We start from the raw sequence: 60,948 nt of genomic DNA, 5'->3' as shown, positions 1-60,948 counted from the left end.
CAAAAATTACACTAAGGCCCGCTCCCGACCACTTCGGCTTCGGCAGTGTCGGGAGCGGCGGGCTCAGCAGTCGGGACCTCCTCGGCCTCGACAGCAATGGGAGTAGCCTCGGGGGCGGCTTCGGTCGCCTCGGCCTCCGGAGTCTCTGCCTCTGCATCCGGCCTTTCGACCCCTGCTCCCGGTTGGAGCAGGTTCACATCAAAATCCGGGAGAAGCCGCCGCAACTGGTTACGGAAGTCCCGGAAGCCTTGGATTAGCCCGTTCACGCCCTCCTCTTCTAGGAGGTCGCGGAACTCCGCCGATTCGCGAAAGAGCGCCACCGCGCTCTGAGCTTGCTCCCGAGCCTCGAGCTCCCGAGCCTCGTGGTAGGCGGCCTTCTTCTCGAGGGTTTTTATTTCCCGCTCAAGCTCCGAATGTCGGAGGCGGGCATTCTCCACCTCCTGCTCGCGAGAGGCCAGCGCTTGCTCGACTTCGGCCAATCGAGCCTCAGCGGCGCGCAGCTCGGACCTCGCCAACGCATGCGCGCCCTTTTCCTCATCGAGCTCGGCGGTAAGAGCTCGAATCCTTCCCTCAGATGCTCTGACCTTTTCTTGGAGCACCTGTCGTTCGGCCTCAGAGGCCTGGTACTTCGCTTCGGAGGCCTGGTACTTCGCCTCGGCGGCCGTGTACCTCGTCTGGGCCTCGTCGTACCCGCGCTGGCACCTCCGGGCCTTCTCCCGGTATTCTTGAACAAGGTGCATCAGCATCTCCGTCTCGTGCAAATGCTGTAAAAGAGACGAAAAGGAAAACATAAGACGCCACAAATAAAAAATCTATACAGATTACACAGGTGGGAAATTTTACTTATCCGGACGGCGTTGCAGCGGGTATAGTCCATGAAAGCATTATAGCTCATGGACCGTATCATTGCCCGGTCGGCTGGGAGCAGCGCGACCCGGGATATCTCCAGCGCTACTCGAGGGTTCTCGAGGGCTGAATCACCCTCGAACACCGACCAGGTGGGTGCAAGGGGCACCCGTCCTTCCGAGCCCGATGGGCCCGGAAGGCCAGCATCGGCTGGCCTAGGTAGAGCCGACCCCGAGGCTCCCTGACTGCTCCCCGGTTCGGAGCTAGGGGGCTGGGGTCGGACGAGCGGCCGGTCTGACCGCCGCACAACTATAGCGGGGCGTGCAAGCACGGGACCCGCTGAACTCCTCCCCTGGTCGGCAACTGGAGCGTCCTGCCGACCAGGAATCTGCGCCAAGGGCGCCGGACATAGGGGCGCCATCGAGGCTCCTCTGGAGCCCGAGCCCCCGGAATCCACGCCCTCCCTCCGACCAGCTTCGGGGCGCGCGGGCTGAGAAGGACCCGCCTCGGAGCGAGCGGGGCGCGAAGGACCCGCCTCGGAGTGAGCGGGCCGGGAAGGACCCTCCTCGGTCACTGCTGTCGCTGGGGCCTTGGAGGTCGCCGAGACCTTTTGCTTTTTTCTCGGCTCGGTCGGCTCGCCCGAGAGCTCGGCTGCCCTCTTTTGGAAGCGGGCATAGAGGACTTCACTTTTCGTCACCATCTTTGCGATATCTGCAAAGGCAAAAAGGATTAGAACATTAGAACAGTAAGGAAATAAATACACCTTGAAATTACCCTTACCATGGGGACGCGCCGAGCTCAAGCCCACGTTTACCAAAGCGTCCTCACATATGAGGCCGTTCAGCAAGATGCCGTTCCTGAGGCTGTGGATGGCGTCGAAGATCTCCTGCTCACGCTGAGAAAGTCTGGGGGGTTTGTTGATGGCCTTGAGCTGAGCCGGTCCCCACCTGGGGTCAAACCCCCAGGACTGTGCAGAACCAAGGAAGAAGAATTTCTCCTTCCAGCCATGAATGGATGAGGGGGCGCCATGAAAAAGTGGCCGACCCACCCGAAGGGCGATGTACAGCCACTCTCCGTCTTCCGGATTCGACTTAAAGATAAAAAGTCGCCGGAAGACGCTGACAGAGGTCGGAATCCCCTGCAGTAAACACAGGGACAGAAAACCGACCACCGTCCTCCAGGCGTTCGGAGTAAGCTGCGCCGGGACCAACTGGCACGTCGTTAGCAGCTCATTCACAAAGCCGTGAAGAGGAAATCGGAGGCCGGCCCAGAGCGACTCCAGATGCACTCCGATCCGGCCTACCGGAGGATCGGTTATCCGATCCCTCCGCCTGGCGGGCTCCAAACGGAACCCGTGAAGAGGGAAGAACCACTCTTCGGTCATCTCGACCTCCAGGACACTCATGGTGGACTCAACTTCGCTAGGGACAGAACCCATTGCAAGAGAAAAAGAAATCAAAAGAGGAGGGGAACCTGGGGAAGACGCCGGAGAAAAGGGACTTCGGTCTGAGGAAGACTGGAAGAATAAAAAGCTGGAAGCAGAAGGCAATAGAAAGAGGATAGAGGGCCAGGGGAGAGTTTAAATAGACCTCCCCAACGGCCCGAATCAGCGAGAAAAATGCTGCATCCGGTTTAGATGGCAACGCGTGTCGGTCCAAAAGACAAAGCGACGCATCTAATTAGGGCTAGCACTTCGGACGCCGAAACGCCCCATCGGATCGTGCGGCCCCATCATGAGCCCACGACGCGAGGACGCTTCGCAAGAAGTGTCCCAATAATGAGACTCCTCGGGTAAGGAGAGACGCCGCCTATTAAAGGCATCTCGAAGCGCTCGATAATTCAAAACGCGCAACAAATTAAAATTTTCGGAATCCGTAATGCCCCAACTAAAGCTACTTCCCGCGCTCCAGCTGGTAGCCAACTGAAACTCGGAAGTCGGGGGGTAGTGTTGGGGGAAAAACCCCAAGTCATCGCCATGGAGGCGCTCGGCTAGGAAGCGCCGACCGGAAAGGCGCTCGGTCAAAGAGCGCCGACCAGAGAAAGCGCCAAGAGGCGCCCAACCGAAATAACCAAGTAGGGATGCTCGGCTAGAAAGAGCCGACCAGCGGGCGCCGACCAAAGAAGCGCTCAAGTAGAAAGCGCTGACCAGAGACAGCGCCAAGTAGAGGCGCTCGGCTAGGAGGTGCTCGCCCAGAAGGCGCCGACCAGGAGTACTCAAAAGCAACCCCGCCACAGGGTGCCCCATTGGGCGACCAGCTCGGCTCGGCACCCTTGCCGAGCCGATGCCTTTACCAAATAATTCAACTCTCGCTTGACCCTCTAAGGGACCTGACAACTCCACTATAACCTGCCGCTATCTTCAAGCCATCAAGGCATAAGATCTCCGTAGGTATTCAGCACGACCTGCCATTAATGCACGAGGCTCCCTCAAGTCTCCGATGCACTCAGTCATTTAATGAACATGGCCCAAGACGATCTCCGGATCACTGAATCATCAGAGCGTATGGCTCTCCCTGACCGCCGGTTCATTCGGTAATAAATGCATTTACCATCCACGGACCCCAGGCCCACCACGGCCGGCGGTTCAACCACTTCAACAGGTCCGATCGACCGTCACAACTCCCTGATTCCGGTCTGATCCGGTCCCGTTCTCCATCACGCCATTAATGGGCCAAATCGTGCCCAATTATTACAGAACGGGACAAACCTACTGTTACCTCCCAGGTAACCGAATCCTCCTATAAAAGGGAACCTGGGGGGAAGAGGAAAGGGGACTGGACTCGGACTGGACTCTGGGGTCTGGACTCTGAGGACTCTCAGGACCCTTGGGACTGAACCCTCTTGGACAGCACAGATACAATGGATGACATCATCTTCTTCATCTTCTTGATCTAATCTAAATATTCTTGCTGTCTTCTCCACATATTTTCTTCCCTGCTCTCTCCACATATTCGCCCCCTCTGACTTAGGCATCGGAGGGCCGGCGCCGGGGAGCCCGGCCACCGGTTCTTCCTGCAGGACTCGCACCCCACAGTGGAGGACGCCACCAGTCGGCGCACCGTCGACCACCCTTCCAGCGGCGGAGCTCTGCCCCCCCAGGAGGACGCCACCAGCCGGCGCACCGTTGACCACCCTTCCAGCGCCGTCGATCGCCGCCCCTGCGGCGGAAGCCCCTCCTTCCCCGGCTTCGCGGCGGCCCCCGGGTCCAATTTCCAGCAACAGTTTCTATTATTTCAGCAGAATAAAGGGTGATTTATGATTATGATAAAATCTAAATCATTGTGAAAACCGGTTAACTATAGGTATAAATCAGTTGACCTTTTATATAATTATCAAGCAATGTCCTAAATGCTATTTTCCAGAGAACAATTTTTTGGGCTTATTTTGGACATTGGATAAAATCTTCCACTGGCCTTCTCATCCGAAAGTACGTTGGAATGGTGGACTGGTTGAAGAGGTTGACAGAGATTGGGGTAATCAGCTTGTTGTGTACCATAGACGAGGTAAGTGATTTGTGAGAGCTTTAATACCATTTAATTGCAGTAATCCAGCAAAAACCCGGGATCGGTACGTGCTGGAGTGCACAATTTTTATTTATTAATTATGATCTCTCAGTCCAAAATTCCAATGGAGTCAATTCCGCAAGATATGAATCCCAACTCATCAAATCTCTACCCTGATCTCGCTGCACGTCAAAGCTCCAGAAACCGACATTAATTCATACCGTGTCTTCAAGCCCCACATCATGAACATTGGTGAGGCAAGTAAAATTTTATTGATGGGGAATAAAGAACAGTATTTATTGAATAATATTTTCTTCTTCTTTCTTGAGAGAAGAAGCAGAGAAACAAGAAGACTCTATTACTTAAACTTCTCCACTTAATAACCATCTCTAGCATGTCATAGTTCCTAGGAGTGAGAAAGGATTACCAACCCTCCCTTACAATTTTGGGCAATGAATTCCATCACCCATGAAAGGCATCCAACTCTCTGATGAACTATTCTGGCAATAAATTTTGCACTTGCAGCACTTGGGCAGTTTAAACTCTTAAAAGAATATGCTAAGCTCACTTTAAGACACATCAAATAGCTCACCATCTACAGGATTGAATTATATAATGTTCTCGATCCTTTGTCACCAGTTCTTGCTTGCTATCTTATACAACAAAATCCCATGAACGAAATCACACCAGTTCTTGGCTTAATCTATACGCTAGAATCATATCTTTTTTGCACCATGATGAACCCTTTGGGTTCCATGTTAAGAACCTCAACATGCTACTTATGTACAAGAAACACACTTGACCTATATGAAATCTTCCTCATCACTAACTGGGCAGACAAACCAAAGTTGCTTCCAACATAAAATGCCAAAGCTTCTGTGATCAGGATTTGCCATCCCAACATTTTGATTTGCGATTTGGTACTGTACAGACTCATTCCAATGAGATGGTCGCGATCCTTTCCCGATCTGCCGTTCCTCTTTATGGTCATAACAGTTACCTTGGTCCAGATAGCTCCATTGCTTGAGCCAGTAGCGACGAGTCATCAGTTAAGTCAGAGAAGCAGCGCTCCGAGGAGAACTCCGGCAGCTTGAACATGTGGGCGTCGACTCTCTGCGAGGCTTCCCATCTCTCTGCAAGTCCATCACCTTCGAGCATTCGAACCACCTCGGACATTTTGGGCCTGTGGCCAGGGAGGTACTGGGTGCACAGTAGTGCCACTTGGATCATCTCTTCAAGCTCAATCCTATCATAGTTGTCCCTTAGGTCCTTGTCCACGAGGGTATCAAGCTTCTTTTCTTGATGGATCTTTTTCACCTGAATGGAGAAAACAAGTAGTGAACATGTGTTTTGGGAAAAGTAACATGAAACTCAAAATTATGGGTATATTCAATACTTCCAAATGAAAGGAAAATTGATCCATGGTCGATTCTATAACAGATAAATAGGAATTGCTAGTTATACCTCGTGAAAAAAGACTTTTTAGTGGAATTAGCCATTCCAATTCTTTTAGAGAGAGATTCTCTTTGAGCAAGCAAATATATATAACATGGTTACTGGAGTCTATTTATCGCATATATACTTCAAAGGACATCATGGCATAACCATCGGGGATTCATAGTAAAATAAAAAAATGGGGGTTATCGATAGATATAGAAATAACTTCTATTCTCTATTTTATATTTATTTCTTTTTATTTTGATTTCGATATTTTTTTTTTATTGTCTATATTAATACGTAAGAAGGCCAGAGTTTTTTTTTTTATTTTCCCTAATTCTAATTCTTCGGATAAAGTACAATGGAGAATGTGAGTTCATTCTGGATTCAGATGTCTTTTCTGAGTGTAGTATGAGGCTTTACCCAATCAAGCATGGCTCCTTTCTGGTTTGCTGCCTTGCCAAATTCGAGAGCAGTCTGACCAGTTATCAGCTCAAGAAGGAGGATTCCAAAGCCAAAGACATCAGTTTTCTCGGAGGACTGGCCTGTGGAGAGATACTCTGGAGCTATATGCCCCACAGTCCCCCGAACTGCTGTAGTCACATGTGAGTCCCTGTGATCCAAAAGCTTTGCAAGCCCAAAATCGCCTACTATGGCTTCACAACAGTCATCGAGCAAAATATTAGCAGCTTTAACATCTCTGTGAATTATCTTAGGATCACACTGCTCATGAAGATACAGTAGACCTCTTGCAGCTCCCAGCGCTATCCTCTTTCTAGTAGTCCAAGCCAAAGGTGGTTTTCCTGCAAAGGCAGAAGTTGCACAGATAAATGGTCTTTTGCATCCATGTGAAAAATCTTAACTGCATTTAAAAAAAAGGTGATCATGATTTAATCTCATTGTTGATTAAAGCCCTTCCTTATTTCTAAAATCAGGAGAGCTTTTCACTATCTATGATGCTATGACGCTAATTCTGCAGTTACCAACTCAGGATGTCATGGTTCTTATAATGACATTAAAATTGTTTTTCAATGATTAAAATCTTGATCTTGAATTATGCCTAAATTGTAGTCAGTCTATGATACCTAGGTTTTTGATGACTACTAAATCATTGGTTAAGTAATACCAAACGTTATCATTCAGTAGTGCAGACTTAAACTCCAGAAGCATTTCAGTAATTACAATAACTACTGTAAATACTATAATCTACATAAGCTTACTTCTGAGTCGGGAAGCAACACTTCCATTGGACATGTAAGGATACACTAGAAGCCTTTCAGTAGCAGTCATGCAGAATCCATATAATCTGAGTAGGTTTCTGTGCACTGCTAAGCTTATCATCTCCACTTCAGTCTGAAACTGGAGCTCTCCACCTGCAGCATTTCCATCCTTGAGCCTTTTTACTGCTACTAAAGTTCCATCAGGAAGATGACCTCTGTAGACATTTCCAAAGCCACCTTTTCCTAGAATGTTCTTGCTACTGAAGTTATTTGTGGAAACCTGGAGCTCCCTGAACTGAAACCTCTTCAGGTTTCCAAAACAAACTTTCTCATTATGTTGATCTGAAGAAACAAAAAAGATGGAGAATTTTAGCCAAGAATGACAAACAATGTTAGAGTTCAAAGTCATTTGTATTTGGTGCTGTGCTTGGTAATCTTAAGAAAGAAGTCATAGAAAGATTCACTGGTTTTCGACCTATCTTCTATCACTTACTAACCATCAACATCAAAAAGGATCTCTCGATTATGTTTTTGCCTCCACCAGAAAAATAGCCCAATACTGAGAAATAGTAAACTGATGCCTCCAATGCTGCACCCAAATGCAACAGCGACTTTGTGACTTCTGGATCTTCCTGGGGTTGGAGTACCTTAATAGATTATCGATGATAGAAGCAAGAAATAATAAGATCAGTCAATACACAGTTAGAAGAAATACCCTATATCCTACACATTCAAGAGTTCAAGCAAATCAAATGATAAGTGTAAACATAGAAAACAGGGATCAACTAACTGTAGTACTTTAAATCTGGAAATTTCTTCTAAGAAGATAAGTCTAGAATAATTTCTAAAAAAATTCCAGGCAGAAAAATTGATGGCTACAGTCCAGGAAAATTTGCTAGACTAAAATTATAGAAGCAAAACAAATGTTTATCAGACACTTGAGAATAAAATGTGCAAAATGTAGACAGCATCAAGATAGAGGAAAAAAAAGGATATCCAGACGGAGGATTTTGTCCATGCTAAAATCGTTGTGCTGTGAATTTAGAAAAGTCTTTCAGTGAAGAAGAGAGAAGTGCAATAAGAAGTCTTCAGAGCTAAGTGATTACTCTGTGAATTGTTCAAGTTATAGGACAATGGCATGGGCACCGTCCCAAAGCATTCTTGCTCTGAACCAGTAGCACAAATCAGAGGATTTCCAACAATGCTGCAGAAAATTTTACAATAGAATAAGTTCAGAATTCCATTTTCCTATATATGTAGTAAGAAGGAGATAAAAATTGTCGATGCAAAAAACAACCATAATATTTACTTCCACATGCTATATCATAAATATCATTGCCACCCCTGATACAAGAGAGGGCCACTTTATACGGTTTGCAGATATATTGATGTATACAAATTAGATTGTCATTTAGTAATAATGTTTTGAATTCAACCCAGAAAAAAGTAACCATCTCAATTTAATGACCTAATTAGTTAATGATGCATTGGCTACCAGTACTAACACAGTTTCTTAGTCAAACCACAATGAAGTGGTACACATGAAGAGAAAACAGAAAGGTAAAGACCAACAGCCTTACTTGAATGCCCTTGCTGGAAATCTAGGGACAGGACCACTCAGATTATTATAAGATAAGTCCCTGAAGCATAAAATTCAAAAGAAATCTCTTCTCCAGTTATATACTTTCTTCAAAGACAAAATTAAATTCTTAAGCAACAAGGAAAACCACTGGACTTACAGAAAAGCTAGCTCTGTGAGGTTACCCAAAGATAGAGGGACTGCTCCAGAAAGACTGTTATTGTTAAGTCTCCTGATTTCAATTAAAATGATTCAACAAACCACATATAAAAAAACCTTGGTATGATTTAAAGTTAGAGTAATTAGCACTTTTTGTGGCACTGTCTGCTTACAGGTACTGAAGGCTTTCCAGTTGGCCTATGGAGGTGGGAATTTCACCAGTGAAGTAGTTGTTGGAGAGATCAAGTGTTTTAAGCTTTGATAGCTTTCCAATCTCTGCCGGAAGTGATCCTAAGATGTTGTTGTTCTGCAAGAGCCTGGAAAAAGAAGAAAAAAAAAAAGGGGGAAACCACCCACCAGAGAGAGACAAACTATAACAATAAGAAGGGAGGGAAGAAAAGCAATAGAGAGAAGAAGAGGCAATCATCTATCAGAGATGAGAATTTACACAGTTTCAAGGTTTGTCAGGTTCCCTATACTTGGAGAGAGTGTACCGGATAAGCTTTGGCTGGGACTTCCTCTGCAAAAGAATGACCTCAAAACAAGTTCATATCACTCTCTAACCTCTTATCCTTCAGAAGTTGTACACCCAAGTACAAAACTTTTATCCATAAGGATCTTACTGAAAGCAATAAGGGTTTTGGAGTAGAACTTACAGGCTTATGACTAGATTATCTGGTGAGCATGTAACCATGGTCCAGCTGCATGGATCCACAGAGTCCTGATCCCAGTTCTCAAGAACACTATGAGGATCCTTCAGAGAGGCTTTGATACCCATCAAAGCTTGCACTGAAACAACAAGAGCCACCTTAAAAACAGCCCATCTTCGTGGAAAAAGATTTGGAAAGAACGGAAAAAAACCATGAAATATGTCAAAAATACCTTCAAAATTAACACCTTTAGGGGAGAGAAGACCAGCTGCAGAAGCCCAGGTCCAGAAGAACACCATGAGAAAGAGTCCATTTTCCCAGTTCTTTGCTCCCATCGAACCAATAAGCTCCCAAAAGTAGGCACCCTTATGGGAGGCACAAGATCCAGGTGGTTTTGGCCCTGGGGACTTCACAGATATGGTCTATGGAGTCACGAATCAGATCATTAATGAGTTGGCTGTTTCATCTTCACCTCTGGCTCCTAGTTTGGCCGTTTTGTTCAGAAGAAGCTTGCACTCTTGCTTTCTCATTCCCCTCTGGATGTCAATAACCATGACAAAGCCCAGCACCGTGGCAAGCAAAGGAGAAAGGGAAGGGAGGGAACAAACATGCCTGCCACCTGATATGCTTGAATTGGGAAACGGGTACTAAAAAAATCCAAAAAATCTAAAGCTTTTTAGGAGGGAATAGATGCTAGCCTGGATAATTATGGACAGATTTCCATGGTCAGGCAGTTGAGACACTTGGCCGGGTAAGTATGAGGGGAGAAAGATATGGAAGATTAAAGAATCTTCAATAGATGAAGGTGTTTGTAGGGGTGAAGAGAAAAATGGTCCCCACACTGGGAGAATAGGTTATTTTTAAAAATAAAAAGTAAGAGAGAGAAAATCTTTGGCATCATGGAAGACAAGAAAAGGACATATCATGTAAGCAACTATTTTTTTTTATAAAAAAAGCAACCATATATAAAATTAAAAAGCAGCTTGTGATGCTGGGCAAGAGGACATTTTGCTCATGGACCTTGGAGGGACCATGTTGTAGGGGACCCTACATGATTTCCTTAAGGACCATCACTATCTTTCACCTAGGTTCAATAGGCCTTGGCATAAAAATTTGTAGTTGGTATTCTTGGTATTCGATCACGACAATGTGATATTTACCTTCATTTGAGCTGTCATATTTTTAAAGACAAATACAAGCCCTGTGTGGTGTCAGTTTGATGAATATTTCTCAAACAATGACAATGGGTGAATTAGCGTGAAGGTCTAGTCCAAACCCGAGGCACTTGATCCCGGAAGGAGTATTCTTCCTCTTCAGCAACTCCGCCTAGAAATTGGAAATCTAGGGCTATCAGAGCCCTTGGTCTCCTCTATATAAACACCTTTCCATCTCTATGATTCTCCACCAACGATCTTCCTTCTTCCTCTTTTTTTCGTTGAGCTTGTAGTTGTCTGTCACTATGTTCGCCAGAAATCGAGACCACTAAACGCCGCTAAGGCCGAGATACTACCCACTAGTGTCCTGGAACCCACTGATGTTGAGCTCTATCAAATGACTTTGGCCTTGGTCAAGTTCATACCCTAATTTATTGACCAAGTTGCTTAAACCTGGCTCATCCGAAGTCGTCATACTCTGTCACCCGACTAACTGTATCCTTTCCTTATTATTTTAATTCGATTAAAATCATTGAATAGAAATTAATCTCACTTTTATTATTTTTAAATAGGTTTAGCAAATTTATCTAGTAAAATTCGACAATTTAAGGCGAAAGGAGGAATTACATCTTACACTTCTTATTATCTTACAAATTATCATATTTTTTCTATATAAGATTTTTTGTGAAAATATCATATTTTTCTTAAAATTATGAATTAGCATATGTGTTATAAAAATCATGCTTTACTATGAAAAATAGTTCTATAAATATTTTAATAAAAAGAGTTTTGTTATAAAAAATGAATCTGATCACGCCATTTAATATTTTTTATATATTTATGTGTATGTTTTAAGAAAAAAATATAAGTTTTCTAAAAGCTCTCTGATAGCTATGTATGATATCTAGAATTAAAAATATCGACATCCGGAGCTAGCATGCATACAAACACAAGCCCTACGAGTGGGTCTAAAGTCGTCATATGAAACAAAAATCTATGTCGATTACGAATACAAGCCCTCTCATGGGTGTAAAGTGACCATAACATAAATATCTGTGAACAATATTTTGAACTATGATATGGCTAAGTGGTAGAAGAATGATTTATGGATTTATTTGCAAAATGAACTTGGAACCATGTTAATGATTTATGATTAATTTATGCATACATGATTGGCTTTATGACTTGTTTTAATACACTGTACTATGAAATGCTTTATTTTCTAATATATGTTATTTTCTTAAATGATTTATTGATATGAAAAAATTTATGCTTGATCAGTAAGGTAGAGTATGATTTATTTATTGAGCGGTGTCACTTATATATCTCTATTTTTATTTTTCTTTCTCTAGACGAATAGGGTCAATAGAAAAAAGGAATGGTCTAGACTTGGAGTTCGCACTAGCAAGCTTCATAATTTTATAGAAGAATTTTAGTATTTTAAATTTACTTTGAATTTGTAGTTAATGATTTTCTGAATATTAAGAATTATGGGTTTGATATTTATATTTGGATTTAGACGCTCTGAATCAGTGTTAGTTGCATTTAATGGATAATAAAATTAAATTTTTTATTTATTATATTTTGTTTGAGATGAATTTGAAAGTTAAATGAAATGTTTGGCTTTATGTTATCGTCTGTTGTACCCCTCGGTAGTATGACCATGTTATGTTCCGAATTTGAGGCGTGACAATTCGAACAAGGATGATTGTCTAAAGCTCTTCGGCCCATGATGCTTGATGCAACCCCAGAGGAAGCATTGTATCATAACTCAGTTTTAATAAAATGCACAATCATCAACATCATAACTATCTCAGCAATAGTTATTCTTTCAAATTTATCTAGAGCCAAATTATTTGAGATTAAAAAAATGCACATAATGTTATTATTTACAGTTATAATAGAAAATAAGTTGATTAATGAAAAATAACATAATTATTTTGCAAACACTGTTAATTAAACAAAAATAATTTTCAACTATTAAGTAAATAGAGAATATCTAGTGTTATAAAGATTCATACTTGCAAAATATTATTTTATATGGTGAACGATGGAAAGATGGACCATGGTTAATATATCATCATAGCTTGATGAGAAATCTCATGAAAGGTGTTTGTTTAAGCAAGCTGAATAGGGCATGAGATGTGTTGACAAAATCAATTAAAAGAAAACAGAAAATAAGAGGAGGCATGAGTGATAGAAGCAACGAGAGGAGGAATAGGGAACCGTGGTTGCGTTGTTACATCTTACATGGTGAGGCTTGGCCATCACAACGAGAATCCAACATTCCCTAAAGTCTTGACCACTCATTGGAATTCCAAATGCCATCTTTTGTTTCGCGAGCGGAGGAGTGGTTGGAAACTCGAGATCTATGCGTGCATATCTTCGTTGGGCTGTCCTTTATCGTTCTTACTTTATTATATTAAAATATTTATGCGGTAGGATAAAATAATAACACGTCCACATGCGTTGCGTTACGTGGGGTCATGGCGGCTTTTTCATTTTCCAAAGTAAGGACTCATCTCTCAGCTCTCGCTCTCTCTCATCTCGTCACCCACACTCGCACGCTCTGCCCAACGGCAGAACTCAGCAGGCTGTCAATCACTGTAAAACAAATCACGCACAAAAGCAAAAGCAAGCTTTCTAAAAGCAAAAGTTGTCATCACTTCTTACGTCCCCCCCTCTCTCTCACGCTCAAAGGCCTTCTCTCTCTGAAAAACGGACGTTGGACCTCAACTTTAGATACCATTTAAAAAAATTCTGCTAAGATTTTCTTTTCTCTTCCTATAAAATTGAGATCAGCTTGGTTCAAAACTATTTCTAAATAATTTATGGATACAGACCAAATCCTGCATGTAGCCTATAATTTTGTTGGTTATGCTGATCTAATTCATGTATCCTGCAGGATTTCAATCTAGTCCGATAGAAAGATCTAAATGGATACCTAAAGTTGTAATTTGGCTTAGGTTCATGTAACAATCCAGAACCTCATCTAAAATGGCTAGTCGAAAAGTATTATTTGGTTTTTTTGATTCTGCATACGTACTTAAAATCTATTCAGTGAATAACCGTATGGGACTAAGTACACGCCTGTACAGGTCCTCACATATTTCTTCTGTTTAAACCTTGACATCCTTGTCAAGCTAAGGGTTCAAATTCATTCAAATTTAATCACAAGCACTATGATCCATCTGTGATTAGTCCTAATAGATCTGTGCTGCAGTACTCCCTAGTCCACATAGGTAATGGGCCAGGTCTGCTCTGATACTATTTGTAACAACCTAGAATCTCACCCAAAATGATTAGTTGAAAAGTATTATTTGGGTTGCTTGATCTTGTATAAGTATCCAAGATTTACCTAATGAATAACCGATGTGGAACTAAACACATGCCCATATGAGTCCTTACAGTTAACCTAATCCTCGCCAACCTCACCCAAAGCTCGAGTTAGGTTTGGCCATATGTAAACTAACTTGTGTTGGCTGAGCTGGAAAATATCAAATGGGAGTTTGATTTGGTTGTACATATTTGAGCTGAGGTGCTTGTGGATTTGGCCAAACCAAACCCTATCCGAGTACATGATCTAAATCCAGCATAAGTTGCATTTGTTTCGCAATCTCTAGACCCACCCTAATTTGGACTCAACATAAATAGCGATGGAAACTTATGATCGAAGTTAATGACATATAGCTTTACTTGACATGACCAAACATATTTATATATTTTTGGATAGAAAATTTGTATTTAGCCATTCAGGTTCCACTTATTCAAATTAGGCTTGGCTTTACATTTAAACCGGTCCATATTAAAGAAGTTGATATCTTCTCCCCACTGCATAAATTACATGATATGAATAGCAGAGCTTGAAGTTCTGCCTTTTTTGAAGCAAGGACCATTTTCTTAGTCCTTTAGAACCAGCTAGTAGGGCATCTTTATGTCATTAGAATAGCTAGGTACCGACATCCAGCAGTAAGTCAGTTTGCGGCACAAGCTAGGTTTTACCGACAACATACTAGCTATTCATGATATAAGCATTTCTATATGAAAATGTATATTTATTTGTATGGGTATCAACTGAAAAGCATCAGACTATATCATAGGAATACCAAAGATTAAATTTTTTTTTATAAATTATTATTATTTGCTAATGTATAATGAGAAAATTTGTAAGAATAGCTTAAAAACAGCTTATCCCAGGATGAGAAGTCACAAAATTTTTGAGTTCCAATGATAATAAATTTGACCTATTCCTTTTCCACCATATCTTGCATGGTCTTCTTGCTTATAAAAAATTTCGTGTAAGCCCCAACCCTACCGCTGCAAAAGAAAGAAGGAAACAACCAAAGAAAGAAAGAGATCCACGACTCTATCACTTTAAAAATAACAAAAAATATCACTACACCACACAGTAGAACTAGTTATTATGATAGCTAATAATAGTTACTATATAACTAATATATTACATTATTTTCATTTTCAACTAACCATTGTTAACCATTTTAGGGCGAGACCATTGCATAACTACTGCCAACATTAGGACCATAATTCATATATGGCCTACTCTTGAACACTATTATTAGTAGATGGCAGTCTCAAAATTGTTCACATAGGTAACAAATTTGACATGTCACTTTATTCCGAAAGTACGAGTTCAGAGATAGGATCTAAACTACTGTTGAATGGCAAACAAGTTCGTTTTCTTAGTTGCCAATGCAATGAACAAAGCTTATTGCAAGAACAGTGACAATGTAATGCAAAGTTAAGCTTAGGCGATCACTACTTACATTTATATCTAATGAGGTCGAGGGAGATCGGCCTCCGGCCCGTGCGTCCAGCACTACGGACGGATCTGATACCCTCCGACCTCGTCCACACCGGTCTCAGACAGCGAAGGCGACTGCTTCTCCTCAGAGGTATTGTCTGCTTTGAAAGAAATTTCATAGTCTCTTCCTAATGCACGGTTTTGCCTCGCAAAAGGCACCTCTGAAGAGACAGAGGTTGCCCCCCTCCATTTAAGAAACGGATCTTTTCGGTATCTAGTTGATGTGGGATTAAGTTCAGACCCTTTATTTCCACAACATAGCCCCCCCAATAGAGGGGTCTGTGCCAGGGTCAAGGGCTCTCAACGAAAACACCATTAATGAGGTCAAGGGAGATCGACCTCCGGCCCGCGCGTCCAGCGCTATGGGGGGATCTGCCACCCTCTGACCTCGTCCCCACCAGTCTTAGATAGCGGAGGCGACTGCTTCTCCTCAGAGGTATTGTTCGCTTTGAAGGAGGTTTTATAGTCTCTTCCCAACACACGACTTTGCCCCGCAAAAGGCGCCTCTAAAGAGAAAGGGGTTGCTCGCCTCCATTTAAGGAACAGACATCTTCGCTATCTAGTCGATATTGGACTAAATTCAGACCATTTATTCCCACAGCAATAGTAATGTTTTCTTATAATTGAAAGAAGGAGAGTTTCAATCATAGCTCCCAAGTTCCACTCTGCAGAAATTGATCATATTTGCATATGATTTAATTATTTCTATTTGGATGGTGCTATTCTACTAAAAAATGAGTCAGGAGAAAAGAAGAATAAGCACCAAACTTAACAAAATGAGTTACGTGTCAGCAGAGAATTCACCATGGCAGAATGGCTGCAACAGGAGTTAAAAAGACAACAGGTGATGGTCATCTTCTTTACTTCATAAAATTCACAAAAGTAAAGCTCTGAAATAGTTCTACTAGTGGCTCTCCTGGAACATATTGTAGTGCAGTGGCTCGAGTTTGTGACTGATTGGTGACTTGCACATTCCTCGTAGGTTTGAGCCCAAAGTTATTACACAATCCAACTTAACGGAAGTCTAATAAATCATGGAAAATCTCATTATCAATCAGCTCAATATGTATATTTGAATAATGACATCATTCACAAATTATTTGCTGGACCCAGTAGTACCTCTAAATGATGACTTCTCAGATCATGGCGAGTTGGCGAGTTGGCGAGTTGGCGTTATTTGTTATCAGTGCCTGCACTAATGCATAGATGAATCAGATACCAAGCCTGGCCTTTTGGCCTAATTCACTGAGTACATCAGCATGGAATTCGATAGAGAAAAGTTTTCCACGTAGTAGATGCTAGAGGACCACTTTTTTTATGCAGGCATAGATATTTTTAGGATAATTATGGGAGTATCTAGAGGTAATCCAAGGTATAAACACACGGCCAAAGGTCAGAGCAAACTCAGAAAGCATGCTTCAAACATATTTCTTATGTTGAATTAAATCAAATATTTTAAAATTTTGAAAACCAAATTGGTCAATGGCCAAGTGGCAAGCATCCGCGTACAAGCAATGGAGCAAACATGGAAAAATTTCCAAAGGAAGTAGGCCATGACAAGTGTCATGCATCCAGCGCAAGAGCAAGCATGGAAAGACCCTTCGAAGAAGAAAGGAAACATGGACGACCAAGATGCAATAAGCCGAAGGATCAAAAGAGCACAAGAAGACACGTAATCAATCCACGGAAAGGGAATCTACTTCTTTTGACGTGCATAAGCCTATACAAAGGGCTCTAGGGATCATTTCAAACGATAATCAAAATTTTCTCTTCTTCCTATTCCAAGAGTCTAGATAAAAAGGGCTCTAGGAATCATTGGGAAGAAAAGAAATTAAAAAAAATTTTCTTCTCCTTATAATTTTTCTAAGTTTTTTTTTGAGCTATCTGCAAACGTGAACGTGCTCTTCTTTCTTCCCTGGAGGCGCACTGACGGGGAAGACATGGTTATGTATTAGGTCATCGTATCTCTAGAAGATCTGTGCCAGCAGACCCGTGCGTGGGGGGCATAAACTTTTCTGCGACAACGCATCAGCATGCTTCGATCCACAAGCCATCTTCTCTCTCTTTCTTCATTTTATTATTATATCGCCAAGTTAATTATTTATTAGTTTATTCTTCTTATTTAATGTTTTTGAATATTAGAAATTTAATTTATCAATTATATTTGTGCATCTAAGCTAACAATCCAGGAAAGTTTATGTACTGTTAGCACTAGATTTTAAATTGCAACATTTATTATATATTTTGCTGCATAATTATAAATTATTATATTTTAGTTGTTACACATTTATGCTAGCTTTACTTTAGTACTTAATTTTCAAAGCAAAATATTAGTTTGCTTAACCTCCAAGACGTTTATTAATACCTCCATTTGGACTTCTCATGAAGTAATTTCCAGATTCCATTCAAACGGAAATTCAGAAATTGGTTAATTCATAGGTGCTAGCTTAATATTGCACTTAGGATGAAATTGAAAAATATCTAGTGAAATTATTTATTGAATAACGATGTCTAAGAAAAACTTGTCAAAAAGGCATACGTGCCTAAGAAAGGCTGGTACTTAAGTGAGCCAAGTGCTCTTCCACCGATCTGAAGCTGATCTGGCTGTTATTCTTTGGATTTTTCAACTAGACATCTAAAGTTTAAATTAGATATTAATGCAATAATTTGACATAAACATTTTCATTTTCATATGTGTAAAAACTGTGTTAAGCTACAAATCAATCTCTTTCTTCTTTCTTAATCAATGGCCTTCCACACATCTGAGAACTTTAGTACTAAACTGGAGAAGTTTGAATTTGATTTTGAATTTTACCCCATGCGGCTGATTAGGACGTAGTTTCAATTATCCCGCCAACAAGCCATGTATGGCACATGAGTCTTAGGTTTATATAAGAGAGTAATAGACCTTTTGTAAGAAAATATCTTTGATCATTGTATTTGCTTTTAATGCACTTGAACTTAATCCCAAAAACATAACTTAAGAATAATGACAAATGTGAGATGTGTGAAGATGCCAAATTACCTAAAAGACCCTTTTATTCTATAAGTAGAGATTCTGATCTCCTTGAACTCATACATAGTGACGTATGTGACTTAGGAAGAACCTCAAGGGATGGAAACAAATATTTTGTAATTTTCATAGATGACCTTCTAGATACTGTCACCTCTATCTTATCAAAACTAAAAAATGAGGTCATAAATAAATTCAAAGTCTATAAAGCAGAGGCTGAAAACCAACTAGATAAAAAGATTAAAATCTTAAGGTCTAATAGAGGAGGTGAATATACCTTATTTGAGCTGATCCAGTTCTATAAAGAACATGAGATAATTCATGAAGTGACAGCTCCTTATTCACCCCAATCTAATGGAGTAGCTGAGAGAAAGAATAGAACCTTAATGGATATGGTTAACTCTATGTTAATTAGTTCAGGTGCACTAGAAAATCTTTCGAGGGAAGCACTAGTAATTGCATCTTATATCTTGAATAGAATTCCATTCAAACATAATGATAAAACTCCATATGAAATCTGAAAACATAGAAAACCTAACTTAAAATACTTAAAAGTGTAGGGGTGCTTAGCTAAAGTAAAAAATTTCAAAAAATAAAAGAAAAAAATTAGACCCAAAACAGTAGATGCAATATTTATAGGATATATAATTGAGAGTAATGCTAATAGATTTTTAGTATTTAACTTTCAAATAAATGAAATTAATAACAACACCATAATGGAAGCAAGAGATGCAATCTACTTTGAAAGTATATTTTCCTTTAAAACAAGGATAAATGATCAAATAAATACCAATAATAATTTAGGGACTAGTTCTAGCAGAACCAAATTTAAAGAAGAAGAAGAAGAAACTGAATTTAGAAGAAGTAAAAAAACTAGAGTTGAAAAGAATTTTGGAGAAAACTACTACACATTCCTAATAAAAGACTCTCCTACTTCTTTAGAGGATGCCTTGAAATCTCTAGATGTCTCCTTCTGAAAAGAAGCAATAGATAATGAAATGCAATCCATAATCCAAAACCACACTTGAAAATTAGCAGACCTACCCCTAAGAAGTAAACCCATAGGGTGTAAATAGATCTTTAAGAGAAATTTAGGCTAGATGGAACTGTAGACAAATATAAGGCTTGGTTAGTAGCCAAAGATTTTACTCAAAAATTTGAGGTTGACTTCTTTGATGTTTATGCCCTTGTAGCTAGATTCACTACCATTAGGATTCTTGTTGCCTTGGCTTCCATTCATAAGCTGGTTATACATCAAATGGATGTTAAAACCGCTTTCTTGAATGGGGACCTAGATGAAGAGATCTACATAAACCAATCCGAAGGTTTTATTGTCCCAGGTCAAGAGAAAAAGGTTTGTAGGTTGATTAGATCTCTTTATGGTCTAAAACAAGCCTCCAAACAATGACACCTTAAATTTGATGAAATAATCCTAACTAATGGATTAAAAATTAATAACACAGATGAATGTGTATATTATAAAAAGAAGAATAACAAAATTATAATCTTATGTCTATATGTAGATGATATCCTAATTTTTGGAACAGACTTAAAAATTATTAATGAAGTAAAATAAATTTTTTCTCTAAGATTTGACATGAAAGATTTAGGAGAAGCAGACCTAATCCTAAATCATAAGAAATGAAGATGGAATAACTTTGTTCTAAAGCCACTATGTGGAGAATATTCTTAAAATGTTTCACTATTCTGATTGTCATCTTGTATCTACTCCCTATAATCCATCTCTTCATCTAAAGAAGAACTTAGGTGATCCAGTCAATCAAAGCTTGTATGCCCAGATCATTGGTCATCTAGTATTTCTTGCAAATTATACCAAACCTGATATTGCATACTCTGTGAACCGACTGAGTAGATCTACTCACAATCCTAATAATGATCATTGGACTGCTCTAGAAAAAAATTCTTAGGTATCTTAAGGGTACCATATCTCTGGAATTACACTATTGTGGTTATCCTGCTATTCTGAAAGGCTATAGTGATGCCAACTGGATCAGTGATATAGTTGACACAAAATCCACCACTGGTTTGTCTTCCTTTTAGGAGGTACAGCTGTATCATAAAAGTCTACCAAACAAACTGTAGTGGCTAGGAGCACCATGGAATCTGAAATGATTGCCCTAGATACCACTAGCATTGAGGCCTAGTGGCTTAGAGATCTACTGATAGATTTACCTCTTATGACTTCACCATTACCTTCTATATCTATTCATTGTGACTGCAGATCTGCTATAGATAAATGCAATCAAGAAAATGCAAATGTGAAAATAAACAGGCATTTGAAAGTGTGCCATAAATCATTGAGATACAAATTAAAGAATAACTTTACTGCATTAAATTTTGCAAGATCCGAAATGAATCTAGCTGATTAGCTTACCAAAGAATTATCTAGAATAGTGGTTCTAGAGTTATCGAGGGGGATGGGACTAAGCCCATAAGTAAGTCACCACGGTGGTAACGCAAACTGAAAAGGTTCCATGGGTAGAAACAAGTTATACAGGTGACTAATGAGGAGCACTATTTATTTTTTCCATCCCTAGGACAACAATGCTCATAAAAAGCAAGGGTTAGGTTGAGTTTTTACTCTTAATGAATCCGAGACCCATGAGGCATGGTACCTACTTGCTCGTACCCTTTTTAGGATCCACCTATATGCGTGTAGTTGTGAGGCCACGACTGTGGAAAGTGGGTTGTTTCCTAATAACACACATGAAGAGATACCTGCGCATGGCCGTAAAGCGCAAACCCGCTTCGAGCATGTTCACGCTATATTATGCGTGCTGTTGATGAAATCTGAACCATGGACCAAGGTTCAAAGCATAGTCCACCTTGGCTCCACAGAGGTAATCAATCGTCACTAAGTGAAGGTTCAAACCGAAAGGTACCTACACCTATCACATAATATAAGATACCCAGCATTTTATTTTGATTTTTTTAATTTTATTTTGATTTTAAAATTTTTAAATATTTAATTTATGTGGGGGATTATTGAATTAAATCAAATATTTTAAAATTTTGAAAACCAAATTGGTCAACGGCCAAGTGACAAGCATCCGCGCATAAGCAAGGGAGCAAACATGAAAAAACTCCCAAAAGAAGTAGGCCATGACAAGTGTCATGCATCCAGCGCAAAAGCAAGCATGGAAATGCTCCTCGAAGAAGGCAGAAAATATGGACGGCCAAGATGCAATAAGCCAAAGGATCAAAGGAGCACAAGAAGACACATCATCAATCCGTGGAAGGAAAATCTGCTTCTTTTGACATGCTTGAGCCTATATAAAGGGCTCTGGGGATCATTTCAAACGACAATCAAAATTTTCTCTTCTCCCTATTCTAAGCGTCTAGATAAAAAATGCTCTAGAAATCATTGGGGAGAAAAGAAATAAATAAAATTTTTCTTCTTCTCATAATTTTTCTAAGTTTTTTTTGAGCTAACTGCAAGCGTGAATGTGCTCTTCTTTCTTTCCTGGAGGTGTACTGACGGGGAAGACATGGTTCTGTATTAGGTCGTCGTATCTCTAGGAGATCTGTGACAGCGGACCCGTGCGTGAAGGGTATAAACTTTTCTGGGACAACGCATCAGCGTGCTTCGATCCACAGGCCATCTTCTCTCTCTTTCTTCATTTTATTATTATATTGTAAGAACCCGTGCGGGCGTGTATATAGTCCCATATCGGTTATTTGCTGGGTAGATCTTGGGTACTTATACAGGATCAAGGAACCCAAATAATAACTTCCGGCTAGCCATTTTGGGTGAGGTCCTGGGTTGTTACAAATAGTATCAGAGCGGATCCGGCCCATAACTTATGTGGACTAGGGGACACTACAGCACGGATCCATTGGGGTTGACCACGGACCGATCATGGTGTTTGTGATTAGATTTGAATGGATTTGAACCCTTAGCCTGACGAGAACGTCAGGGCTTGAACGGGGGAAGTATGTGAGGACCCGTGCGGGCGTGTGTTTAGTCCCACATCGGTTATTCGCTGGGTAGATCTTGGGTACTTATATAGGATTAAGAAACCCAAACAAAACCTTCTGGCTAGCCATTTTGGGTGAGGTCCTGGGTTGTTACAAATGGTATCAGAGCGGACCCGGCCCATAACCTATATAGACTAGAGGACACTGCAGCATGGATCTATTGGAGCTGACCACGGGTTGATTGTGGTGTTTGTTATTAGATTTGAATGAATTTGAACCCTTAGTCTGACGAGGACGCCAGGACTTAAACGGGAGGAGTATGTAAGGACCCGTGCGGGCGTGTATTTAGTCCCATATCGGTTATTCGCTGGGTAGATCTTGGGTACTTATACATGATCAAGGAACCCAAATAATATCTTCCGGCTAGTCATTTTGGGTGAGGTCTTGGGTTGTTACAAACCAAATCTGTCACGCCCCGAGCCTGAGGCGCGGCAGACGCCGCAAGCCGGCACGGCGGGCCGCACAGGCGTGCAAGGAAGCAGATCATATCAAAGCAATCACATATATTTAAAGATGACATAAATAATTAAAGTCATTCAAAAGCAATCTTACAAAATTTTAAAATAGCATATGCCAACATAATTCAAATATCCAAACTAATCTAACTGAAATGCCAATAACTGAAGAAATTATCGAAAAATCTAATGCACTCCCCAATCCCGTGCGATCAAGCCTCTGGATCTGAAAAACAGAAAAAAAGAATAATGAGCTATACTAGCCCAGTAAGCAACAAAATACCCCAAAGTGGGGTCAGAGCATATCAGATTAAAATACAAGATAATGACTGGAATAAATCATAAATAACATCATTTTACTGTTTTCAAAACTTATTATTATTTTTCTAAAAATCTGATACCAGAATCTCAACATGATAGGCTACGGCCACGTAACCCAGTGGCATGGGTTGCACAAGGTGCCAAAACCACTATTGTTAGTCACCGGTGGCAACGGTGTCCAGAAACCACTATTCTAATCACCGGTGGTGCGGTGTCGAAACCAGTTTCTCACAGATTAATAGTCGACAGTTCCAATGTATAATCCCCATTGGCAGGGCCAGAACAGAACAGATCATAGCCATGCTTAGAATGCATACATATAGAAAAATAGATTTCATAAATTATCCAATCATATTTTACGGATTTCAGAGCATACAACATAATTTTCAAATAAAATTTAATATGTCTGACCCATTTTACAGAATACAAAATTTATATCAAAATTTAAATTAATTTATCAAATAATTTGGAAATCACACTTGAAGTATTAAGTTACTTACCTCTTCTCGCTTAACTCCTAATTCAGGTAGGCGGATCAGGTTCACCTGTTTAAATTTAATTAATTTCTTTGTTAATTTCAGAGCTAAGTAAAAATAAAAAATAATACTATTGAGTTTCGGATTTCGAGTTCCAGATTTCGGGTTCCGGGTTCGGATCTGAACTGGGCCCAAGTTGGGCCCACAAGGGTACTGCCCCACTGGGCCCAACCGGACTGGACTGGGCCCAAGTTGGGCCTGCAGTGGATTGGGCCCAAGTTGGGCCCACAAGGGTACTGCCCCACTGGGCCCAACCGGACTGGACTGGGTCCAAGTTGGGCCTGCAGTGGACTGGGCCCAAGTTGGGCCTGCAGTGGACAAGGCCCAATGGCCCATTAAAGTGCTCACGGCCCACAGTGGGCCTTCTTCCTCAACAGCTCCCCATGGACAGGGGAGATGGGAGAACGGAAGAGGAAGGGGGATCGGCAGGGTGGCCAGAGGCCACCTTTCAGTCGACGGCCAGCCGGCCGCAATGACGGCCGGCGGCCGTTGCGGTGGCTGGGGTCAAGAATCAACCGAGAAGGGTCTCGGTTCATGGGGCCAAAACAAAGGGAGGAAAGCATGCTCCAGCTAAGATCGAAGAGCACAAAGGCAGAGGGCTTACCGGCGGTGGCAGAGGCGGCGGAAGGAAGATCTTGGCTCGGTCCGGCAGCTAGCAGCGGCGGCGGCGCTCGGAACCGAGGGGATGGATCTCAGAACAGGGGAAGGCTTGCGAAGGGGATTCGGACGGTGATCAGGCGGCACCGGCCACTTGAGAAGTAGGAGGAGAGGGAGGGGAAGAAGAAGGGAGAGGAAGAGGAGGAGAAGCTCGGAGGTGGCCCTATGGGAAGGAAAGATGGGGTTTTATCGCCCCATCATAACGGCCCTCCGCCGCGAAAATCGCGGCGGTCGAACGAGATCCGCGGCCGTGAATTGGCCATGAATTTTCGCGGCGGTTGAGCAAGATCTGCGGCCGTGAATTGGCCGTGGATGGACTGGGTATCCCGCGGCACCCTTGCCCCGTTTGTCCCCCGGAGGAGCCGGAGAGGATCGCAATCGCGATCCTCTGTTCCGGTTCCTCCCAAATCGAATCGGGGCTGAAGTCGGCGAGGGCTGCCGACTTCAGCCCCGTATCTCACATATATTATTAAGTTAATTATTTATTAGTTTATTCTTCTTATTTAATGTTTTTGAATATTAGAAATTTAATTTATCAATTATATTTGTGCATCTAGGCTAACATCTTAGACATCCATCAGTAACAGTAAAGAAAAATAACCAAAAGCAAATGGCAAAGCAAGCAGCCTTCACTGAGCAATGTACATCATTTTGTTTGCGAGCTTTGTCGACAAATGGTAAACCACATAGTATCCTAGCGGAAGCTTTAACCAAGTAACATTTAGAACATGGTTTGTGTTAATTAGAAAATAAAGCAGTTGGAATTAGTATTTCTTCGATAAACTACAAGAGAATGAATGGGGTACTGCAGTTCTGTTTTCTTCTTGAGCTGTATGGCCTCCTGATGGTAAAGAAAAGGTGAGAAAAAGGCGAGGTAAAGAAAACACCTGAGTTGGGCCTGCCGAGAAGCAATCATCGCAAGACATGGGAACAGAAGAGACCGTAGTCCAATGTCTCCCTGTTGGGCAGATGGATTAGCTCTTCTAGTTCTAAAACAGAAGCATATCCACCAAAAAAGTGACTGCTTTATCAGAGAAATAGGCATAAGAAAAGATGGGGAAAAAAAACTAACAGTGCACACGAACCCAGGCATTTCATCGGTTTGATAAGTTGAAAATGTATGTACATAGAAGCACAAATTATGAATGCCCAAACCAACATTCCAATCATTATAATTGCAAGCCACAAACAATTGTTGACATTTGGGATCATCTCTTCTTATTACTCAGCTTGAAAAAGGCCTAATGTAACCAAGCCTTCATGTAGGAAAAGGCCACTCACCGAGGTTCGAACTCAGTACCTCTGCTTTAATACTATGTTAAAATCACCATTTGTCCTAAAAGCTTAAACTAATAGGATAAGATAGATTTAATTATATGTTTTATATTTTCTTACACCAATGTGAGATGACAACAAGAACACAGCCATAATTCGTCCGTGCAGTGGCCAGCCAAAATCACAGTGACTAAACCGAGGTATGAAAAAAGCCGGCATGCACTAACTTATAGTCCAAGGGATGATAGTAACAAAACATACACCCCATCTTAATGTCCCCATGCAGAAGGAACGCAATACAGGTTTCGCGCTGGCTGAGATTGACATGTCAGGGGAAGGTGAAGCCAATAGCAACTGCAAGATGGGCAAACACATCATGTGAAACTGGCTCTTGTTTTTACTCAGCTCTTCAGAATGGGAGGCCGTCAGGTCAGCAACGCCTGGTACCACTTGGTTGTAATCTACTTGCAACTTTGCCTTCACCTCCAACTCCAGCTCTCCTTTGGTTGGCTTGAATAGTGTTAACTCACAGCAGGTAGGCCTCTTAGTTGCCCCAGCAGTTGCAGGATCCTAGAAAGGAGGAGAGAAGAGAAGGAACCTGGACAAGAAAATATCAGCAAATACTCAACTAAATCTTATGACAGTCTTGCATGAAAAAATGAGAGAACAGCCAGAATTGATAATCAGAGATCGCATTGCTTTCCAAATCACAACTATTTATGTGTAAAGATTTAGGTGGTGGGGTCCTCAGCAACTAATCAGATGGGGGAATGTGCAAAAGCTGTTTGGTAATCATGCGATACAGATTTGCTAAATTGATTGTGCTATCAATATCGTTTAAAAGAATCTCATCTCATTTTTGAGAGAAGATTGCGTGCTAGATTTTAAATTGTATGGCTGTATTAGAGAAGTTAGGTGGAGCTTGTGCAAGTAGCAAATCACCTTGGACAAGCTGTGCTTCTTCATGCCATTGGGCTGCGCTGACAATAGCGGAGATGAAATCAAGGATATGGAATAGAAATACTGCAACAACCCAGGACCTCATTCAGAAAAGCTAGCTGAAAAGTATTATTTGGGTTTCTTGGCTCTACATAAGTATTCAAAATCTACCCAGTGCATAGCCAATGTGGAACTAAATAAACTTGCATGAGTCCTCATATACTTTTTTCGTTTAAGCTCTGGCGTCCTCGCCAAGCTAAGGGTCCGAAGCCATGCAGATCCATTCATAAGTTCACAGGTGCCACAAATCCAATCATAAATGCCATGATCGGCCCGTCATCAGCCCCAATAGACCCATGCAGTGGTGTCCCCTAGTCCACATGGTCCATGGGCTAGGCCTGCTCTGATATAATTTGTAATAACCCAAGACCTCACCCAAAAAGACTAGCTAAAAGGTATTATTTGGGTTCTTTAATCCTGTATGAGTACTCAAGATCTACCCAATATATAGCCAATATGGGACTAAACACACGCCCGCACAGATCCACACAAATGCAAAGAAACTATTATAATATGAAATAACTACATGTCAGCTTAGTGAATGCTCTCTTTAGTCGACCTTGGAAATTAATTAGGTGGTATGTTGCATTTGGAGACAAGAGTGTTTTACAAGTTCCTTGTAGTGTTATAGGTAAACTGAATTGCCAATTTTTGAGGCTGAATAGAACTCTTACCGTTTCAAACTAAATTATTTTCTACCAAGCTTCTAATAATTTGCTCTTTCTTGATTCTACCAACTTTTCTCTAACTAGAAATGTGCCCCTTTTCAATATTCAAAAAAAAAAAAATCTAGTTCAAATAAACCAGAACTCTTATTCAGCAAAACAGGAGTCACCTGTACACCAGTATTCTTTTGCACATTTTAGCTCTTCACTCATGCATATTAAAATGAGAATGAAAAAGAGGCATCAACAAGATAACAACTACCTCCTTGGTAGGGATATAGATGTATGGGAATATCAGCTTACTCACACGTCATAGGGATGTGTTGTTACATCAATTGGAGAAATCTTTCCTGCAATTACGCACAACCTGCATGCACCAAATCAGTTAGGACTATTACAAAAAACTGTAGAACAGAAGCACAGAACATTTTACACATGGGCAGCATCATTATACCGAAAAATTAAGTGCATCTAAATCTGTTATTAAAAGAGTAAGAACTAGTACTGAAAGTTGTTAAGTAGAAGAAGAAAAAAGCGAACTTGAGAGAGAAACTCTGGGGAAATAACGGCTAGTTACGCCGTACCTCAGAGGTGTTTAACGGCTACTTACGCCGGCGTCTTCCCTCCGGCGATCGTCACCGATCCAGCCTGACAACCCCGGAGGGGGGGGGGGGGGGGGGGGAGGCCATTGCCCTCATTCATCCTTGCAGGCGGGTTCACCTTAGAGTAACCCCGCCGTCCAAACCGTTAGCTCAGTCTCCCCGTTCAGCGGGCCTTCATCCTCGGCCTCCTCGCAGGCGGTTCCCGGCACTCGGCTCTGTGCTTATTTTCCAGTTAACTTCCTTCCCTTCTTGCAGGTGGACTTCGTAGGGCGCCGTCATGGATCGGAAGGGGAAGGGGAAGGCGCCGGCGGGGACGGAAGCGGGAGGTACGGCGAGAGGCTCAGGTAAGCCCAAAATACCCGGTGGAGCATTCGACGGCGGTCGTGGGGAGCACTCCGGTGCCTGGTCGAGGCCGGGGCCGTGGGTGACTCAGTGGCCCACGGCCGCGGAGATTGAGCGGCTGAGCCGCCGCTTCCCGGAGATCGTGACGCTCCGGGAGGAACCTATCGCGGCGGCTCGCGTGGAGTGGGACGGGCGGGCTGTTGTGGTGCGCAGCCTGGGTCGTCGAGTCCCGGCCGAGTGGGTAGCCAAGGATGTGGCTACCCGGGCCAAGCTCCAGGATGTGGTGGCCGTCCCTCTTGCGGACGGCTACCTAGCTCTCCGTTTCCGATCATCGGCGGACCGTGAGCGCGCCCTCAATCTGGGACCTTGGGTAGTGGGGGGGCAACTCCTTGCTATGACCCCCTGGGTCCCCGATTTTGAGCCAGGGGAGGAGACGGCGGCGCCGGTGGAGGTGTGGCTTCGCCTTCCACGCTTGCCGCCGGAGTATTGGACACCGGCGACCATCCTGGATATTGCAAGTAGGGCCGGCCGACCAATCGCCGTGGACGCTGTCACCGAGCAGCGACGGGCGATGGCGTTCGCCCGGGTGAAGGTTGCAGTCGATGCATCCGAACCCCTCAAACCTGGAATCCGGATCCAGGGGAAGACGAAGGTGCGGTGGCAGCCCTTCGTCTTCGAAAATTTACCTCTCCTCTGCTCCCGGTGCGGGCGAATGGGCCACATGGAGGCGGCCTGCCGGTTCCCGATGACCTCTGGGGTGGAGGTTCCGCCACCTGTGGCGGTGGACCCTGGTGGCGGGTCGGCTTCGGCGCCCCCTGGTGTAGGGGAGGAGAACCCAGGGCTGGTATTTGGTCCCTGGATGGTGGCGACGCGGCGGAGGCCTCCGCCGCTGGAGTCCCGACCACCACGGCCGAAGGAGGCTCCACCAGTGCCTGAATCGGGGCCGTCCCGACCGCCTTCTCCGGTAGCTAGACCGGAGATGCCCGCGTCTGACCCGAGGCCTGGGTCGCTTGCCGCTCGACCGCCATCGCCAGCTGCCCTACCGATGTCCCCTGTGGACACCGAAGGCTGGCAAAAGCCGACGAAAGTCGCCAGGCGACGATCGCCGGCGGGTGGGGGCGAGGGCTCGCACCGAGAGCTCTCGATCCCGCTCTGGGTCGACTCGGTCGATGACCTCGACGAGGTCGACCGAGCGGCGGACTCGGCCCTGGTCGTCTCTGGGCCCAGCGAGCCGAGTCGGGGCTGCGCCAAGCGGGCCAGGGCCCCGGTGGGCCCTAGTTCGCCAAGGGGCCCAGGCAAGCAGGCCCAGTCGATTGGGCTGGGCCGCCGGGCCCGGGCCTTCAGAGCCCGGCGCTGGGCCCACGGCGTGTCCCGCGCCGATGGCGCGCCCCGCGCCGATGGCGCGCCTGCCCGCGCCGATGGCGCGCCTGCCCGCGCCGAAGGCGCGCCCCGCGCCGTTGGCGAGTCGCGCGCGGGTAGCAGGCCGCGTCCGCGGGCTTCGCGACGGACCGGGGCTGTGCGGGCCCAGCTGGGTGCACGGGGTGCGATGGGTCACTCCCATCTGGCGCGGGCTCTCCGTGGGCTACGCGGGTTGGGTCGATCTGGGCCGCGGCCTTTGCTGCAGGGACGGGGCCCGCTAGCTCTATTAGGGGGGGATCCTAGTGGATCTTCAGCGGGGGGCCTACAAGCCCAGTCAGCTGAGTGCTTGGGGATTGGGGCTGCGCAGGACTTTCAGGATGTGCAGGCCTAGGATGATCCGGCTTGGGATCTCGTGGAGCCAGCTGGCCCTTTCCAGTATAGGTCTCCAGGTCGAGGACCTGTCCCAGTGTAGGGGACCCACCTGCTTGTTGGTCAGACCCCTCCTGGGCGGGACCCTTGGGATTCTTTTGTGGGTTCTGGGAGAGGGCCCGATGGTGTCTACCGTTTTGGTACTCCGACCCAAGCTTTGGGTGAGCAGCACTTGGCTAGCCCAGGGGTGCCACTGGAGGCAGGTTCGGTAGAGCCCCTGACGCTTCGTGATGAGGCGACAGGGGTGCCGCTCGGAGAGGCGCCACATGAGGGTCTCCCGGAGGCAGATGCCAGTGGTGACTGCTCCACGGGATTAGCTACGGCAGAGGGGGACCACCCAGCTGTCGTGCGACTCATCAGGGCGGCAGTCATGTGCGAGGTATCTGATGAGGTCGAGCAGCTGGGGGATGTAGGCCGCCAGCCTGAGCTAGCTCCCGAGGCCCAGGGGGAGGAGGTACCTGAGGCCGACCGAGCAGTTGTTGATCCATGAGGATTCTAGCCTGGAATTGTAGGGGGGCGGCCAAGCCGGCCTTCATGTCCTCCTTTAAACGGCTAGTGCAGCTCCACTGTCCTGAGATTTGTTTTCTTTGCGAGACACGTTTGTCGGGTGATGGGCTCGGTCGACTGAGGCGACGCCTGGGGAGGGACTGGGAGACCTATGCAGTCGAGTCCCAGGGGCTGTCTGGTGGCCTTTTGATCCTGTGGAGGCGGGGGGTGGCGAAGATTGATGCCTTCCACAACTGCTCTCAACAGGTAGTGATGGTTGTTTCGGAACCTGAGGCGGACCCCTGGGTGCTGTGCGGTGTGTATGCGAGCACGGACTACAGGGTCAGGAGACCCCTTTGGCATGAGATTACCAGCTTGCTTGCCCAGGGTATCCCAACGGTGGCAGTTGGTGATTTTAATTGTATCCAAAGTGCGGATGAAAAGAGGGGAGGTGCGCCTTTCACTGATAGGATTGATAGGAGGGAGTTTCGCGACTTTGTGCAGCTAAATGGCTTGGTGGACTTAGGCTTCTCGGGGCCACGGTTCACCTGGTGCAATAATCAGCCTGGCGGTGCTAGGGTGTGGGAGCGGCTAGATAGGGCCTTTGCTTCCCCAGACTGGATCCTTCGCTTCCCTACCTGCCGAGTTAGCCACTTACCCCGGATTGCATCGGACCATTGCCCCTTGTTGATCTCGACCTCGTCGGTATCGGGTCACCGTAGTCCTTTTCGTTTTGAGAAGATTTGGCTGTCGTACCCCCAGTCCTGGGACATTGTTCGAGAGGCGTGGCGTGTTCCGGTGCGGGGGGACGCGATGCGGCGAGTCTCACGCAAACTCGAGTTGACCAAACGGCGGCTCCGCCGTTGGAATCGCGAGGTAGTGGGTGATATTTTTCGGAGATTGGAGGGGGTGGAGGAGGAGATTACGACACTACAGGAGAGAGAAGACCTACGGGGTGCACTCCCGGAGGATGACATGTCTCATCTTCGGGGGCTTCTTGCGACGCACCACTCACTGCTACGACAGCATGAGATTTTCTGGCGACAGAAATCTCGGGTCCAATGGGTTAACGAGGGTGATCGCAACACTAGGTTTTTTCATCGGACGACGGTTATTCGGCGTCAGCGGAGTATGATCCACTCACTGCGTGATGGGTCTGGCCGCCGAGTGGAGGGTGAGCCTGCCGTTGGACAGGTTCTACTCGACTTTTTCCGCGCCAGATGGACTGAGGATGAAGGCCCTGGTGCTGATGACCACCTTCCGCGGGCTGATGTAGGTATTACTGATGATGAGAATATGACCCTGGTTCGGCCGGTGTCGGCGGAGGAGGTGCAGGAGGCAGTCTGGGCGCTAGCAGCGGACAAAGCTCCAGGACCAGATGGGTTCCCCCCTATTTTCTTCCGCAGATATTGGGGTATCATTCGGGAAGCTGTGATCGAGGCTGTCCAGTGTTTCTTCACCCAGGCAGCCATGCCTGAGGATTGGAAGGCCACTTTCATTACGCTCATCCCGAAACGCCAAGAGGCAGTGGAGCCGGGTCACTTTAGACCCATCAGTCTATGCACAACCTTGTACAAGGTTGTGGCGAGAATCATGGTGGGCAGGATGAAGCCCCTACTGCCAAGCATTATCAGCCAAGAGCAGGGGGCTTTCATTGCGGGAAGGAACATTTCCCACAATGTCATGCTGGCTCAGGAGATGATGTGGGATCTCCAGCGGGCATCGAAGCGGGGCAGTTTGATGGCTGTCAAGCTGGATATGGAGAGGGCTTATGACAGGATCAGATGGAGTTTTCTCCGGAGGGTACTGGAGGCTTATGGCTTCCACAGGCGATGGATTGGATGGATCCTAGGGTGTGTCCAGGGGCCTAAGTTCTCTATTTTAGTCAACGGCACACCTTCGGTATTTTTTGAGTCCACCATGGGGCTGCGACAGGGATGTCCCTTATCCCCTTATTTATTTATCATTTGCTCTGATATATTGTCCCGTGCCCTCCAGAGGGCGTGTGCAAGCCGGGAGCTGGAGTCCTATGTTCCAACACCGGGGGCGGGACCTGTCTCTCACCTACTTTTTGCTGACGATTGTCTTCTTTTGTCCAGAGCGCGGGTTTCGGAGGCACGTGTACTTCGCAGAGTGTTGGCAGCTTACAGTGCGGCATCCGGACAGAGAATCAACTTCACGAAGTCGGCTATCCAGTTCAGCCCCAGCACAGAGAGCAGAGTCCGACAGGAGATCAGGAGTATCTTGCAGATGCCCGAGCAGGAGGGGACTCTGGTTTACCTGGGAGTTCCCATCACGGGCCGGAGGCTACGAGTGGCGGAGTGCTCGGGGTTGGTGCAGCGGGTCGAGAGCAGGCTGGAGGGATGGAGGGCATCTTCACTATCCATGATGGGGAGGCTGACCCTTGTCAGATCGGTGCTTGGGTCCATGCCGGTATATCTCATGGCCAACACTGTGGTCCCTAAGACGACTCTGTTGAAGATTGAACGTCTTCTCCGGAGCTTCCTCTGGGGGTCCCATGGTGGGGGTCGTGGGGTACATTTGGTGGCCTGGGAGCGGGTATGTCGGCCCACCAGTGAGGGTGGTCTGGGAGTTCAGTCCCTTCTGGAGCGGCGTGAGACACTCATTGCACGGCACGCAGCTCGTTTCTTGTTGGAGCCACATGGGCTTTGGAGTCGGGTGATGGCAGCCAGATATGGCCGAGGGAGCCTCGAGGCGGCACGGCGCGGTCGCCGCATCTCTTTCATGTGGCGGGAGATTGGGCGGTACCTGCCGACCGTGTTAGCTCATACCAGGTGGCTGATGGGCGATGGCCGGACCATTGTTGTGACTGATGACCCGTGGGTAGATACCATTCCCTTGAGATATTGGCCGACGACGGTGGATTTCGAGGCAGCAGTAGGGCTCCGGGTGTGCGACCTCCTAGCACCAGGGAGGGCAGAGTGGGACGTGGACAGACTCTACCAGTTGTTCGGGGCACATCTAGCTGAGAGGATACTTGCCATGCCAGTACCAGGATGCGAGGGCCCAGATGTCAGGGTTTGGAGCACTTCGTGCAGGGCCAGCGTGAGGCTGGGTGATCTGGCCCGGGTGATTCAGCGCGAGCATGAGAGTGGATGGGACGGTGCCTGGATTTGGAGGTCTAGGCTCCACCCGAGAGCAGCACTTTTCCTATGGAAGGTGATGTGGGACCGCCTTCCGACGAGAGCTGTGCTGAGCCGACGTGGTCTGGGGATCCCTGCGGAGTGTGGGGCCTGCGGTGCGGATGAGTCAGTTGATCATGTACTATTTGGATGCTTGTGGGCGCGGCAGACATGGCAGTGGACGGGTATCCCAGAGGAGGTTTGGCGGGAGAGGAGACTGTTTTTGCAGATGATACGTCAGTGGCTGACTAGTCCGCGAACATGTCAGGAGGCCATCCGAGCGATTTGCACCGCCCACCAGATCTGGTTGGCAAGAAACGCTCGCACCTTTGGCGAGCGTCGGATGTCGCCGAGGTTTGTTGCGGAGTCCGCTCGAGCATTGGCGATGGAGTTCAGACCTGCCAGCCCTTCAGATACGACCTTGATAGCTCGGGACACCTGGGGTTCTTTCTCTGCTCAGGCAGCTCTTCGGACGGTGTTCTTCACCTGGGAGCCCCCACCCCCGAGTTTCCTCAAGGTCAATTTTGATGGCTCAGTACTGGACAGTGGTACACGAGGCGGTGCCGGCTTCGTCATACGAGACCCTCACTCTCGGGTAGTGGCAGCGGGCGGCTGCCGGCTTTTCGACACATCAGTGCCAGCGGCGGAGTTGCGAGCTGCCTGGGCCGGCCTCTGCCATGCGTGGCGGGTACTGCGGGCTAGCTCGATCATCTTGGAGGGCGACTCATCCACTGTTATTGGGTGGATTCGGCGGGAGAGCATTGACCATCCTCTGATCCGGGATATTAGGATGATGATGAGGGACGTTGTGGCCTTTGAGGCCAAGCATGTATTCAGGGAGGCCAACGGAGCGGCCGACTGGGTTGCTGCATATGCAGCACACCATTCGGGATATGCCTTGTGGGCAGGAGAGCGGGAGTTGCCATTGGCACTACGCGAGATTTTGTATTTTGATGTTCTTGGGTGTATTCGGACACGCGCTGTCTGAACAACCCGTTTCAAGCAAAAAAAAAAAAAAAAAAAAAAGAGTAAGAACTAGTAGATACAATAACACATGGGAAAATCAATATAGATTACTTATAAGAAACTAAATGAAAAGGTAGTAAATTCAAGAATATGGGAGATGGATATAAACTATCATATGTAGGTAAGGATAATAACAGAAATGGTGCAGAATAGTGGTGGATAAGAAAATAAAGGATGAAATTGCGGATGTACAAAGGATATTTGATAGATTAATAACAATGAAATCAGCTTTAGATTAGGAGATTATTAATGTAATCAGTATTTATACACCACAAGTAGGCTTAGAGAAGAGGATAGCAATTATTTTGGAAAAAATGAATGAATTCAAGCACTTTCATGGTTACAACTAACAAACTAGCGGCAAGATGTTTCTAAATCTAAGGTCATAAGTTACTCAATGACTAAGTTATATTAAAGGGCTTCATATGCTGTCTCCTAAGAGAAAGTATCACAAGCATATGCAAAAAACCAGGGATGATCCCTGCTATAATCAACACAATTCTGAAATGCGAGAACCTTCTTTTTGGGTGACCGTAGTCTTCATTTCTGTATGCTTATAAGGAATTCATAGTTGTGTGTATACTCTTGAAACTAGATTGAACTCTTAAGAAAATATAGAGCACAAACACCGATAAAAATATAAAAACTAGGTATCTCTAAGCAAAAGAGGATCAAAGCTGAAAGCTTCTTTTCCATGAGGTCCCACTTCAATTACATGGTACAAGGATCAGAGTAATGGCTATATAAAGGTCCTCATTCAGCCAAAGAACTAAGAAGTTCATGATATTACTCCAAATAAAGTAAAACTCCAGAATAGTCCTAAGCCTAGATGTATAGTAGGTGTATAACATGTGTCACAGTGTATAACATGTGTCACAGTTTATAACAAGTCATTTGATGTATAATTAATACTTTTCTTAAAAATGATGAAAATATTTGCTTTCTATTACAGCACAAGTTTTGAAGCTGAAGCCTTCAATCTCTCATGCTTTAACATCAACTAGATTTTGGATCATATAGATATGCAAGGTTTCAGGACCTCAAATATGCCTTTTGAGGATGAAAATGAGCCACCATCTTTTTCGCATCGAAGATGTCCATAATTTGTTCCAAAAGGATCCACTTCAGCCTACCTCGAATATACGGCATCTACCTCACAGCGAGAACAGATTCCCAAATATCATCAATTGCCATCTATTAGCACATGACAATTAGCAAACTTTTCAGAATAGACACTAAAATGCATAACCTGATCTTCCATGTTAAGTTGCTATCTGATTATAACCTAAAGACCATCGAAAACTTCAACAATTTAATTAATAGAAGCAACCAATTTTGCATGCTACCAAGTTGTTCAGCATTTGATTCTTTTTGAAAAGGAATCGTTATATTGACAGTGGTTTGAGGATTGGAATTAGAAAGTACATTTGGTGACAATGCCCTCAACGCAGACCATGGAACCAATGAAGGAGGACATAAGATCCCTAGGAGTGACTTTGTGGAACCCAAAAGATCTGCTGAAGCCAGCAAGCACACGCTCCCCTTCCTTCAGGTATTTCGGTTCCATGTAGCCAGTGACCTCCGTCAGCGAAATCAACCAATAAAACCAAACACTATAAAAATCTGGTATCTTCACAAGGTTTGCACAAGATCCAAAGAACCTGAGGGCAATAAAGATTTAAAGAAAGGGGATCCACATAAGGAAATCGGAACAGAGATACATATTAGGGTAAAAGGGCATCGATTGCAAAGACTGGAGGAACCAAACAAAGCAATTTTAGACAGATTTAAACAGAGTTCTAATAGGTAAGGAAAGGGTAGATTTTGACCACCGGGCGAAGTCGAGGCTGAAGTTGCGAAGGTCGTCGATGCCGACAATGAGGTGGCGGCGCTTCTTCTGGTTCTGGATCATGCCCTGCCCCTTATGGCTTTCAGGTATAACCCCCTTACCCACCTGAAAATCTTACGAAAATTGCATAAAAATCACGAAAAAGGAGACACTTTTAGAGTCCATTCAAACAAGAAAACGACAAGGAAACCTACATCCGATCCAAGAAATCCAAGAAGGCTCGCTTGTGAGGCCATGGCTTCCTCGTTAACGTCCATCCCTTCCGTCACTCGAGAAGTGGGCGGAGGAAGGGATGCGACTCGTCGTCGCATGTTGGCGGGAAAGTATCTGGGAAGCACCGATGGGGCTGCGACGAGATCATCGCCGTCCAAGAAAGGGATCAACGAACCAAAATGTACCACCGCTGCCAGTTTGCCCCAATTTGTGCAATTTCCGGAATTTCTATCAATTTTCTTGTGCGACGATTTAAAATCAGCATGCACAGAGAGGAGAAAAAAAATTCCCATAGTATTACTCATGGTTTATTGAGTTTGTTATCCCATAGTATTATCCTTTTTTTTTTAATTTATTTGGCCCCTGACAAGGCCAGTATACTTTGCACGACGCTATCTAGTATTGTCGTAATATTATGTCTGCCAACGTTATTTCAAAACATCGGCAAATTATGGCGCTGGAGCCAAAATTATCAACGCTTCTACCTAGCGTCGATATATAAATGTCAAGACAGCCAACTTTTTCTGTAGTGTTGCTTTTGCAACATATTTTATTTTACTTACCTAGTGTGGTGAGTTTGATTTAAAGAAAGTAAAATATATAAAAAAAATTGAAGCATGATCCAATGCCGAATGCTCTTAAGAGGGAGACCGAGTAACTTGTGTTTTTTTTTTTCCATCAATTTGCTTCATGCTTTCATTTTGGCCGGATATTCCTCCTATTTTAGAGTTGATAATCGAAGAAAGCTTTGCATTAGCATAAAACGAGCATATTTTTGCATGTTAAATTAAAATATTTGGTGATGCACCAATCTAAAGCTTGAACTTAAAAACTCTCCCAAGAAAAGGAGGGGCATGACCATTGGTGCACCACTTAGATCATAATTAATTTTCATAATCCAACTATCCACATACCAGACTATTTTGATTTAAAAAGCAGCAATATAATATAAAAATTAAAAGAGGTCTTTTTTTAATGCTTACAACATCCTCCACTAACTTGATAAAACTTTATTTTGATTGCGAGATTTTTATTCTTGGTTTGTCCTTGGATTAATTTAAAAGAAAATGGAATTCATGAGTAGTTGCAATTTGAATTGTTATTGTGGGGTGAGTTTTGAATATTCTAATTGAAATTGATATTTTTTTTAGTGAACTAAGTTTGATAATCAGTCATTATTATGCTTTGACCGGATTTGAACACTTGATTAACTGAGCATATGGTTTTGGTATGTGTTGGGGAAAAAAATAGACCACCCCACACGTACAATTAAAGCACCCAAATCTGACAACAAGCCTGAGCTCATCATGCAGGCCGAGCCCAGAAGGCCGAGCCGAGTTCAGAAGACCGAGCCGAGCCGAGTTCAGAAGACCGAGCTCAGAAGGCCGAGCTGAGCTCATCATGCAGGCCGAGCTCATCATGCAGGCCGAGCTCAGAGAGACGAGCCGAGCTCAGAAGACTGAGTCGAGCTCATCATCCATGCTGCCAAGCTCAGAAGGCCGAGCACAGAAGGCCGAGCACAGCAGGCCGAGACCAAAAGGCTGTCGAGCACAGAAGGCTGCCAAGCTCAGAAGGCCGAGCACAGAAGGCCGAGCTGACCTCAGAAGGCCGACCTCGTCGTCTATATGCTGCGGCCATGCCCTGCAGCAGCCTCACCTCACCATGCTTTACTTGCCGGCCACGCCATTACATATCAATCAAGGACCATACCCTGCTACGACTGTCAACGCCTCACCATTCCCAAGAATGTACTGCACTGCGCACCACAAGCAAGCTCTGGCTACGCGCCATCTCCTCCCATGATGGGAACGGGGCCATCCACGGCAACTCATTACTTCACACGCCCACGTCCAATCGTGACGGTAACCCATTAATTCGCCTAGTCACATCACAGGTAACTCTACCACTCTTCCTATAAAAAAGAGGGCTTCTTCCTCCAAAAAAAGGCTTTGGACTTCGAAATACAGTCCATCTCCTTCTCCAAAATTAAGCCCCCCTCTGACTTAAGCATCGGAGGGCCGGCGCCGGAAACTCCGGCCACCGGCTTTTTACAGGCCCTCCACGGAGGACGCCGCTCGCCGACGGATCGCCGTCCGCCAGTGTTCGCCGGAGCTCCTCCTCCTCAGCCGACGGCCGCCCCCGGGTCCAATTTCCAGCAACAGTATGGATCTTGTTGAATAGCTATATATTATGGATATTTCATCATGGACTAGAAATATGACACTATCTTTGTCTTTTCATCGGTGGAAAAAATGACACCACCATTATCTTGTCATAGACTATTGGGTTTGAAATGCGATGCTATTCTTGCCTTGTTATGGATCAGAAATGTAATACCATCATTGTCCTATCATAGATTAGATATGCGGCCATATCACGGGCCAGAAATATGATAATATTGATATCCTATAATGGGGCACAAGCATGATTATAGCTAATAAGTTGAATTCATTGATATCAAAGTAGATTATGGTATTAGTTTTGGAAACTAGGAAGAGTATAAATTCTTTTATCTGATAATATTTCATTGAGTATTTTGATACTTTTATGAGAAATTTAATTTCTTATATGTATTATCACTCTAAATATATTCTTGGGAATGTGTGCATAGGGCATGCTTAGCTGTGCGCCAAGATCACTTATGTTTCTTTATAGAGTAGCAGGACAACTAACGCCAATGCAGGTTCAGATTAGTCGTGAGATGGAGCGATCATTGAACGAGTTCTAGTACAATTTTTATCTTGCATTTGTTATCTGTGAGATTTTGGAACTAGGATAATTTAGTTTCATAGTTTGTATTTTTGGATGTGAATTTTGATAATGGAGATTATTACCTTAAATTTATGGCTAGCATGTTAGATTTATATTTGAGAACTCGATCATTTTAAAGTTAAAGCCATAATGTATTCTAATGTTTCAGATAATTATTCATATTATCCATTATTATTAAGTTACTATACAAGTTTGAGGCCTTCTATATCTCATTGGGCTATGCCTTGTGGGATATGCACTATGTCATACGCCAGCTTAGTTGAAAGATTTAGATTATTACAAATGCTATTAGAGCAGACTCAAGCTATAAGCTATATGTGACTAGAAGACACTGCAACATGAGCTCATTTGGGAATAACCATAGGCCGACCATATTATTTATGATTAGATTTAGATCTTTAGCTTAGTAAGAATACCAAAGCTTAAACAAGAGTAGTATGTAAATCCATACAAATATGTATTTAATCTCACATCAGTTATACACTAGGGAGATCATAAGTACTTATACAGGACATAATATTTTCTAATTATCCTTTTTGGATGAGGTCATGGGTGATTGGAAATAATATTAGAACAGATTTATCCCATGATCTATGTGTGACTAGAGGATACTGCAGCACTAATCCTTTTGGAACTGATTACGAGCCGATTGTACTGTTTGTGATTATATTTAAAGGTAGCAATGCCTAACAACTTAACCTGTTTAACTTGATTCAATCTATTATATGTCGGGTTAGGTTATTTGTTTAATAAAAATGGTTAGGTTCGGATCTGTATTTTTGATCCATTTAATCAATAGATCAGGTTTGGATTAACAACTTTTTGATCTAATCCTATATCCAATCCGTATCTAGTCGGATCTGACCCAAATGCCACCCCTATTTATGTTTGACTAGATTGGGACTCTTAGCTTGGTGCGTGAGCGTTGGGGTTTAAACAAAAAAAGTATACAAGGATTTGTACAGGCATTGTATTTAGTTCTATTGATATGTGTTGGAAAGATAAAACTTGGTTGTTACAAGTTATATCTAGTATAACCATATAGCAAGTTTGATCAACATAGGTTTTTATTGACTATACCTGCTTTCTAATAACTACCCTGCTTTCTAATAACTACTTGATATAAAGCTTCTTCCAAATTTATTTCCCAACCAAATACTTCTCATCACTATTAGATTTATAAGTGTACATGACACATTCTCAAGAAGACACATTTGCTAGAAGTGAAGCCAGGCGTCAACCGAGATCGTATTAAAAATGCATACTTTCTGGAAAACTGTTAGTTGCTTATATAAAATTGTTTGAGAGTATTTTCCTCAAGTCTTTTCTTTGAGAGAAATATCTCGAGCTGCTCCTCTTCTCAATCTTGAATCCTATTTAAAATTGATTTGTCATGATAAATGATGTCACCATTAAAAAAATAAGAAATGCTATACCATTTCATGCTTACAGGTGGCATCTACTTTGCTCATAACTTAAAAAAAGGAAAAAAAAAAGAATGCACTCAAACAAAAGATGCCACCATGAAAGAAAAAACAATTGCTACAAAATTGCAAGCTTACAAGAGATATCTACTTTGCTTAATAGCTTAATAGAAAAAGTTTGCTTTCAAACATGATTGTTGGACCGCATTTGTTGAAAGTTAAAATATCGTTTGAAGAAACCTCATGGAAAGTTTTTGTAAAAAAACAATTAGGCTTCATCTATAACAACCCAAGACCTCACCCAAAATGGCTAGTTCTAAGGTATTATTTGGATTCTTTTGATCTTATATAAGTACCCAAGATCTATCTAGTAAATAATTGATATGGGAGTAAACACACGTCCGTACGGATCCTCACATACTCCCTCGTTTAAGCCCTGACGTCCTCGTCAGGCTAAGAGTTCAAATTCATTTCAATATAATCACAAACGCCGCGATTGGCCTATGGTCAGCGCCAATAGATCTGTGCTGTTGTGTCTCCTAGTCTACATAGGTTATGGGCCAGCTCGGTTTTGATACCATTTGTAACAATCCAGGACCTCACCCAAAATAACTAGTTCGAAGGTATTATTTGTGTTCCTTGATCCTATATAAGTATCCAAGATCTACCAACGAATAACCGATGTGGGACTAAACACACGTCCGTACGGATCCTCACATCATCGACTCTAAGAAATAAAAATTAATAAAAAGAATATCTAACCTCTTTGAGAAATGAATATTTGAGCAATTTTTAAGAAATGAAGTTGATTATGGAACTCATCAAGTCAAGGTTTCCAATACCGACTCAGGTTCATTCAATATCTTCTCAAGACTCTCATGTTGAATCTAGTAGAGAGAATAGGTGGGGAGATATCCCCAATTTGGAAGGATATCTGCCAAACATTCCAAAATATCCTAAAAATAGTCTTATTAGGATAAGTGCAAAAAGTAAGAGAGAGAAGGGATATTTCTATTCCAATAGAATTATCTCATGTAGTAGGAAAAATTTATTCTCTTCAACTACTATTTTGTTCTTATTCACTCTTTAAACACATACAAATGTGGGAGGTAATTTTGTCCTTATGATAAAATCTAGATTATTGTGAAAACTGATGCACTCATTTATTCTCTCTATTCCTCCCTACAACCAAATATTGAAAAGCGACTTATCTCCTGAAATATCCTAGCCTTTTTATAGTATATAAGAGTACCCCTCCGAAACATATCTCCCCTACCAATACAGCCTGAATGAATATATAACATGACTATGTTCCATGATCAATAATGATGTAACTATAAACAAATATCAACCTGCAGAAATAAAAGACAAACTGCAAGGCTATTTTCCTCCTCTTCTATCCAAAACCAAAAAACCTTGCATAATCCTTGCTACGAGAAATTATTGCCTACATTGCATGCACTATGTAGGTGTGCATGCTGTTAATCATCGTCGTTGGTTTTTGTGATACCGGACTCTAATGCTTTAATTGACAATGGATTTCTGAAAAACCTAATGCTGTTATTGGGATAGTATTACCTGACATTTTTTTATGTAAGTGTTGCGGGAAATCATACCCGAAAGTAACCGCGAACCAAAAGGAGGAGCTTCTGCTGCAGTGCGGTGGCGGACGGCTGTCTTCGATGGACCTGCAAGAAGCCTGGGCCGGAAGATCCGGCGAAGACCCTCCGATGCTTAAGTCAGAGAGGGATCTTTAGATATTTTAATGGAGAGATATTTTCTGACAAGGGGAGAAGATGCTTCTCTCCTCGGAGTTCCTTCCTCTTTATAGGAGAGAGTGTAGCGGTTACTCGCAATCGGATGTGATTGCGCAAATCTTGGGTTAAATGAATTACTTTAGATGGCACGGAATTTCAGGCTAGCTGGCAATCGGTTGAGTTCACAAGGATTCAAATATTGACAACCGTTATTGCGGAGACTGCAGGATTTGATCCCGAATATGAAGGATTTAGTGACCCCTTCTTTAGGCAGACCGACTTGACTGTTGGTCCACTGGAGTCTGCCCAAATTGAAGGACATTTCAATATTAGAATAATATAAAAGTCCCATTTTTGGCTTGCACTCTTCACATCGAGAGGCTATTGTAATCTCTTTTTCTCAAAAGGCAGCTCTATACGTTCATGCATTTCTTGTGTATACCAATCAACATGCTAGCTACGTCTAGATTTCAATAGTTGCGAGGAAAAATGGTGAGTTTGCTGTTCATATCAGGGGCAGGAAAAACCATCAGTTTACCAGGAAAAACCAGCAATGGCAACCTAAAACGAAGAACTTTGAAAGGAAAATTAGGGTAGGCCCGTTAAAACGGGAAAAAAAAGGAAAAACGAGATTATTTTCTGTCACGCCCCGAACCCATCACCCGGGTCCGGTACGCGACCGGCCGCATGAGCCCTAGAGCAATGCCCTAAAGATCATGCAAGGCCTAAGATAAACAATAATTCCAATAAATCTATAATTAATGTATTCAAACTAAACCAACTAAAATGTACTGATTTATTACATAATTCCAAATGTCCATAAATAAAAGATAAGCTGCTATCTATCAAGCAGTCAGACTCCATGCTGATTTCATTTCTCGTCCCACCCGTCAGATCCTACGAATCCAGTGCCTCTGAAAAAAAATGTAAGTGTAGTATGAGCTTTTCCAGCCCAGTAAGAATCCCAACAGCCACACACAGTAATAATCATAAAATAATCAAAACATCAAAATAAACGTCATTTCATCATTTCAAAGGCTCAACAAATAACAAATATATACATAACCATTTTGTATACATAAATCCTTTTTCACATTATGTGATCCATTCACGTAATACTCTGATTCCCAAGTCTTCAGACTTTTCACTTCTGGCGTTAGACTAACCAAGTTCATGTCCCAGTCCAAGACTGCACAAGTCCCACGCATAAGCTCGTGGCAGCTATCCCACGCGTAAGCCCATGGAGGCTATCCTACGCATAAGCTCGTAGAGGCTATCCCACGCGTAAGCCCGTGGAGGCTATCCTACGCATAAGCTCGTAGAGGATATCCCACGCATAAGCTCGTGGCAGCTATCCTACGCATAAGCTCGTAGAGGCTATCTCATGACAAGGTTAGTCCAACCCATTTTACATGTCTAGTTTTACATGTTTAATCACATTTCCATCACGTCATATATTTTCATAATTTCTCAAAAATATGTTCTTCCTTCCCAATTTAATTATTTCAATACTTTCATAATAAATAAAATGCACACCTCATAATGTCATACAAGCTTAAAAACAAATAGCAACATACTGATAAAATATATCCAACGATAAATCCAATATATGCATAAATAAAAGTGCTCAGATGTAGGAATTTTTACAGAAATTGTAGACTGACTCAAACACGGATCTGAATCACAACCTACGCACTGGGGTGCTGAGTCCCCTGATCAAAATCTTCTGGCACCGCCGACTCTTCCTCTACAACATCAATTATAAATCACAACTAAATTATTTAATATTTAAATATTCTAAACCATAATTCACATCTACTATGGGGTCCATCACCAGGTCCCCAAACATCTTAATCCCTCCAAATCTAGGGCAGTCGGGGTGGCCCGACTCCCACCCTATACCACCGGCCTACGTCGTCGCCAGCCATGGCCGCTGCCACGCCGGCGATGATGGCCGGTCCCGGTAAAGAGACCAACATAAAGGGATGATTCCTCTCTCTTCATGGTTGGGAGTACATCTCCCTCCCTCAAATCTTTTTGATCCAAGGGCAACAGCCATGGTGGCTGTGCCCTCTCCTTCCCCAACCCGACAACACCACTGGCCGAACCATCGCCGGCCGCCATCGTTGCAGCAGCGATGGTGACCGGCCAAGGGAAGAAGAGAAGAGGCTTTTCCTCTTCTTCTCCAAGAACCGACAGACATCTTTCCTCCCTTCCCTCTCCTCCATCATCAACCGAAGTCCTCCCCTCTTCTTCTCCCTTCATCAGCCGAAGGCCCTCCTCATGGTGGCTCGGCCTCTCCCCCCCACCCGACGGCAACCCAAGCAGCCTCCCCCCCCCGACCGTCGTCGCCGCCGGTGGCCAACCCACGCGAAAGGAAGAGGAGGAAGGGACGGGATCACGAGGAAGAAGACCTCGGATCCACCATCCCCCATCAACCAAAGCCCTAGAAATCCATCTCCGACCCTCACACAAACTCGACCAGCCCCACCGCCATGCATCTCGGCCATCCCGGCGGCCGGCGGCGGCCAAAAATTGGAAAGAAGAGGCCGAAACAGGGGTACCCTGTTTCGGGCCCTTCTCCGACGATTCACCGGCCAACTCTTCACCCATACCACCCAAAATCCAGGAAATAAAATACAAAGGAAGGATTACCTCGGTCCGGCGGGGGGGTTCCGGCGATCCTTCCGGCGAGAAATCGGAGGAGGAACCGTGAGCAACTCCCCTCGGATCCACGCTTCTTCACCCGTCGGAATCTTCGGCGAAAGGAAGTGGTCTTCCTCCGCGGCCGGCCGGATCTCGACGCTTGTCTCCTCTCCGGCATCAACCCCTCCGGCGACCTCCTCTCCAACGCCGCCGCCCTCACCCCTCAACAGCCCCCTCTTCCACGATCGTGCCTAGGGCACGATCGTAAAAGAGGAGACGGGCCCGGTCTTTTCGGGCCGGCCCGTTTCCCTTTTTTTTTGGGGAGGGGGGGGGTCACATTTTCTTTTTTAAAAAAAAAGGTTCTATTACCTAGGGGTCTGGGTGCATTTTGCACATGAAAGAAGCATTCACCTTTCTTCCCGAGCAATCGAGCAACCACTGGTTCTTTTGATATCTCTGCAGTGAATGATAGAGTCCGAAGTGCATTGAGATCAATGCTAAAATTAATATTTTATGTGAACACCCTTCTAAAATTAATATTTGCATATATATCATCATCAAACACTTGTTTTGTATATATATCTTCTTTTTTTTTTGCATATCTATCCATGCCATCTAACGTCCTTAAGAAGTTAGCGGTTTAAAATTAAAATAACAAAAATATCCGTAGCGGATAAATATGCAAAAAAAAAATGTTTATAAAGGTATACATGCAAATAGTAATTTTGAAGGATATTCATGCAATTTCATATATTTAGAAAGGTATAGATACAAAAAAAAATCTTATATTTTTGTATAAATACCTTTCTAAATTTTGAAATATGCATGAATGCCCTCCAAATTAATATTTACGTATATGCCCTCATAAAATACTATTTTTGTATGAATATTATTGACATAGCGATTCAGCTAACATGATTAGCCAAAATCATATTTATTTAAATTAAAAATTAATTAAAATTATAAAAGTATATTTTTATTTTTGAAGCATAACGGGTTAATAGGTCTCACTGGAAACTAATATCTTTATCCTTTTTGATAAATTTTTCAATCTATCTCTACCTTCCCTTTTATTTCTCCATCCAAAATCAAAACCATTCCCTTGACTTCTTTCTCCACCATAGACAACCATTCATTATATCCTTTTTTATATGAAGATGATCAGGTCGTGCCTTTAGCTTTATGAATTATTTAAAAAAAACGTATTGTGAGAAATTTACAATATTTATCTTTTAATATATGAGATTTGTAATTTTACCTTTTAGAGTTAGAAAATTTCTCATTTGTAGGCTGAAGGCTAATTTAAAATTATTATGACAAGATGGGCTCCATACGCTAGATCTTTTCTTCTTTTAAAAAATTGAAGCTTCAAAGAAAAGTGGCTTAAGGTATACAACGTAAGTAGTGGCCTTCGACCACATGGCTGCGAAGCTTGTTAATAAGTCTGTAGGGTTCGAAGTCCTTCAATGACTTTGCTTGAGGATGATTGAAGTTGTTCTTCCAAACATAAGCATAGCAGTAGTAAGGAACCTTAATCATTGCAATTTATCACGTGCCTTTAAGAGCTTCTAATACATGCCCTTATATATGCATTATAAATGAAGAAAAATAAAGTAAAAAGATCCCATGATTAGTGAAAAACTTTCATAACTCTTTTTATTATCTAATTATCGAATCAATATTTTTCTTGAACAATATTTTTAAGAAAAATATTGAGGAGCAGACACTAGATCATATATCCGAGCGTTAAAATAGGTTGAAATAAAAAAAATAAAATTAGAATTTTTTGCATGTAAATCCTTCTCAATATGTGAAATTGCATGAATACCCTCGCAAAGAATTATTTGTATATAAACCCTTATAAATATTTTTTTATATATCTATCCCTTAAGAATATTTCAGTTATTTTTAATTTTAAACCACTAATTTTTTACGCCGTTAAATGGTGTGAGCACATATACAAAAAAAAAAAGAGTATACCCATAAAAAAAAGTATTTTATAAGAATATATATGCAAATATTAATTTTAAGAGGGTATTCATATAAATTAGGAGGATATGTATCTAAAAAATCTATAAAAAAACAACACAGCTGCTGGATTCCGTGTCTCGTTGGTTGCTTGGGCCTGAAGGAAACGGACCAGTTTTCCCATGTTCTAATGTCAAAGCCAACAAAAGAAAGTAATCAGCTGAAAACAAGTAATCAACTAAAACATAGGCTTTTTTTTTTCATCTCACTTGACGGAGAAAAGCCTCCTTCTTCACACCAATCCTTATGCAATTATTTTTATGTTTTGAGAAATTATCGTAATCTAACATAGCACCAAATTAGTAATCTAAAGAACATCTCTGATTAAGTCGACAAATATTTTCAAAAAGTTCCCCATTTTAGGGGCACGTAAGGGTCCCCCTGCCCTTAATGATTCACGCCCGGAGGGGTGCAAGCCTTTGTTGGGGCAAGAGGAGCCCATCCATGTCTTACCATGCGTCCGCGTGATTTAAGACACGGCTCCCAAACAATAGTACAATAAAGTACATGTACGTCAATATATGTTCCCTAATTCACTCATAAATTAAACTAAATACACTCCTAGATGGGTGTAGGAAAAGGCGTAGACGGCACCGCTTGCTTTCCCGTAACTTCGGGCAGACAAATCAAGGGGCTGGCACTCTTGGCTCTTGGCATGGATGGAAAAATATTTCAATATCGCACCCACAAAATGTATAAAAAAAAAGAAAATCCCAAAAAAGATGAATGGTTTTATCATTAATATTTCCCCTATGCTTTGTTTAATTCTCCTTTTTTTTTTTTTTTTTGAACATGATTTGTCTAATTAGACGATTGTTAATAGCCGAGCAATTTAAGAAATTATATCCTACACAGCATGCACCATGTGGTTGTGGTTGTTCACGCCACTAATCACAATCATCCGTACTTGTAGACTTCTTCGAGCCTTACCCTCTTGTTAACGAGATTGACCTTCTCTGTCTTACAATCATGGATCTCTTAATCCAGTTTGCTTACCCATCCTTATCTGGTTACGGTAAGTTCACAATTTCCTTTACCATGATGCGTTCTTTGCTAGTGGAATGGAAGCAAGACTCTTTCCTATCCACTTTGCCGAGGAGAGAGAACTATCAGATAACTCAAGCTAGACAGAAATGTGCAAAAGTCCACAGTTCCTTAAGGATCTTGTAAGCAAGTAGGTTCAGATTGTCATTTAGCTTCAATTTCTTCTTTCTTGTCTGGCTCTCGAGGAGTTGAGCGGGCGCTGGCCAGCAACTTTCGTGCCTGAGAATGGAAGAGGGCATAGATTCATTCTTCGTACCTGGTCTAGCCTCACAACCCTTCGCAGGTTGGTTAGATGGAATTGGACAAAGAAAAGAGAGTGCTCGACCGGAACAACGTCAAACCATAGAACACAGCTCCTTTCGGTCGAACCCGCTTCATACATCAAGCGCTCATCTCGGTACATCATTGCAGAAACGAGAGGCTATGATTAGCGGTATGCATGGCCACTTGGTGCATACTGTGTATAATATAATTTTTCAAGCAAATAGGTCATGCAGTTCCAGAACCAACTCACATTAGTTTGAAAATCTATTTCATCGGCTTATTAGTTAAAATATTTATTTGCTTCAATAAATAAAAAAAATTATTGAAAAATATGGATCAATATAGAGTTTTCTACTATGGGTAGCTCTTCAAATTTGAAAGTGGAACCTTCTATATTTTCCTAGCACCACTAGGCCGATGATGCTGCTTATAAATTTCAAAAATTGCAATATATAGCAACAATGTCCAATGTGGATTATGGTTGCATCCTTCGTGCAAAAGAACAATATGCCTCCCTTTGCAATCGTTTATTTCCCGCCTTGAGATCCATGCAGGTACAATTTGGAGCATTTTGAGATATGTGCGATGGATGATTCAATGATCATCGCATGCAAAGAAAGAAAAGCATATCCTTCCACTGCACAAAGGACACTGTTGCTGGAAATTGGACCCGGGGGCGATCTTCGGTCGGAGAGAGGGAGCAGCAGGTCCTCACGGCGGGCCGGTGATCCGTTGGCGGGTGGCGTCCTCCGTCTGGGTGCCTGCAGACAAACCGGTGGCCAGGTTTTCCGGCGCCGGCCCTCCGACGCTCAAGTCAGAAAGGGGGGCAAACAATGTGGACAGAAGAAGAGAAACAGTGTTTTGTGGAGTGCGTAATTTTTCCCCCCAAAAACCCCCCAACCTGAGAAGCCAAGGCTCCCTTTTATAGGCGGGGGTCGGTTTACCTGTGATGTAACGGGGCGAGGCCATAGTACGACTCGGCATGTGGTTCAGGTCGGCGCACGATCAGGCGAATCATTGCGCTGATGTCGGCGGTAAGGGCGTCGTACGACCCGAACTAGCACGCTACCAGGCGAATTATTGCGTTGGTGTCGGAGGTAAGGCCGAGATCAGAGACTTATCATAGTCGATTGGACTCTACTGGGCTAGCTTGCCGTGGAGAGCTGAGAGTCCGTAGATGACAGGAGCCATGCGCATTAATTGTGGAGTAAGCCGGAGATCCGCATTAATTGTGGAGTAAGCCGGAGATCCGCATTAATTGTTGAGTGAACTGGAGGTTTACAGTGGCCATGCGCAATAAATGCCGGGGGAGCGGCAGAGTATGGTCCTCGGCCGGACCTCAGAGGGGTATGGCCGTAGTAGGTGGCTGACAAGGGTAGACCTTGAGCATCAGAGTTTTCCTAGGTCGGAGGTTCCGAGGTCGGATGTCTTGAGGTCGGGCGCTCCGAGGTCGGACGCCGACTTCGGCCGTCCAGGGTCGGCAATTGTACGACTTCTTAGGGGCATTTGTGTCACTGGGGGAAAAAATCTTATTCCCCCAACACTACCCCCCGACTTCCGAGTTCGAGCGGCTTGTAGGCTCGGACGTGGGAAGTAAAGACTATCGTTAAAGTTGGGGGGAATCTCATCCGCACCCTTGCACTTCTCGGCGCCTTTATGATGGGACCTGCGCCCTTGGGCGCTTCGAAGTTGCTTTGTTCAGCGAACTAATGATGGGGCTTGTATCCTTACGTTTTCCGAAGCAGCTGTAATGGGGGTGGCGCCTCTCGGATCTCCGAGATCACTTCGTGCGGCGGACCCATGATGAGGGTCCTCGAGCTCGACGAGGCGGCGCCTCGATCTTGTGGTCGGGGTTCCCCGCTCATCAATGAGCATGCCGTTTCGTGCTTCAAAACAGACACGCGGCATGACCTAAGGTCGGACGCTTCCGGTCTCGTGTTAGTGGATCATAGATCTAGTGAGGTGGAGGCTATATCGGGGCCCGCGTGTCCCAGAGCCTTATTAAATGAGGGGAGCGAGGGTGATGTCCGCTCGTTCTCCAAGGCGATTTGATCCTGCGGACCCATGATGAGGCCCCGAGATCCGATGGGACAGCGTTTCGATTTCGTACCCGATTTATTGATCCGGAGTGAATGCGGTGCCTCGGCCTCCGAGGTCAACACGTGGCGCAATCCAGTCGGGGGATGGAAACCGACCCTGTCGATCTGGGCCGTCAGGGGGGTCTATATAAACCCCACGAGTCTGTCCTAAAAGTTCCATTTGGTTGCTTTGCATTTTCCATTTTCGCCGTCTCCCTCCTTGCTCTAACCCCTGACCAAATCTTGCCGTCGGTGCCCGGAGCGATTTCCGGCGATGTCCCGTAGGTTCCTACCCTGTAATTGCTAGGGTTCCTCTTCTTCTTCCCTCCTCTGCTTTCAATCTTGTTTCATTTCTCTGTAAAAATGGGTCTCGGTCCTGAGGAAGTAGGGTCGAGCCTGTCGGGGGAGGAGTTGGAGTTAATCCGCTCCTGGTTCTTCTTCCAGCTCGGGTTTCGCCTGGAAACCGCGGGGCCGGAAGACAGGGTGACACGGCCGCCCCCAGGTCGGATCGCGGTTTACCGCGAGACGCTCTGGGCCGGCCTACGGTTCCCTGTTCACGAGTTTGTGAACAACCTGCTGGTCGAGTACCAGCTCGTCCCGGCACAGTTGGCTCCGAACTCGTGGAGGACCATAATCGGGTTCCTATCCCTATGCCTCGGGCATGGGATCCCGATCTCGGTAAGCATCTTCCGCCGGTGCTTTCTGTTAAAAAAGAACCCGGCGGACGCAGGGTGGCTATACTTTGCCTTTCGGGGCGGTATGTCACTCTTCCAGGGCGCCCCTTCCTCTATTCATGAGTGGAAGGGAAAGTTTTTCTTCCTTGCGTCCGAGGCGCCGTGGGGGTTCAACCCGAGGTGGGGGCACCCTCGGCTGAAGGCCCTCAACAGGCTCTCCGAGCCCTCGAGGAGGGAGCTGAGGGTCCTGGACTCTCTACGGGCCCTCGGAAAGGGATACAACCTGACCGAGCTCCTACGGGAGGACGCCTTGACGAGCGTGGGTCTGAGCTCGGCGCGCCCCGAGGGTAAGAGTAGTTACATTACTTTCTTTCCTTGCCTTTTGTTTTCACTATCATTGGTCTGACACTTAGTAAAATTTTTTGATTTCAGATATTCCCCACATGCCGACTAGCAACACGTCCCTCTTCTCCCGCCTGAAGAGACGAGAGGCCGAGGCCGGGGGAGCTATGCCCCAGCCTCGGAAGAAGCCAAGATCGGCCGGCGCTTCTTCATCGGCCGAGGTGAGAGGCCCGGAGGCGGGGGCCTCCGTAGCCGGCCAAGGGCGAACGTCGGCCATCGGCGACGCGGGCTCGGCGGCCCCGCCTTGTCCTGCCCCCCTTTCCCAGCGTGAGGGCCCTGCCACGATCCATGTTCAGCACTCGGGGTCTGAGCCGACCAGAGGCCCCGAGGTAAGAGGTCCCGGAATCCCGAGCTCGAGTGAGCTGAGCTCTTCGAGGGTTTTCCGGGAAGAGTCGGTCGAGCCGGACTCCCCTATTCTCGAGGGGAGCTCGACTATCCATGATGCCGAGGTCGCACGCGCCGTATTTCGGCGTGCGATGCTTCCAGCGGACCGGGCCGAATTTCGGAACGTGCCGCTGGAAGAGGTCGTTGACGGTACTTACCGCAACACTGCCCGGGTAAGTCCTTTTCTTGGTTTCCTTCAAATCATTAACGAACTTGTGTTTTTCAACTTACGGTCATTTTGTTTCTTCCTTTGCAGCATATTCACGAGCTTGACACCCTGGTATTCATCGCCCAAGGGTGCCAGGAGGAGGCTCGGCAGCTCGGCCGGCAACTGGAGCCGGCTAAGAAAAGGATTGCCGAGCTAGAGGCGGCGCTGGCCGAGGCCGAGGCTCGAAGGGAGGCCACCGAGGCCGGGCGCCTGGCCATGGCCGAGGTACTTGAGGAGGAGAGGGCCGCCCACTCCTTGGCCAAGTCAGCCCTGCGCGCCTCGGAGGCGTGCCTGGGGGAGGCCCAATCTGAGGTCTCGGGCCTCAAGTACGAGTGCGGGGTCTTCCGCCTCAGGATCGAGCAGCTCGAGGCTCGAGAGAGGAAGGCACTCGAGCGGGCCGAGAATGCCGTGGATCTCTTCAAGGGGTCGGAAGAGTTCCGCGACATGCTGGAGGAGGAGACCGTAGACGGGTTTCTCCGGGGTTTCGATAACTTCCGGAAGTAGATGGCTCGGATCTGCCCCCAGTTCGACCTTTTGACAATTCGCTCGAGGATGAACCTGGGCTTCGGGCCGGATGCGGACATCCCTGCCGTTTTGACATCCAAGGCGGGGCTGTATGAGTGCGACGAGGCCGAGCCTGCGGCGGCGGTGGCCGAGCCGGAGGCGCCTGCCGAGGTCCCTGCTGCAGACCCCGAATTTGTGCCTACTGAAAGTCCCCAGGTCATCGCCGTGGACGACCTCGGGGGCGACGCGGATGCTACCGCCGCCCCTTAGGACTTAGATCTTTTTTCTTTCCATTGTAATCGAGGTCGGCTTCTTAAATGGCCGACCCTCAATTTTGTAATTGGCCTTCTGGCCCTTTATTAATGAAAGATCCCCTTTTGGCAAATTGTGTTCATTTTCCTCTCTCTTGTCGTAGATGAAGTTGGAATCCCGATTTCTCTAACTCTTGACTTCACATCTTGGCTTTCTCAAGTTATAGCCGTACAAACTAGAGGGAGCTCCGAGCTTAGGTTTTTAGAAAATTTTTCTAAGTCCTACAGCTCGGATCTCAAGATCACAGAAGTTGCTACGCTCGGCCTCAAGGCGCCGAGGTTGGGCCTTAGTCGGGTTTCCGAATTCAACTCCCGAGTCCTTCGTGAGGACGTGAACTAATGATCGAGCCGTCGCCAAGGGTCTCCATAGTTATCGTTCTCGGATCTTGCCGAGGTTTCGGTAAACAGGACCGAGACTTTTTAAGGAATGCCTCGGCGTCCTTGTGTTCAATCGGTACACACGTGGCCGAGGTCATTTTTTACAGCTAGACATCGGAGTCTTCGTATGGGGGCCAAGTTGGGCCCTAACTTATAAGGATTTGCATAAGTTGGAGATTTAACGGATGGAGTATGCATAATGCTGGTGGGAGGTCGGTCTTGAGCCGACTCATAGGAGTAGCCCAACTTTGGGCGGAATAAGATTCCGACTTTGGCTGAGATTCCACTACCAGCGCGTAGATAAAATTTGACAAGGAGAACGTCGAGTTAGACGTACCTTTTGCATTCCCAGAATTGTGTCCCATATAGCGGCGCGGGTAGTTTCATTTTCTCGTCGACTTTCTGAGTCATTTTTGACTTGTTAAGGGGCTCGGGCCTCTCACGGACACGACGACGCCCGCCGAAGTTGAGAGGATCTGGGAAGGCTTTATTGATTCGTAGCTCTTTCCGAGGTCAAGGGAGCTTGAGACCCTACGGTCGGACCTCGGGACGCCCCAACCTTGGTCGTGGGATCTTGCGTCAGGTCGGCAGGTCTGAGGACGCTTTGCTGACTTGTGGTGCATCCCGAGGTCGAGGGAGTTTGAGAATCTACGGTCGACCCTCGGGGCATCCCGACCTCAGTCGAGGGATCGTTCACCGGGTCGATGGGTCTGGGCACGCTCTATCGACCTGCGACGCTTCCCGAGGTCGAGGGAGTTTGGGACTCTACGGTCGACCCTCAAGGCATCCCGACCTTAGTCGAGGGATCGTTCGTCAAGTCGATGGGTCTGGGCACGCTCTATCGACCTGCGACGCTTCCCGAGGTCGAGGGAGTTTGGGACTCTACGGTCGACCCTCGGGGCATCCCGACCTTAGTCGAGGGATCGTTCGTCAGGTCGATGGGTCTGGGCACGCTCTATCGACCTGCGACGCTTTCCGAGGTCGAGGGAGTTTGGGACTCTACGGTCGACCCTCGGGGCATCCCGACCTTAGTCGAGGGATCGTTCGTCAGGTCGATGGGTCTGGGCATGCTCTATCGACCTGCGACGCTTTCCGAGGTCGAGGGAGTTTGGGACTCTACGGTCGACCCTCGGGGCATCCCGACCTTAGTCGAGGGATCGTTCGTCAGGTCGATGGGTCTGGGCACGCTCTATCGACCTGCGACGCTTCTCGAGGTCGAGGGAGTTTGGGACTCTACGGTCGACCCTCGGGGCATCCCGACCTTAGTCGAGGGAATCTTGCGCCAAGTCGATGTTTCATCGTCCTGCGATACTTTCCGAGGTCGAGGAAGTTTGGGACTCTACGGTCGAGCCTCGAGGCATCCCGATTTTGGTCGGGGAATCTGAGGATCACAGACGACCCAACATTAGAAGAGAATTATAATCATCAAGATGGGAGAATTATTTGCAGAAAAGAGGTTGAGTCCATTGTCCTGATTGTCCTGAACCCCTAAGAGTTTCACTGGTAGTACATTCGTAGATTCTTGGAGTTCCAGCTTCGCGGAATCAGAGTCCCCTCTAGGGACTTCAATTTGTATGCTCCGGGTCGCTGTACTCGGGCGATTTGATACGGCCCTTCCCAATTTGGGGCGAGCTTTTCTTGCTCGGTCGGTTGAGAAGCCTCGGCTCTCCTGAGGACGAGGTCCCCCACTTTGAAGAGCTTGGGCTTGACTCTAGAGTTGTAGTATTGGGCCGTTCTCTGTTGGTATCTTGCCATACGGACCCGGGCGACTTCTCGTGTCTCTTCAACAAGGTCCAAGTTGCTCCTGAGCTGGGAGGAATTGGTGTCGGGGTCGTAATGCTCCACCCTTGGAGAAGGAAGGCCGATCTCTAGCGGGATGACGGCCTCAGTGCCGTATGCTAGGTTGAAGGGGGTCTCTCCCGTGGGCAGTCGGAACGTAGTCCGGTATGCCCAAAGGACGTTGTACAAGTCCTCGACCCACTGTCCTTTGGACCGATCAAGCCTAGCCTTGAGCCCCTGCAAAATAGTACGGTTAGTGACCTCAGTTTTCCCGTTTGTCTGGGGATGGGCAACCGAGGTGAAGCGGTGGTCAATGCCGAGCTCAGAGCAAAATTTCCTGAAGTGGACATTGTCGAACTGCCGACCATTGTCGGATATAAGAATACGGGGCAGTCCGAATCTGCAAATTATGGACTTCCACACGAAGTCCCGCATCTTTTGCTCGGTGATCCGGGCTACAGGCTCAGCTTCGACCCATTTGGTGAAGTAGTCGATGGAGACGACCAGGAACTTTCTTTGTCCGGTGGCCAGAGGAAAAGGCCCCAGAATGTCGATTCCCCATTGGGCAAACGGCCAGGGGGCGATAATGGAAGTCAGCAGGGCCGAAGGTCGGCGCTGGATATTAGCGTTCCGTTGACATCGGTCGCACTTGCGGACGAAATCTGTCGCATCCTTCTGGAGCGTGGGCCAGTAATATCCTTGCCGTAGGATCTTATGGGCCAATGCCCGACCCCCCAGGTGATTTCCGCAGATTCCTTCATGGACATCTCGGAGGGCATAGTCCGCCTCGGAGGGGCGGAGGCATCTGAGGAGGGGAGAAGTAAATGATCGACGATAGAGTCTATTCTCGTATAAGACATATCGGGGGGCTTGGCGCTTGATTCGGCGAGCCTCCATCTCGTCATGAGGCAGGGTCCCGTCTTTGAGGTAGCAGACGAACCCATCGATCCAGCTCGGTTCAAAGTCGATGCACATGGTAGGTTCTGGCTTCTCCGTGCTGGGGGTCCGAAGATACTCGAGCGTTGTTCCCTTGGGAAGCTCGCTCATACGGGAGGTCGCCAATTTGGACAATTGGTCTGCTCTGAGATTTTCCGCTCTGGGAATGTGCTGAATACTGAAAGAGTTCAGGGCAGACGTGAGTTCCCGCACCTTTTGGAGATATTTTTGCATGGATGGCTCTTTAGCTTCAAAGTCTCCTTGGATCTGGTTCACTACCAGCTGGGAGTCGCTGAAGGCCGTCAGGTCCTCCACTTTGAGTTCCTTCGCCAACTTAAGCCCGGCGATGAGGGCCTCATACTCAGCCTCGTTGTTCGAGGCGGGAACTCGAGGCGAAGGGCTTGCTCAGCCACCACTCTGTCTGGGCTGGTGAGAATGAGTCCGGCCCCGCTACCCCCCGTAGTTGAGGACCCGTCCGAGTGTAGGACCCATGGTGGCCTTGGTGCTTCTTCCATGGATATGGATGGCAGCTCGAGGTCGTCTGGCAGAGTACACTCTACAATGAAGTCGGCGAGTATTTGAGCTTTGATAGCCGGCCTGGGTCGATATTCGAGGTCGAATTCCCCGAGCTCGACCGCCCATTTGGCGATCCTCCCCGCACGATCCGACCTTTGCAATACTTGCTTCATGGGCTGGTCGGTCAGTATAGCTATTGTGTGGGCTTGGAAGTAAGGCCTGAGTCTCCGAGCCGAGATGATGAGAGCGAAGATGGTCTTCTCGAGCTTGGAGTATCGGGTTTCAGCATCCCTGAGGACCCGACTAATGTAGTAGACCGGCTTTTGGAGCTTGTCCTCTTCCCGGACGAGGACTGAGCTCACTGCGACTGGGGAGACGGCCAGGTATAAGTAAAGGATTTCGCCCCTTTGTGGCTTGGTGAGTAGCGGGGGAGAGGCCAGAAGGCTCCGGAGCTCTTCAAAGGCCTGCTGGCATTCTTCTATCCACCGGAAGTCCTTCGGCCGTTTGAGGCTCTTGAAGAATGGGAGGCAGCGTTCAGCCGATTGGGAGACGAACCTCCCCAAGGCGGCAACCCGCCCTGTGAGCCGCTGCACCTCCTTGACTGTCTTCGGTGGCGCCATTTTTTGCAGTGCTCGAATTTTCTCAGGGTTGGCTTCAATTCCGCGCTGGGTGACTATGAAACCCAGGAACTTGCCCGAGGTGACTCCGAACGCGCACTTCGCCGGGTTGAGCTTCATTCGGTATCTCCTGAGCTTGGAGAATGTCTCGTTGAGGTCAGCTACGTGGTGTTCGGCCGCTCGGCTCTTCACCAGCATGTCGTCCACGTAAACTTCCATATTTCGGCCGATCTGATCTTTGAAAATTTGGCTGACCAGTCTCTGATAGGTGGCCCCAGCATTTTTCAGGCCGAAGTGCATCACCTTGTAGCAGTAGGTGCCCTTGTCGGTGATGAAGGCCGTCTTCTTCTCGTCTTATGACGCCATTCGGATTTGATTATACCCTGAAAAGGCGTCCATAAAAGTTAGCAGTTGGTGTCCTGAGGTGGAGTCGACGAGCTGATCGATGCTTGGGAGGGGGAAGCTGTCCTTTGGGCAAGCCTTGTTCAGGTCGGTGTAGTCCACGCACATGCGCCATTTTCCGTTGGCCTTCTTTACGAGGACTACGTTGGCGAGCCAGTCCGGGTAAAAGACCTCCCGGATGAAGCCGGCTCCGAGGAGTTTATCCACCTCCTCGGCCGCAGCTCGTTGTCGTTCCGGGGCGGAGCCCCTTTTCTTCTGCTTCACCGGTCTGCTGGTTGGCTTCACCTGGAGTCGATGGACCATGACCTCAGGGTCAATTCCCGGCACGTCCGCGGGCGACCAGGCGAAAACGTCAGCATTGTCCCGCAGGAAGTTGACGAGGCGATCCCTCTCGCAGGCGCCAAGGCCGGAGCCGACCTGCACAGTTAGCTCGGAAAAATTTTCTTGTAGTGGAACTTGAACAAGAAGCTCACCGGGCTCTACTTGCTTCTTCCAGAGGGTGTCCCTCGCATCGAGGGTTTCTATGGGTAGTGAGGGGCCCGTTGGCTGGATCGGCGCCTCGGTTGGTTGCCTTACTCTGTGGGCCGCCATGTAGCATTGCTTGGCAACCAACTGGTCTCCGCGGACCTCGCCTACTCCTTGGCCGGTGGGAAACCGCATGAGCAAGTGGTGGGTTGAAACTACAGCTCGAAGGGCTTTTAGCCCTGGCCGCCCAAGGATGGCATTGTAGACCGAGGGCAGACGGACCACAAGGAAGTCTGTCCTCACAGTGCTCTCCCGGGGAGCGAGGCCAACTGTGACAAGGAAGCTGGCCTCTCCTTCAACTGGGACCGAATCTCCGGTGAACCCAACCAGTGGGGCATTGATTCTCCGGAGATGTCCTTCTGGCAGCCCCATTCTTTGGTAGGCGTGATAATACAAAATATTGGCTGAACTTCCATTATCAACTAGGACACGCTTTACATCAAACCTATTTACAATCATAGAGATGACCACAGCGTCATCGTGAGGGGTCTCGACCCCTTCTAAGTCCTCGTCCGAGAACGAGATGACTTCATCAGTACGTGGGCGCTTCGGGGGTGCTCCCTGGGCGGCTGCTCCTGCCGAGTTGCTCAAAGGAGAATACCGTGTTCGGCTTCAGTCCAGAAAACCAAAGCCGAGCGGTCCCTCGGAGGGTTGCTGGGAAGGCCTTGCAAAGTATGGCCTCCGAGGATCCTTGTAGGGCCATGAGGGCCCGATAGCTCTCCAAGTGGTCAAGTGGGTCGGTCATTCCGCTGTAGGGCTCTACTTGAGGCATTTTGAACCTCGCGGGAACCGGCTCATCCTCGATCTGGCAGGAGAAGGGGGACTTGGTAGTGAACTCAAAGTCTCCCTCTTGTCTCGCCTTCTTGCTGTGGAGTGCCGCAATTTGGCGCTCCAAATGCTCAACTTTTCGGTCGAGCTCCCCCACCCGTGGGATTGTCGCCGTGGTTTGCGCCGGCTCACGGTGGTCTGGGGCTGACTCAGCCTCAGAAGGCTGGGGTCTTCTGTTGAAATCTTCCCCCGGTAGCTCTCTCTGGGGGGAAGTCCGCTCTTCATTGTTGGCTCTAGAGGAGCCATGCAAATTCTGGCCAGAGAGGACCGGGCCATTGGGAGGAATTCCGGCGGGACTCGGGCCTATGGGGGAAGCGTTGGTAAAGCCTCCTCGCGTCGCAGGCCTTGAACGGCGGCAGCCAGGGCCTGGACTTGCTGTACCAAGGCATTGAACTGTTCCGGCTGGACCTGAGGAATCGGGTCAGCCGGAGTAGGCAAATTCTGGACAGAATGTCCAGGACTCTGTGGGGGACGCCGGGAAATGTTGGAGGCTCCCTTGCTTCTCAACTTCATGATCGCTACTCGGTCCCTTCCTCTAGCGCCAACTGTTGCTGGAAATTGGACCCGGGGGCGATCTTCGGTCGGAGAGAGGGAGCAGCAGGTCCTCACGGCGGGCCGGTGATCCGTTGGCGGGTGGTGTCCTCCGTCTGGGTGCCTGCAGACAAACCGGTGGCCGGGTTTTCCGGCGCCGGCCCTCCGACGCTCAAGTCAGAAAGGGGGGCAAACAATATGGACAGAAGAAGAGAAACAGTGTTTTGTGGAGTGCGTAATTTTTCCCCCCAAAAACCCCCCAACCTGAGAAGCCAAGGCTCCCTTTTATAGGTGGGGGTCGGTTTACCTGTGATGTAACGGGGCGAGGCCATAGTACGGCTCGGCATGTGGTTCAGGTCGGCGCACGATCAGGCGAATCATTGCACTGATGTCGGCGGTAAGGGCGTTGTACGACCCGAACTAGCACGTTACCAGGCGAATTATTGCGTTGGTGTCGGAGGTAAGGCCGAGATCAGAGACTTATCATAGTCGATTGGACTCTACTGGGCTAGCTTGCCGTGGAGAGCTGAGAGTCCGTAGATGACAGGAGCCATGCGCATTAATTGTGGAGTAAGCCGGAGATCCTCATTAATTGTGGAGTAAGCCGGAGATCCGCATTAATTGTGGAGTAAGCTGGAGATCCGCATTAATTGTGGAGTAAGCCGGAGATCCGCATTAATTGTTGAGTGAACTGGAGGTTTACAGTGGCCATGCGTAATAAATGCCGGGGGAGCGGCAGAGTATGGTCCTCGGCCGGACCTCAGAGGGGTATGGCCGTAGTAGGTGGCTGACAAGGGTAGACCTTGAGCATCAGGGTTTTTCTAGGTCGGAGGTTCCGAGGTCGGATGTCTTGAGGTCGGGCGCTCCGAGGTCGGACGCCAACTTCGGCCGTCCAGGGTCGGCGATTGTACGACTTCTTAGGGGCATTTGTGTCACTGGGGGGAAAAATCTTATTCCCCCAACAGAGACGACTACGTCCGGTCGAATGCGAAATCATTTTTTACTTTGCAGTAGACCTAGACCATATCAAATGCCCAATACTAATACAAATCAAGATCTTAGCCAAGACGAAAACCATTGTTCACTCTCAAAAAAGGGCCGAGCATGAAGATTTTTACATGCAACTCTCAAGCTGCAAGTAAATAATAAATTGGCCATCTTTCCTGAAAACTATGGTGAATTGGCTAACAGACGCCGATGG

General features: G+C 45.8%; 2 protein-coding genes across 4 annotated transcripts; both read right to left on the bottom strand.

Moving 5' to 3' along the window:
- Positions 1-4,933: 4,933 nt before the first annotated feature.
- On the bottom strand, positions 4,934-10,238 carry LOC103719519 (protein CLAVATA3 INSENSITIVE RECEPTOR KINASE 5-like). Of its 2 annotated transcripts, XM_088707016.1 has the most exons (11): positions 9,627-10,238; positions 9,401-9,533; positions 9,193-9,264; positions 8,918-9,061; positions 8,746-8,817; positions 8,587-8,646; positions 8,113-8,210; positions 7,504-7,653; positions 7,007-7,348; positions 6,210-6,589; positions 4,934-5,666 (listed from the first exon to the last, which is right to left on the bottom strand). In XM_088707016.1, exons 1-11 carry the CDS (start codon positions 9,727-9,729, stop codon positions 5,346-5,348), a joined length of 1,875 nt encoding a protein of 624 aa, XP_088563142.1. In that variant the 5' UTR covers positions 9,730-10,238; the 3' UTR covers positions 4,934-5,345. The 2 variants fall into 2 exon arrangements, with proteins under 2 accessions (XP_088563142.1, XP_088563143.1); XM_088707017.1 differs by lacking the exon at positions 8,587-8,646.
- Positions 10,239-25,443: 15,205 nt separating this feature from the next.
- LOC120111427 (DNA replication licensing factor MCM3-like) lies at positions 25,444-36,954 on the bottom strand. Of its 2 annotated transcripts, XM_039128484.2 has the most exons (5): positions 36,721-36,954; positions 36,507-36,631; positions 36,103-36,338; positions 27,598-27,657; positions 25,444-26,224 (listed from the first exon to the last, which is right to left on the bottom strand). In XM_039128484.2, exons 1-4 carry the CDS (start codon positions 36,835-36,837, stop codon positions 27,647-27,649), a joined length of 489 nt encoding a protein of 162 aa, XP_038984412.2. In that variant the 5' UTR covers positions 36,838-36,954; the 3' UTR covers positions 25,444-26,224; positions 27,598-27,646. The 2 variants fall into 2 exon arrangements, with proteins under 2 accessions (XP_038984412.2, XP_088563141.1); XM_088707015.1 differs by having other exon boundaries at positions 25,444-27,657.
- Positions 36,955-60,948: the final 23,994 nt, after the last annotated feature.

Source organism: Phoenix dactylifera, chromosome 11, assembly GCF_051530095.1.
Source record: "Phoenix dactylifera cultivar Ajwa chromosome 11, Ajwa_hap1_PhDact_Kaust_v1.1, whole genome shotgun sequence".
Lineage (NCBI taxonomy): Eukaryota > Viridiplantae > Streptophyta > Magnoliopsida > Arecales > Arecaceae > Phoenix > Phoenix dactylifera.
Note: the sequence above shows the minus strand (reverse complement) of the source record. Positions and strands in the feature narration are given on the sequence as shown.

Bases quoted from the DNA above. Each gene is read 5' to 3' on its own strand.
- LOC103719519 (XM_088707016.1), bottom strand. From the start codon at position 9,729: ATGGGAGCAAAGAACTGGGAAAATGGACTCTTTCTCATGGTGTTCTTC. The intron at 8,211-8,586 runs GTAAGGCTGTTG...AATTTTCTGCAG, and splicing joins TTTCCAGCAAGGGCATTCAA to CATTGTTGGAAATCCTCTGA. The intron at 7,654-8,112 runs GTAATCACTTAG...TAATCTATTAAG, and splicing joins TAACTTGAACAATTCACAGA to GTACTCCAACCCCAGGAAGA.
- LOC120111427 (XM_088707015.1), bottom strand. From the start codon at position 36,837: ATGCGACGACGAGTCGCATCCCTTCCTCCGCCCACTTCTCGAGTGACG. The intron at 36,632-36,720 runs GTAGGTTTCCTT...TAAGATTTTCAG, and splicing joins TTGGATTTCTTGGATCGGAT to GTGGGTAAGGGGGTTATACC. The intron at 36,339-36,506 runs GTCAAAATCTAC...TATTGCCCTCAG, and splicing joins AGCCTCGACTTCGCCCGGTG to GTTCTTTGGATCTTGTGCAA.